The following is a 71,332-nucleotide window of genomic DNA, read 5'->3' as shown; positions in this document are numbered from 1 at the left end:
AATATAATGGGGAGGAAAAATTACCTTTTCTATTATGCAACCTGCCTGTGGCTACGCATCATTTTTAGTTCTTAGGCAACGAGAGGGTAATTTTCCCCGTAATCTGAGCCGTAATCGGCGCTATGATCCGGATTTATTTCAGACGGCGTTCATTTTTTTGTTTAGTATTAACGTGTGATTACCAAGGGAAAAGTCTAGAATTTAATGGTGACCTCATAGGATGCGCGAGAGAGAGAGAGATGTCCGCGGGGTCAGGGAACCCCCGTAAGGTTTCAGGGATGAGATAGAAAGAAAATGTAAAAAAACGAGGCAGGGAAAGTAAAAAAAAATATATAAAAAAATGGAAATGAATGGAATGAAAATATCTGAAAATTCTACAATAATTTATTCTGAACTCGAACAAGTTGCATTGTTTTCGGGTTTTGTTGAAAGTTGAGGATCTTTGGGTTTCTCGAGAGTGGTGGGAAGTCGCTGTTGAGATGATTAACACGTAAAATGGGGCGTTGAGTTGCAGTTGGTGAAGACCCAACCAGCGTCTTTTCATTCAACCCAACAGGGTTGAGCTCCAGGAAGGACCTTCACTTGGCCATCACCCATTACGCACCTTGACTTCTTGTCAATCAAAGATATCGTGGACCACTGCTTGCCACATGAGCTTCAGATGTGCCATGGTCTGCGGAATGTTGGCTAATACTTTAGACTTGGTGGTGAAATTTGCCCCGGAGTTGTGTCCAGTAGGGTAGATTTCACCCAACTATTGGTTCCTGATGAAGTTTCTTCTTTCAGAAAATTGTTCACAAGTTTCTCTGCATCTTAGGTGCAGCTCCTTCCTTAACGGACAGGCGGGACCAGAGTCCTCTTCCACTAATGCGCCATAAATCATCCGTGAAATCTAATTTTTTAGGATTAATTAAACAATTATTCATGTTTTCATCCATCACTGGACATTTGTGGCCGCGCATGGTAAAAGGAGCAGCAGGTTTCTGCAAATGAATAGACTTTACACCTAAGACGCATTAAATATTAAAATATTCCTAATAAAATTATATCAGCGTAGCGGCGCGAAAAAGAGAAAGTCTATTTATCTTTGTCCGAACGCCGCTAGAGTTTCAGGTTTCTGCCTCTAACTCAACGCTTAGTGTCGCTTAATGAGTTATTAAAGCGCTTCAACGGATCGGACCCACATGACCCCCCCAAAATAAATAAATTAACTCAACTTAATTAACATACGTAGGCGAGCGGGTAATACTACTTTCTCTTTAGACTTCAATGCTCGATCGGTTTTGATCAATCAGGGATCTCTGTGGGGGAAATGGGTGATGTAGAGGTGTGCTACTTGTGTTTTATTTGTGGCCCTGCGGCCCTTTTTATATGGTGGTTTTGCATGTTCCGTGAACTATGGTGGGTCATATGTATAGCCGAAAGGCCTCGAACATGGCGATACCTGAGCCTACTTGGTGGGATATGGAGGAATCCAGCTGATGGAACTGTCTGGGCCTTCTCATTGAACGTAGGATGGACCATACCACTTTCGGGGGAACACAGGGTTTAGGCCTTCTGCTCTATCTCATTGAACGTAGGATGGACCATACCACTTTCGGGGGAACATAGGCTGCTTGATCTGCTCTTTAGGAGGGTTATCCTTCTCTTGGGGATCAGCCCTCTGTCAGTTTGTTCTGCTGTGCGATCTGGATGCATTTCCCCTGTGTCGCTGAGTACACAGATGCCAGTAATTGTTAATTAATTCACTGATTACCGTCTCTCTTCCTCCCAGTGCTGAAGGTCTCTGGAGAGGTTCTGCTGGGCCGTTCGCTTCTTTCACGAGTACAGTCTCTGAGCTGGAGTTAACCTCTTCCTTCTCGGCCCGCGGTCTCTTGCGTATTATATGGATTTCGCAGGAGCATTTGTGCATGAAAAGAAAAAATAATCATGTAATTGTTGCTTGTCGGAAGCAGTCACTCGTGGCCAAGTGAGAAATGAAATCGCTAATGGATGGCCCATGTGAAATGTCACGCATCCCAGCTTCTCCTGGAGATTTAAGAAACAATGAATCCAAATGTTTGGTGAAGACGTCAATGTAGTTAACAAAACTGTTGGGACAGATGGACTCTGTGTATAGGGAGCTGTCTGTTCTACTACTGTTAGCCTTCGATATGTACAGGGTCCGTTGTCCCAACTAGGTAAAGCAGGCTGTATCCCCAAGGCTAGTACCTTCAGGCCAAAGGGGGCTGGTAAAGCCAAGTGGCCCCATTGGCCCCCCGGTAACACACATACACACTGGCACAGATATACTCACAGTCTTACACTTACACAAACTTACACACTCATGCTAACACATATTCACACTATCATACACTCATGCTGACACACTCTCTCTCTCGCATATTCATGCTAATGCACACACTTATGCATACACACTCTTACACTTATACAGACATGCTCACACACATACACATTCTTGCTCACACACAGGCTTACGCATTCATGCTCACACACTTACACATACACACACATGCTTACACACACACACTTATACATACACTATCACTCTAACATACATACATACATACTCACCACCTCACCCTCTCACTCCCTCTCTCCCACCTCTTTACCTCACCAATGCCCAGGGCCCTGTAAGTACATAATCAGCCTCCACTTAGAAAGTAGTAGTAGTACGGTGTAGATGACATTGCAGTTAATCCTTTTAGTTGTCAAATTGTGCCCATGGGGTGTAGATTCTACTGCCCGGTTTGAATTTACCCACCAATTTGGGTCACAACACCTTGTGGGGGTAAACCCAGCTATCGTGTTGGCCTGACCCGTGTTCCAGTCAATAAGTTCCAGTCCTGAGAAACGTCACCCATCTCTTGTGTCGATGCAGGAGAACCCGGGATTAAAGTAATATTCTCATTGTTATACGAGTCACAAACTCACCAAATCCCAAATCTTATTAGCTTTTCTAAACTATTTCTAAGATCGCAGCGACCTTAATCCTCCCATATAATATGTCTTCTCTTCATTATGATAACCAAATGATTATCAACATTTCACAGATCTGGCGCGTCTTAACGGGTTTTAATGAATTATAATTGGTGTAAAAAAACGCAAGGTTCAAGAAAACTTTTATTCTGTACCAAAAAACACGTTTGTTTTTTTATAGAAGAAAACACAAAGAAAAAAAAACATAAAAATAAATATTTCTCAAACATTTAGTGATTTATTCAGATTTTTAAATAATTTTATTTCTTATTTTATATACGGTGTGGATTGGAATTTAAATGAGTGTTTAACTAATCAAGAATAATTACCATGGATGACATGCTTCTCATTAGAACAATGTACGTGGCCCATTTGTAAGAGGCTGTATGGATAGCATATAAAGATCAGGAGTAAATTTACTTTACTGAGGAGGTGGTAGATACGTGGAATGGCCTCCCAGCAGAAATGGCAGAGGCTAATACAGCTAGGGAATTTAAACATGCCTGGGATAGACATCCGGCTCCTGAATCTAAGATGAGACCAACGACCGTGTTTTCCGTTCCTGGAATGCGTGTTCTGGTATTACGCGCACGCCCCCCCCCCCCTCCTGCTGGTATAATGTCAGATTCCCTGTGATCGTCGGTAGAACAAGGAACCGCCGTGAGCTCCCCCCGAGCACCCTCATGTTTTATTCCTCCTGACAACGGTAAGAAGGGGAAAAAAAATCTCTTTGATGCTTCTTAGAATTCAACATCACGGCAGAAACAGAACAAAAGAAAACAGAAGACGTGCGAGCTGATGGTTTATTTACTTCGGTTTACAAAAGAGGGTTAATTCCATTCAGTAAAATGTCATTTCTGATTTCAAAAGCTAAAACGTTTTAGATGTACCTGAAAGCGATAGATAGATAGATAGATAGATAGATAGATAGATAGATAGATAGATAGATAGATAGATATTCAACACACACACTTTCACATACACATTCATGCTCACACACTTATACATACATACTCACTCACACACTTTCATATACACATTCATGCTCAAACACACTCTTACACATACATCCTCACACACTTTTACATACACATACATGCTTGCACACACACGTATACAAATACATTCATGCTCACACACACTTACACATTTATGCTTACATGCACATGCACATACATGCTCATACACACACATTCATGCTCATACACATTCACATTTATGCTCACACACACTTATCTGTAGATAGATAGATAGATAGATAGATAGATAGATAGATAGATGATAGATAGATAGACGGATAGATAGATAGATAGATAGATAGATAGATGATAGATAGATAGATAGATAGATAGATAGATAGATAGATAGATGATAGATAGATAGATAGATAGATGAATACAACGTGTCTTATAGGGGAACTCACACCGATAGGTCTACTTTTCACAAGCCATTTTGTTATTGCTAACCAAGAGATCATTCCACGCACCGCCCTGTGCCATGCGTCTCTTCTCTTTCTTTACAAAGGTTTCATTAAACAATGTTCATTTATTCCGCAACACGGAGACACGGGAAATGCTCCGAAAGATGGCTTTGGTTGCTAAGCAACCAGTCCTACATAGGACCAACCATATTATTACCATCGGGTTCTGGACACCTCTCAGAGTCACTTAGCCGGCCGCGCAGGCTCTCCACTTTGACTGCACTTTAGGCTTTTACATCTCGGCTGTCATCCGTGGTCTTAATTTCAACCGATTGAGACAGGGCTCGGGGAAGAAACGATCTTGTGCGTTCTTCGACACGTCTGTCCGCCCTGACAGAGCAGAATATTCCCTTTCAGTATTCTAAATTCTAAAATTAAAATGTTTAAAAAATATATATATTTTTTTCGTCCATTAGGAGTTTTTTCAGGGAGAACAAAAAATATCCACAATATAGCGGATTTTATATATTAGGGAATAAAGTAACAAAAAACTTTGTGAAGCCCCAGGAAGCCAAGAGAGATGCCTTCAAGACCGGCTGGTGTTTTCCCCTTTTGGAATCAAGTCATTTTTATCCTCACTGGGTGGAATTTGCATGTACTTATCATGATAATGTAAATGGAATGGCCTCCCAGCAGAAGTGGTAGAGGGTAATACAGTGAGGGGATTAAACATGCATGGGATAGACATACGGCTCCTGAATCTAAGACGAGACCAACGACTGATTAAGGTTTGAGTCTTTACAGCAGGAGAAACGGGAGACTAGACGGGGGCCGAATGGGTCTTATCTGATGGCAGATTCTATGTTTAGACCACTTCTGCTTGGAAACTGTTCCACTTATCTACTACTCTCTCAAAAATGTTGATAATTTGACGTTACATCTGGTAAAGGAATCAGAAATAATCAGATAATCAGGTTCCCATTTCTGTTTTAGACCGTCGCGGCCTCAGAAGGCTTTAGAGAGACGCTCTCTGCACGATCTTCACTTGGAACGTCTCGAGATAATTCAGCCAATGTATTCGCAGCCGCGTATTCCGGGGCGAGGAGGCGGCTGCCACCGACCTCCCGATTGCTTTGCCGTCGGCCAATTCAGACTCATTTTCTGAAGAGGCTGTCGGCCGTTCCGTGTTTTCATTTCGTAATCATTTGTGGACGATGAATGCGGACAATAAATGAAATGAGAGTCCTTGAGTCGGGGAAACGGAGAACTGCAATCAGAACGGCTATTATCGCAGGTTGTTAGGGTAGCGTTAATGTTTTCTAGGAGTGCAACTCCTATGAGGCTCAGCCAGGTATTATTTTGGTGGCTGAGTAGCATGCGGTGACCTCCTGGAGATCTCCAGTTTATTCTGTTTATTGGATTTATTGTGTTTTTTGAAAACGTGCAGTTCCACAAATTGCCACTGGGGGCATCTCAATTATCTGCTCATGCATGAAGACTGGATCATTTCCGTGTTCCCTTTATGTTTTAATTTAGAGGGTGGTAGATAAGTGGAACAGCCTCCCAATCTAAGACGAGACCAAGGACCGGTTAGGCAGGTAAAACGGGCCGAATGGGGCCGATCTGCCGGCACGTTCTATGCTTCTCGATACTTTGGGTAAATATTTGTTGTTATTCAGTAGTTTCGGCCACGGCTGGGAGGCGGATTTGGAACCATTGCTGTATATCTTTGCTTCTCTGTCCCTGGACCAAGTGACGCTCGCTACCGCCCCATCTCAGCCAACGGACTCGTTGCCCAATCCTCGGTTCGCTTCACGCAAACTTTTCCGTTACCTTTGAGAGTCAAATAATGGCTATCAATCATTAGCAGCCGCTGTCCCCAGCCGCGCAGGCAAATCACAAAAGACCCATCAATCATTAGCAATTAGCGCACCGGGGTTTTCCGACAGAGAACAAGAAGATCCAGGAATCCTTCCTGCCTCGGAGTGATTAGTTTGCTGCAAAATTCACGTCACGGGGGTGAGGGGGGGGGCGTGCTCGATTCGGGCAGAATTGGGGATTTTCCATTTAATTCAGCGTTCCTATGAAAAACAAACCACAAATTCAGAAAAAACAAATTCCAGATGGCTTAGCATGATGTGAATTGGAGTGCATGGAAGCAAACCAGCATTAACCCTTCACAGTGAGGAATTGGGGCGAGGAATACGGTGCCTTTGTGAAAAAATCTAAGAATTTTTTTTCTATGATGCCTGGTTATCGTATGAATATCAATTAACCCATTCAGTGCCAGATGACTGGGCACAGCCCTGCGCAGCCCCCCTGACGCTTGTCTATCCCATGTATGTTTAAATCCCCTCCCTGTATTACCCTCTACCACGTCTGCTGGGTGGCCGTTCCCCTTATTTGCTACCCCTCGTCACATTCCATCTAACCCTCTACTTTTACATTTGGTCCTGGTTTTAGTATCCAGCAATGATTGGAATTGCCTGCAGCTAATGAAATGAATGAAAAGAAAACCCCGTTAGGACGCTCATGATGGATTTAACCCTTTGCGCCCCGCCTCCGTCTCTTTAAACAGTTACGGCTGTTACCGGACGCGGCATGCGGGATTCCCAACTGAACGTCCTGCGCCTCCAGCGTCCGTTTCTGATCCTCGTGGGTTCAGATGCTGAGACCCGCGGAGATTTCGATGTGGGCTGGAGTGCGGTTACAGGGGGCCACAATTACCCCCAGCGAGGGTATTTAAACTGCCTTGACCAGAGGAGGACCATTTAAAGCAAGCTCAATTTGGTCTACAGAGACCAACTGCTCCGCACTGCGGCCAAGACATGGCGGACAACAAAGAAATCCCCCCCTCTGCCCCGTATCCTCCCCCGCCGTACACCTTTTTACCTCCTTCTACCCCAGGTGAGATTTCCATGCCTGCGGAGAACAGGACCCCCCAACCGGCAATGATGCCCCCGAACCACGTTGGCTTGGAAAACTACATGAAGTATGTGGCGCTGTCCATTTTCACAACCTGCTGCTGCTGTCCTCTGCTCGGTATGGTGGCCTTCCTCTTCTCCACCAAGGTAAAAAAAAAGAGTGAAATCACCATAGCAACCCGTGCAACGTCCCTACCGCTTTGATACCCAGTTGCCCTTTTACATATAACCCTATTCCGTGGGTCCTCTAATGAGATAAACTCCGTGGTTATCATTAAATGTTGGATAAGGTGGAGTTTAGGTGTCGCCCCCTGCAGGTAGTTTGGCCTGGGCCGACTGTCCCTTTTTGCCCCCATAGCCTTGTATAAAAGCGGGGTATCTGCTGTACAGGATGGTAAATGGTCTTTCTCCGACAGGCCCATCATTTCGCTCGTTGCGGAGACGTGGATTCGGCCTATAGGAATTCCCAGAAAGCCTGGATACTGAACGTGGCGGCCGTCTCCATGGGGCTTTGCTTCTACGTTGGTTTTCTTGTATTTCGGAGTCTCCAGAAAATTCACATCTTCCACTTGGCAGGGGGAGATAACAAGACGGAAAACGTCGGCGCTGCATGGTAACCCTCCCAGCGTTCATCCACCGACGGCAAAATATGTCAAATGACCAGGTCTATGGATAGCTGCTCCTGAACACAATAAAAGATCATCTTTCCCCAAATCAACAATGGATCCATTTTATTTTCACACTGGGTCTTAAAAATATGATTTTTCTGTGCCTGAGAGTATTTATATTTACCCGGCGGTAGGTGTTGAAATCTTCTCTCTTAAAAGTATTGGTTCCACCTGGCCACCTATACTGGTAAAACTGGGACTAGAAGTGGTGTTTTCATTAAAGCCATTGAGTCTTTAGTTGAAGTCGACTTTCTTTATGGAGTCAGCATGGAGACAGATGGTTCCATTTGAAGAAGAAGACCTCTGGGTCCCAAAAGCCACAAACTACCCTTTGTTGGGTCGTCTTCTACTAAAGACTCCATCTTTTCTTGGATATATCCACTTCCCTCGATAAAATGAGAACGGAACCCTCTAATAACAGTGGAATCTTGTCCAACGTTGACGCTTCGCTGGGTTATCGACGGGGGGAATGTAATAACCGGAAGGTGGATGTTCTCCTACGTCTGTCTCGTGTGTACAATAGATTGGACATCAGAAACACATCACTTTAAGCGTTCTCTTCTGGTGGATATTGAGTCAGGAGGAGTGAATTGTCCTGCGTAAATCTTCGCCGGCTTTTCCATTACCCCCCGAGGAACTAGTCATTAGCCTTTTTATATTAAGGTGCTTGGTGGAGAGAAGGCTTGATAAATGAGACTTCGGGTTATTAAAATACATGGCCTGGGAGCAGCGAAGTAATAAAAGACGGAAATTAGAATCCAGCCTGAGATGTCTTATTAAATCACGCTTGTTCTAGCTGTTTGTTTTGCTGGGCGGCTGGGTTTAAGGCAAAGCCCTCTGGGTTAATCCGTTTCTGTAAATATCCTACAGATGTACGTTGGCAGGTAGTAGACCAGACGCAGGGCCAAAGCTTCACCCGGAAGGGTCGTAGAGCCAGTTAAAGTCCGAAAGTCATCATTTGCCCTGGTAATCCGTGGTATTAGACCACAATTTTCTTTCTAATGGAGTCCATAATAACCCCAACAGATTGGGAAATAATTCTATTTACATTTCTGGCTCTCTTGACCATCTTATAAAACGCACCAAGAAGACGTTAAAATATTGGCATGAAGGCATTTATAAACTTCATAGAAGAAGCAGCAATGAATGGGGGAGAGTAAGATGAAGATGGGATGATTTGGGAGAAGTGAAGGAACCCCTAACGTTCTTAGCGAATTGGTGTAGACCCTCAGCTACTTTATTTATTGGGAGATTTATGGGTCTATGGGCAATCTTATGACCCCCAGGGGCACCATGTCCATGGAGTAAGGAGCCTCCAACCAACTACCATTCAACCACGGTCATCCATGCGTGTTTACACCATAGGGATCATTTAAGTCCAACGTTTCGGAAGGGATAACAAAATCCGTTCCCCTCTGCTGTCACGTTCATTGTTAATCTGTGTTTTTTTAGATAAGGTAGGAATTGCTATTTGTACGACGAGTCTGCATGAAATTGTAGATAATGAAAGCAAGCGATTCCATCCCGCTCTCCGGCACCTTGACAGACAGACGCGTCAACGTCCCAACACACCGGGTAATTACCCCGCAAATTCTCGGCGTTCAATAATTTACAATTATCTGTTTACATATTGAGGTCAGCGATGCCGGCTCGAAAAAATAAAAACCCAAGGTGAAGGATCGCGATTCATTCTGAGGAGTCGGAGATGCCTTCACAACGCACCGGCGACGAGGAGACAACGGACGTGAAGGCAGAAGGTCTAATTTAGTTTAACTGAGATATTGTCACTCGCGGGGCGGCCATATGTTTTTCTTCAACAAGCAATATAAGGGGAAGAACAACAATGGGGGGGGTTTAGTATTAAAACACAAACCGTGGCCTCCATAATCCGATATTGATGGCATGAAGCTTGTAGGACAGACGAGAAGCGTCTCCTCGTTCTTGTTCTTTAATGTTTGACAAACGCTCTGGAAGAGCCGTCAATGTCAGAAGCATCTTGCAGGATAATTTTCTTCTACGTTCTTTTCTGTTGTCTTTCACCGTAGAACCTGACAAGGTAATTTCAGAAAATCGTCGGATAATCTGTAACGCCGATATAATGTATCTTTAGATGTTTGAACGTCTCGAGAGGGAAATTACAGATGGAGACGGATCTAAGATGCTTCCAACTCTTTTTTGTGCTGGCTCCCCAATTTTTTTTTTCTTAACCCCCCTCCCTATAAAGTTTACCTTAAGTGGGTAACCAGGGATAGTCTTCTTCTGGCCATCAAGAGTGACGGACAAAAATCGAGGGACCTGGTGGCTCTTGTTTTGGAAAACGACCGAGAATGAAATAGTTTTACTAAGTTCAGCTGACGTTGATAGGCTTGTTGGATGAATCCCGGTGCTTGAGAAAAAAATTAGTAAAATCCCAAAAATACGAGTAAGAGACAAAAAAAACAACAACCCAGGACCTACTAATTGGAGCCTGCAGCTTAACTCAGCACCGAGAACAGACGCAGACATCACAGAGCCCAGCCGTATTCCGGAATAGAACCCGGCGATACATTAAAGGATATGCTTCATGTTTATGATCCAGAACGGTACTGCGGGGAATTCTGTTTGCGAGGCGGAGAGCATGCTGTTGGCCTGCGTGGGAGGTGAATTTGGATCCTTTCGGTCCGGCTGCGAGCTACGGAGTCAAGGTCCTTGATCATTTTATTCCCGATATTAGGAGGTCGATCGACAAGGCTTGCTGAGGACTTAGGAGCCCACGGCAGGATCTCAGCTCTACGTCTGATTCAATTAAAAGAGGAGCTCTCATGATTGACTTTCTTACTAATTTTACATTAAACTAAAAGTTTTCCAAAATATTTTCTTTTTTTTTCGTTTTTGCCCCCATAATATAATGTTTTCAGGCCGCTGCATTTCAGCCATTTGTATGATCTCTCGCTCTGTTATGCGGGTTGGGGTCTGTTCAGACAGAAAGTGCTCTCACTGATTTCAATGGGAGTGCTTTCCTGCCACTGATTGGCTGCTTCAAGTAGCCAATCAGTGGCAAAAACCATCAGAGCATGGAGGAGGAGGAGGGCAGCTGCAGCAGCAGGGATGCCTCCTCTGTGCCAGGATAAGTGTGGGGGGTTATGAAGAATGCATATTAAAGTCCTACAGGGTACTTTAATATACAGTCTCCTTTAGAGGGGCCGTTGGGGGCATTACACTGTCCCTTTAATAATTTGTCATTACTTCCATTTATAAATAACCCCTAAAGGCGTCACATAGAACTCGTTTGTGTCTCCGTAACGCATTCGTTCATCACAGCCCAGCGCGTGGAACTCAAGGCAGCCTTCAACCAGGAGAGACAAATCGACTTGTTTTCCTTTAATAGTTTAATTTAACGAAGGCCTAATGAAAAATTCTATAGATTTCCGGAGACACTAATCAGAGCCGGCCAGGTCGCCGACGTTTTGTTTATCCCGAGCGGACGGGGCAGAGACGACGCGATACGAGGGACGTTCTTCAAGTTAATGAGAAAAGACTCTGATATCTCCCTGAGAAAAAACCCGCAGCCAAGAAGGTGATTAAAGACCATCTCCCCCCCGCGGCGGCGATTTATTTACAGACATATCCTCGGTGAATTGAGAATGTTCATTATGTAAACTGACCCGACTGGGGCAAAAGCGTCTATGTGTTCATTCGGTGTGATTATGGAGCCTTAAGGAACATCCTTCTCGTCTATAAGAGCCACAAAGATATCTGAAGTCTACATAAAGTAGTCCTCCCCGAAGGAAGAGGAAACATGTAAGAAGAAGAGAATATAATCTAAAACTGGATGAATGGATGTAATGTAAGGAAGATTTACTTCACTGAGAGGGTGGTAGATAAGTGGAACAGCCTCCCAGCAGTAGTGGTAGAGGCTAACACAGTGAGGGAATTTCAATGCAAAGGTATCGCAACACTACAACTTCTTATGGAACGCAATGTCCTCCTTTTAAGTTGGAGAAATATTGCTGTTAAGAAGCATCAGGCCAGCAATTCTGCTTAATTAACTGTCTGCAAGAAGATTAATATTTAGGAGTCTTGACGACAGGAGGAGTGGAGAGGCTGATGAGTATTGAGTAATTATGTAGAATTTAAGATGTATCCTTAACTAATCACACAGAGAGAGAGTACAAAGAGACAAGAGACGTGCTTTAACAGAGACAGAAGATTAGACAATGACAGCTTGAGAGATGATGGTACATTCCCGTGGTGACATCTACACAAGATCCTTTCTACTACTGGCTCGGGGGGAAGCATTTTATCTGCGCACCATCACCCTGAGCACTTTTTGAGCCTGGATGCTTGTAAACAGGAAGTGATCTGTGCGAAGGCAAATGGAATCCCCCCGGCTTGTGGGAAAGCACATGCAACATCAGAAACGTTCCATCGAAGGGTTAAAGGATCGCCACTTGGATGTAAATGTGAATATAATGTCGTGATGCGAGATTTCCCCTTTAAAACCTGAACACACGATAATGTCACACTCTGTTGCCTCACGTCTGCATCAGCGCATGTAATCCTCGCGGCGTGTTATAAATCAGCACAGGTGCAGAGGCCGGGGGGGTTGTTTGGAGCCGGGGGGAGGTAGATGGCGAGGTCCCTAGCTGTTTAAGCAGAAGAGGAGAAACAGCTGAGCTCCTACCCGCCCGAGACGCAGGGGAAAAAAAAACATATAATGGAATTCTATACATGCTCTGGAACACGTGTGTTCCACGCTACAGGCTTTCCAGATGCATAGAGGCCAGGCTTAAATTGGGTTCCTGAGCCAAGGCAGTAGCCCGGAGAGTTCCCAAGTATGCCGGTTGATCTGCCCCCGCTTTTGTGACCCATGGACTGCTGCCCCCCAGACCTGCCTCCATAAGCCCGCGTTTCCATCACATTCCGTCACATTCCCATCAAACCCTAGATCTAGAACGCGGCCCGGCTCCGAACTATCAGGGTGGAACCAAGATTATAAAAAACATTCTTTTAAGTGATTTTTTATCAGAAAATGAAAATCAGATCACAATTTTTTTCACAATTTCTTCGATTTACAGGAATTGGAAGTTTTAGCCTTTTTTGCAGGACCCGGGGTTACCGAGCTGTTTATCCTGTAAATATTCACGTGTTGGACCGGACCCCTCGACGTGTTCTGCGTGGTTATGAATTATACAGCGTCCTTTGAACTGGTAAATAATATTTATAAATCATGAGTCTTCATTTATGATGAACGATTCTGGATCCAGAAGGGAGACGTTTTACGAGCCCAAACACAGACATGCATCTTAAATGAACCATTTATTTTTGTTAAGGCTCCGAAGCCGCTGCGCTCTTTCATATTTTATATTTACCGATATTTTTTTTTTTTAAGGCAGACATTTAAAAAAAAAAAAACGATTTCCAAGTCTTTTTGCTCGATTTCCACTAAAAAAATAAATAAATGTTTTTGTCCTTCTATTAAAAACGATCAATTCAAATTAGGAAAAAAACTTGAATGGTGTCAGCAGACATGGAACTAACCCAAAAATAGGTTAAAAATGATGAATAATCCTGACGTATTGCTAAACGCTGAATAATACGCCCCACTTGTGGCGTTGGTGGTCCACCATATTGGATTTGGTGCAATCCATTTTCCATTGGTTTTTTGCCTTGCTTTTTGGCATTTTTTACAGCATTTATTCTTACTTAACTAAGAAGTTGGTAGGTAAGTGGAACAGCCTTCCAGCAGATGTGGTAGAGGGTAATACAGTGAGGGGATTTAAACATGCATGGGATAGACATACGGCTCTTGAATCTAAGACGAGACCAACGACTGATTAAGGTTTGAGTCTTTACAGCAGGAGAAACGGGCGACTAGACGGGGGCCGCATGGGGGCCGGATGGATCTTATCCCACTTCCTTAAACCTAAGCCTCTGACATATTAATAGCCAATGACTTACCTTGTTTAATAAAATGTACCATTCCCAGGCATGGACAGTCCCCTTGAAAACTAGACGTTCTAGATCAACACAAAACAGTTGTTGCACCTAGAACCTTGTTTATTTAACTTCAGGAAAACTCTTACACTATTTTGGGGTATTTTTTTGTTAATTATTTACTTTTGTCACTTAAATAGTTAAAAATGTATCCTTCTTTATTACCACTTTCTATCCGAGCCAAGAAATGAATCAAGAATTAAATCTTCCATCTAAATCGGACTTCAAAAAAGGGAGTCATTGTACAATTTCCAGCTATTACAACATGTTTTATTATTTTTTTTAACGTGTCCGTGTAATTCACGATAACGTTCTCCGGTTTTTATTTAGCTATCCAATTTCTTGGCCTTTTCAACCAGCGTGTCGGCTTCAAACTATTCCCGCGTGTGCATGGAATTTGAAATAATTACTGCTACATTTCAGCCTTTTCAGCCGTATCGTGAACGCCGCGGCTTCCAGCTCGTCCATAAGAAAAAAGAAAAACTTCTGACAATTTCCCGTCGTAAATGAAATCAAAGGACATTTCTCTACATGTTTTCTTTTATTATTATTTTATTATTATTTTTATTAATATTATTATTATTATTATTTAAATATCATACGGACAGAACAAGACAAAATAATAATAAAAATAATAATAATAATAATATTATTATTATTATTATTATATCATACGGACAGAAAAAGACAAAATAATAATAACAACAATAATATTATTATTATTATTATTGTTATTATTATTATTATTATTATTATTATTATATTCATTATATCATACGGACAGAACAAGACAAAATAATCCCTTTGTGTCTTTTTCCTCCCCTACGGCATCACCAAAAGACTATCGTCTTATATATATAATTCTCATATTATTATATTATATAAAATTCCATGCGTTACTGTGCCACAGAAAAGATGCGCAACATGGACCGTGTTTATTGAGAGTCATTGAGTAATTTGGGGCCAAATGAGTCATTTTAAAGCAATCAGCCATTATTCTGTTTGGTAGCGGAGCCCCGTGGACCCCTCACGCATTGCGGAATCCCATTATAAATCGGATTGACGGGGGCCGGTACTGGATGTGACAGCTTCTATATGCCTGGGTCAGTCCTTTGGGAGAATAATAATCAGGGTTGAAACGTAACCTTGGCTTCCGCCTGCCCTGGCTGGTGGAATCGCCCTAGTTTATTTTAACCATATAAGTGCCAGGGTTCCGAAATTCCATCCAAGTTCAGCAATGCCCAGGGAGCCCAAGGGGTTAAAAGCAGGCGATGCTGCACTTTTCACCGACGGGGAAGAGCCGACGAAAGGCATCAGATAAAAATATGTATTTTTCATGCGCTTCAGTAAAAAAATGTATTCATGGCTGAGGATACAAATAAATAATTTCGTTGATATTTGGGCGGCTCGAAAGGAAATCAATGTTTTTAGCAATCGAGCAAGATTCCACCAGGAGATATCTCAGAGTTTCTTCATAAAATTGTAGCGAACGGCGATACGTAGCGTGTTAATGTCTCTGCCGATTGCTACATGACCACTTTGACCCAGTTGAGGTGGCCCTTCGTGGAGACGTCTGTTAGGATCCTCTTTCCATAAACATGGGGGGCTTCCCCTTTAATACGTTACCACTCACTCACACCTTCAAAGAAGAACTTTAACACCCAGCTCTACGTTGCCGCGGCGACAGCGTTTAGACATTACTTTTCTCGGCCAACGATATTATTGCCAAACACTTTGTCCTCTGGGCTCGGAGAATTATCACTTCGCCGACAAGGTCTTTTGTATAGCGCAGAAAAATCAATATGACTGAAAATAATATACTCTTAATAAAGGCTGTTTGGACGACGGAGGAGAGAGAGAAGAAGGCTCGAGAGGAGAGAACATGAAAAGTATGGGGGGGGGATTGGAGGAGGAAAAAGTCTGTAGAGGAAGAGATTTAGGAAAAACATTTCTGGGGTTGGTGAAGGGAAACCGGGAATCAGGAAGGAGATGGTAGATGTTATTTCTTTGCCATAGCCGTTGACAATGTCTAGACCTTAACATCTCAGGTCTTCTACGGTAGCAAGTATGGTAGGTCGTCTTTAGAGGCTGGTGTACAGCATAGACGTTCTAGATTAGGCTGACCTAGACTGTCGAGATGGGCTGTCACCACCGACTTCGCACATAGTTTTGGACACAGAGATTTCGAGTCTTCCAGTTTTTTCCAGTTTTGGATAAAAGCCGTACCTCTAGCTGTTGGTGGCCTACAGACCTCCCAGAGGCCAGCCATTGACTTGGTTTGTAGAGCATCATGGAATTCATTGTTGACCAACATCTAGAACATTGCATCTAGGTAATTGCGCCCTCTCTGGAACGGATTTAAGACTGAGGAGAGGGAGAAATTATCAGAAAATACGGAAATGACTTTATGGAAATGACTTCTAATTCAAAGAATCCCGGCCGTTGAGATGGAAAAATCAATATTGAACCGCTTGTTCCGTGTAAACAGAATCCAGAGTCCCGGAGATGACCTTTTCAGAGAGGGTGACGGCTGACCTTTTAACAGTTGTTTTTTCCTTTGGCTAAACACATAAAACGATGTAAATTGTTTATGTTAATCACGTCACAAAACAAGCGCAAATCAAAAAGTCAAAGGGGATTCATTTTCGATGTTGGAGGGGTGGCCATTATTTTGATTTGGAATAAATGAAGAAGGTTTAAGAGGTAAGAAGAGTGGAGATCAGCTCACGTGCTTCCCTAGAGTCCCCGCCATCATCATCATCGGTCTATACACGTACGTAAGGGTGGCTTTGGATTATGGGGACCCAGTTCTTCATTGACTTCAGAATCAACCCAAGAAGATGTAATGTAAGTAAGGTTTATTTTACTGAGTGGTTGGTAGATAAGTGGAACAGCCTCCCTGCAGAAGTGTTAGAGGGTAATACAGTGAGGGTATTAAACATTCATGGGATAGACATACGGCTCCTGAATCTAAGACGAGACCAACGACTGATTAAGGAGGAGAAACGGGTGATTAGACGGGGGCCGGATGGGGCCGATCTGCCGGCAAATTGAAGGTTTCTGTGTTTAAGATCTTTTTAATGCTGGGTTCTGATTAAGCATTAAATGAACCTAACAGGACGCTGTAAGTTTGTGCTAAAATATTCGGTGGGATTGGAGTATGACTGCGCCTGCCAGACAACATGCGCCAACTTCTCCTATAATTAAAATACATTAAACGTGTTTTGGTTTCATACGTTCTGGGCCTTGGGTTCCCCCCATTCTATTTCGGGGGAAAGATGGAACCAAAAAGACAATAAAAATCCGAGTCCAACATTCTTATCTACTTGAAGTCCACTTTCCAGAAAAAGCTGTGGACTCCTTAGTTGCTCTTTCTTGAGGAGAACTCGGAGCCAACGAGCGAAGAACCACTCGCTTTGGTCATGCCGTCAAACACGATGTCCCAAAGACACCAACAGTTCCATCAGAACCCTTTTAATCTTTCCTGTCCATGCAAACATTTACCAACCCAAGTGAATTTTTCTGTCTCGGCGTGATTTGATTGCTGCAGGCACAGACTGGAAAAGCTTCCTGAAAGGTCTAACATGTTGCAGGCAGACAGTCGTCTCCGGGGCGTAAAGACAGTTATATGCGATTTCTATTTGATACACGGGTCTGTTGATTTTTTTTAAATCCAAGCCAAGCATACTAATCGAAACACCGAGACTAAAACACGTTCTGACCGCGTTAGGATGATTATTCCATGTGCTCTTGGCTCGTCCAACTCGGAATGCTCTTGGGACTCCTCTTCATGCTCAACTCTGGCAGTCGACATTAGCTCTCAGAAATCAAGAATACAAACCCAGGTTTACTTTAAATTCCACTGGTTGGTCTATCAAAAAACAAAAACAATTTATTTGGTTTCCAGGTCAGAGGATTGAAGACTCCAGTTTTTGACAGATGGAGTTCTAGCTCCCGACTCTCCTCCCTTGTGATACAATGTATCTTCGGCGAACGTGCTGAATATTTGAAGGCGAATGTCAAATCTGGACATGAACAAAACAAATGTAAGGTTTACAACTTTTGTATAGTTTAAGTCTTGTACAATTTTGCTTATTATATAGGAAACATATCATATGGGTTGGCGTAATTAGAATTGAGAAGACCCTTGGTCATCTTGGTCATCCCATGGTCTACTATCCATTCTTGTAGCATTCTGATCATCACGTTGTTCCTTAATGCCAGTGTTTCTTGGAAACATTTCCTCACAAAGAGCCCCTTCTTGATGCCTCCTACTTTGAAGCTCTAGTCTGCCCAGCTGGAACCATGTCTTCCTAGCCTCCTACCATCCTTCTGCTTGTGGCATCTCCATCACCAGGTCATTAGCATCATGAATGAACACAGTCATCTTGCTAATTATATGTAATTATTCATCGTATTCAATCTGAAACGGCTGTTGGAAAACGAAGAATGTATTTATTTTTCCGGCCGTGATTTGTGAATGAATTGATGTCTTCGGAATTTTAACCGTTTGGAAGATTCTTTCAACAAATTGTGCATCTCATTCTTCTTCTGACATAGAGACTATAAGCATGGTCTGTATCTCTTGTTCCATGCGCAGAAATCCATCCTTCGAGCCTGTGTACGATCACACAGAGCAGTAGAGTCTCTGCCAACTGTCTCGGGTTTGGCCGAGCTGGCGCGCAACATCACGCCTCGTTTGGCGTCTTTCCATGCATGAAGACCCAGCTCGCAGCGAAAGCTACACATGTAATTGGGGAGATACAGAAAACCTTCACGAGGAGATGTTTCTGAACGTTTCAGTGGCCGGGATTCGTACATCTAACAATACCCAGTAGACATGGATAATATAACGATCCACTTTCATGGCCAACTGGCTGTAAAGTTCTCAAGTGTTTCAGTTCTAATAGGGTCCAGGAGAAACCTCTGACAATGGCCCGATATATATAACATTCCATAGTTTCCATAGCGATTCCTCTACTTTTAGAACTTTGTCCCACAACTAATCCTTATATAGAACCCCCGCCCCATTATTCCTTGTTTTCTCCATCTACCTCTGCCATATTGGTGGGGTCCTGGTGGTTAGATGTCCCTCTTCTTTGAAAATTCCTGTATTGATGTATTTTGTCAGAATTTTGTTAGCCCACCTTATTGCATCTGACACGCGTTGGCTAAGCTTGCAGGGCTAGTGCCACGCGTGGACCTGTAACCCCCTCGGCGTCTTCGGATGAGCCTCAGAACCAGATTCAGATCACAAACAGTCTAAAAAAAAATCCATCAAACCTTATTGACTCCTCCGCAAATTCAGTTATTACTCTATAAGCAAGCGGCTTAATTTTAATTACTTGCCTGTAGGAAAAAACTGAACAGAGATCTCACGTAAAATATTTAATTTAGCAATTAGGCAGCAGATTTCGATAAGCCGAGGATCTTGTTGCCGCGCTGTGATGTAACTGTACAGCTTTATTATACAGAAGAAGAGAATAGAAAGTCTTTGTCTATATCACACCGCTAATGGCTTCCATCATTGGAAGCTCCTCTTTTCCATGTCTTCTTGTGGCCAACAGCATGAGAAGGGAGCGAAGGTTCAGCTTCTTTTTTGGGGGGCCCCCTAAAGCTCATCTTTTGCCCACGTATCTGAGGTTTGGTTTTGAGGGGTTTCTCAAGCCCCACTCCCAACCGTCCATGGACTTAGTGCCTCCTTGAATCTCTACCAACATGTAGATCAGCCAGGAGAAGGGAAAGCTATGAGGATGAAGTCACTGGGGTTCCAGTTGACGTTAAAGAGGGGGTGGTAAGGAGCATTGGTGGCTAGAAGGCAGGTCATCCCGCCAATTAGTTACCCTCATAAAGGGCAGATCAGACACTGATACCCGGCAAATCTTACGGAATAAACGCCTCCGGAGGGGCACGTTTTATAAAAAATATCTTTTAAAATGGGGTAAAATGTTGACCTACAACGTATTTTGTAATTCCCTTTGACTTAAAATGCTAACAGATGGCCCTCGATTGGCCGATTTCTGCAGCGGGTCCTCTGGAACTGATCTCTGTGTATTTAATATCTGAGTCAACAGACCATGTTCTTCTTAATGGGCCTTTAATAAAGCTTAATGATCACTTTCTGATTCCTGCCAGTAACAAAAATACAATTTATACCATTCATTTAACCGTTAATATGTCGGCACAAATTCATTAATATCATACATTAACAAACTACGGTGCATCCAGTTACATTGTATTTCATGCTCTATCCCAGAATTCCATATTGGAACAGGTTGAAAAGACATTTATTATTCAAAACTGTAACCGCGGTCGTTAAAAGGACATCTCGGTAAGCGGTAGAGAAATGTGTGAAGGTAGAAATACATCATTACTATGGCTGTGAAATTAAAATGTAAGCTCTGGGGGCTAGTGGTACTTTCTCTAGAGCTAGTTTGATCTCGCACATCAATTTATGGTCTGCTGACAATATTCTTCTTACATCTCCTAAGGCCCCCCCGCTGATTCATTATGTGCGAGAGAATGGGACAAAGAAATGTCTTCTCCTGACCCTCCAGAGCCATAATAACATATTTGATGTTCCTCCAGCAATCAGCGGCTCATGACTTTCTGTATAATAAGACCTCTCATGACTGTATGAATAACGATCAAGGGGCCCTCAACCATTTCAGGCACGAACGTCAGTAAAAGTTATGTAAAGAGCCGCGGAAGTCGCCTCCGATATTAGGTCACTATGCAAAGCGGTTAAAGCTGGGTTCTGATTTCAGAATCTTATTATTCTAAAAATAAGCCTTGAGTTGTTACATCGAGTGTAATTCTAGCCAATGGTTCTCAAGAACTTCCATAAAAAAATACGGCAATGTATTTCGGGGTTAACCCGTGTGCTGCTCTTTTCATGCAAACTTGGCCAACATGGAAGCCATACTCAAGGTCAAGTCTTGATGAGTTGAGGTGAAATGGCCACCAAGTGATAACAGTTTTCCCAAAGGAAACATTTCTGGCGTGGCCGTTCCCACCAGCTGAATCCATGTTATGTGATCTTTTACAAATTTGCATTTTCATAAAAATTCAAATATCTTCCATACTGGCTTCTTGACCAATTATGGAATTTCTCGAGACTCCATCTCCAGAAGGATATTTATTTTTTTCAGGGAGTTCCGAGTAAGAAGACTCAAATAGTGAAGGATTTGCTATGGGAAATGGGGTCTCAATATGTCCAGCTTGAAGGAGAGAAGAGAGAGAGAGAGGGGATGGGAGAGAGAAGAGAGAGGGGATGGGAGAGAGCGAGATAGAAGAGAGAGAGAGGGGATGTGAGAGACACAAGATAGCGAGGGAGAGAGAAGAGAGAGGGAATGGGAGAGAGGAGAGAGGGAGGATGAGAGAAGGAGAGAAAAGAGAGAGGGGATGGGAGAGAGAAGAAAGAGAGGATGAGAGAGGGAGAGAAAAGAGAGTGGATGGGAGGGAAGAGAGAGAGGGGATGGGGAGGGAGAGAGAGAGAGGATAGGAGAGATAGAGGGAGAGAGGAGAGAGAGGGGATGGGAAAGAGAGGGAGAGAAAAGAGAGAGAGGGGATGGGAGGGAGAGTGGGAGAAGAGAGAGAGGGGGTGGGATAGAAACATTTAAACACATAAAGGGATTTAACAAAGGACAGGAGGGAAGTTTATTTATTAAGGAGGAGAAAAGTTGAAAAAAGGTTAATGATTTTAATAACCCTTTTCTGTGCTGTGAAAATATATTTTATAATATGACATCGAGGACCGCAGGTGTAAACGTTAATTCACGTGTCTAACGGGATTCATTAGTAATGTTGGATAAATAAAGGATTAAGTAGAACCCACAGCTGTGTTCACAAATGAAATTAACAGAAACGGCTCGTTCCGTATCGGTGCTAATTACACGTAATTACAGATATTCTAGCTTATAGAAATCGTTATTTATTATATCTTAGATAATGAAAAAATTGGAAAGCGGCAGACATGTGATTGGAAAAAAAGCTAAATCGGGCTATATTTTTTCGAGAAAATACCTAAAAACCTCATTTTGACTTATTGTATTTGGTTTCTTTTGTTTTTAATGGTATTTTTGCCAAATATAAATTTTAAAATAACTGTGCAAGGAGAAAATTAAAAAAAAAAAAATAGAAAATTACATATTAAGACAGCTTTGGGTTGGATATTTTATTTCGATTAACAATAATTAATTTGTGATATTCAAGCTCTTTATTTTCAAGCTTTTTTCTAGTGTGTGGCAGAGGTAGAAAAATTTAATTAAAAAAAAAACATATGTTGGGGGTTATTTATTTAAAATTAAATTAGTAAGGTGTGTAATTCTTTCATTTTTTTAATAAAAATAATGTTTTTTTTTAAAGGTTTTTTAAAAACCACATTTTGAGTCTTCTGTGTTATTTTCCACCACTTTCTCCTGAAATATTGCTTTAATATTTTCCGTTCCCCTTGAACGTGATTTTTTGGAATGAAGAAGAATCCGGTGGCATTCTCATACGGTATTTTTGGCTCGTGGAACAGGAAAACGCGTGGCCGCTGTTGGCACTCCAGGCTGTGGGTGATCTAGTTCCCGGTGGAGTGTAATCAGACGTACTTTCTCGTTTATCATCGGGAAGCGCCCGAGGCTCGAGTAGTACACGGTAGGTGATAGAGCTCCGCACACCTCGGTCTCTTTACTGATTGATTCCCTTCGCGTTTCGCTTCGGAAATAAATAGTCTTGTCGTGTGAGAAATAAATCTTACTTACAACTCAAATATGTGTCAGGTGTTTTTACTACTATTATTGATTAGTAACAATGCAGCCATTTTTTTAAGAACAGAAAATAAATATATAGTCGAAACTAAATTATATCCTCAAAATTTTATTTTTTTAGAACATTTTTTTAAGGCAAATAATTTGTGTTTAGGGGTTGCTTGTTAGCATATTTTTTCCTTAATCCCCACTATATTTATATTTATTTTAGGAAGATTTATTTATAATATGCACTATTTTTGGGGGGAGGGGCTTTTTTAATTACATTTTCAAAAATAGATATATTTATTTTTGAATATTTTTGTAAATGTATATTTTGTTATTTTAATAGGTAATGGATTTCTGGATATTTTGAGGCAAGGGACACAGACTCATTTATAATGCAAGCAATTTTAAATGGGGGGGGGGAATAGGGCTTGTCCACCTTTGGCCCTGATGCCACGTATAGTAAAAATTTGTCATAAAAAAAAATTCCCGCTTCGAAATTGGAATTTATACTAAATAAAAAAGATGTGTTTTTAAAAAAAATATTATTTATTATTATTATTTTTAAATTAAATTATTATTATTTTAATTCTAATTTATTTATTTTTTAGCTAATGAAAAAAATAAAAGAAAAATCTACAGATCTGAGACAAAATTATTTCTTTATATCCTACTAAAACATTATAGAAAATAGACATTATAAGGAGATAAGGAGATAAATCTCACATCATATTTTCCCATTAGTTCCGCCGCGACTAGGACCAGATGGCCAGTATTTGAGTGATGGTGTATTAGATATCATCAAGGTCTTGTGTGTTAAAAAATAATGCAAATTCGTTCCGTTATAAATCAATTTTCATTTCCAGTAAGATGACGGCAATGTGTTTTTTGAGGATCGTGAGCCTCCTTTTGATAAAATTCTTATTCTGTTGTATAAAGAGCTATTTTAGTGTCTCTGCGCTGTGCAGGCAAGCCCTGGTCGCGAAACTAATTTACACGTTCCCTACAGTGTGCCACAAATCACCATCCCCCCCCCCCCTGTGTAGACTCACCTCCTCGAGAACCCGAGACTCTGGCCTTATTTCCAATTTCTCTGGAACTCCTTAGTGAGAGACTCGAGACACCAATTAGTTGTCTACAAAAAAAAAGACTAATGCGCTAATGAAACCCTGGACAATTTATCCTGAAATATGAAATTTCTATTACTGTTAATCCAGGCAGATCCGAGCACGGACACCTCGGGCCTTGTCGTTGAAAATGTTTAACCTTGAGGGTGTCGGGATTTGTCATCTATCGTCCCTGTAGGAAAAGTAGGTTTTCTAAAACTTGTCCAAGAAAATAATGAGTAAACAAAATATTGCACCGGGGACGGTGTGTCCACTTGGCGCAGCCAGCATCTGCTCCCAGCCCAGAGCTATCAGAAACATCTGTTACCGTGCGTCGAGCGACCATCAACTGGAATTCATCGGAATATCATTGTAAAAGTTTCCAACTTTTTCCTTCAATTTGAAGAGCTTTGTACCATATAAAGGCACTAACTGGTGCCACAGATGCAACCCAACACAGTTGGCCAACAGATGTCCACTTGGACAAGAAGGGTTTGAAGAAAATGAGGTATAACTACTTGGGCTTGAGTCAGATGAGTGACTTCAGCCAAGCTAGAACCGCGTCTAATCTGAAGCACACCATCTTCTTGCAGGAGCGAGTCTTCAGGGCATCTTCTAGATGCCTGTGTGGACCTCAGTTGGCCAAGGCACCGTCACATCAGCTCGACCAACTGGGTTTTGATCAGGCTCGAATAAATCAAAATCCCATTTGGATCTCCCCCAGAATGACAAAAGGTCTAGATAAAATTATAGCCTAAAAACATCTTTTACCAAGGCCAGCCTTGACCTGTTGATGGCCCATGTCCAGAGGAGGCTAGAAATCCCACCATTGCTGTTATATCCTCCATTTAACAGACACAGAATCCGCAAAAGGATTACTCTTTAAAGCTAAACATACAATAACAACATTCAAAAAGCATTCCCTTCGGTATTCATTCTGATAATCAGAGTCGAGACGCGGCCTCAAAGGCCGCATCGTCTCTTTTTGTACGCACGCCCGGTGGCCATATTTGCCACGCGCTCTTGAGTTCTCATATTGTGTCATCTGCTTGAGAGGACACCTCTTCTCACAAGCCCGTAGCCAACCCCATTAACCATTGGGACATGGTTTTAGCATTTTGGGAAGCCTCTCAGATGACGGCCGACGCGTTCATGGACCATTCTGTAGGCCGGTCCTCCGCTACGCAAAAAGATAAGAGACGGATAGTTGTCGCTAAATGGAGGATGGTAAAATATGCATGGGACGATTTATTTTTAGCGTTCCTGTCCACTTAAAATCGAATATCTGATTTTATGAAACAAGACAAAGCATTCAAGCCCCCGGTGCGATGTGCCGCGGAGCCTGTGCATTAACTTTAACCCCTTAAGGACGATGGGCGGTCCCAAAACCCATCGGAAACAATGCATTTTGAGCCCGTACATCTACGGGCTTTGTCATTAAGGGGTTAATACTACATCATTCATTCGCTGTGCAATTAGCGTAACACGCCGCAGTCAATACGCACTCCGCGCATTATGCGAGACGTTCGGCATCAAAAGAGCATTACAGCAATTCCATTATTTTTCATTATTATAGAGAGAGCTGCGAGTGCATTAAATATCACCTTGTGAATAATTACTTCAGCCGAACACAGAAAAAAAAGAATTATAGATATAAAGAGCTTTATAAATGGACCCTGATTGATTGTTATTTGCTAAAAAAAAATAACTTTTGTTAAAAAAAAAACAGAAAAAAAATGAAAGCGAAAAAATGTAATTAAGATCCATTGACGCGTTGAAAAAACTGTATGTACAAGAAAGCGATTTCTCTCAGAATAGCAAAAGCTGTATTTATTTATTGCAATAATTGTATTTAATTTTTCAATTTTTTAAAAAAATATTTTCAAAATATGTTTTTATTGCTTTTTAAATAATTGTTCTTTTTTAATAGCTGCTACCCTCTCATGCATAATTAAATTATAGCTATTAACTCCCAAAAAATTCAATGTCCCCATTTATTATTAATTCTGTTCTTTTTTTAATGCATTTAAACATAAAAAAAGCTAACTATCGAGGAGCTATTCAACCGGAAAAAAATGTAAAAAAAAATGTAGGTTTCCAGAAAATAATGCTTTGTTCATTTTTTTCGTATTCCGTATCTTTGCATCCCTCATCGCTTCTGTATATATATATTTTTTATGCATATGCATTTTAGTATTTGTTTTTATATTATTTTATTATATCTTTTTATGGAATGTTGAAGCGTTTGGTGGGAATTCCTTCTAAATAGATACTGAGCCAGAGTTTTCTTTTGGTGATTTCAAGAGAAATATTTGTAATGATATTCCAGCCGTCGGCTGCCAACTAAATGCTGGTCGAGGGTAAGACGTTCATTCATTTGGACTCTTTTCAGTTCCGAGCTGTGATCACGTAACACGCTCAATAAACTCGGAGCTCAGGCGCTATGGATGGCTATCACACCGCCAGCATTCATGGAATCATCAGGTAAGGATAGGACCCAGTGGTAGAAAATAGAGAGGGTTCTAAAAAGGGTTCATATCAATGGGGGACCAGAATGCACCCCAGAAACCCTAGACACAAAGGCTGCCCCTCAAGCCATGGGAGTCAAGCCAGATCCAGCCAAGCTCAAGGAACCGAATGGACACGTCAAAGGCTGCCCGTCATTCTGGTTTCTCACTCACTTTGCCAAGCTGAACCAGGCTACTTCAATCCAAGCCAGCATGCAGAGGTGGTAGATAAGTGGAACAGTCTCCCAGCTGAAGTGCTAGAGGCTAATACAGAGAGGGAACTTAGACATGCATGGTATTGACATATGGCTCCTGAATCTAAGATGATACCAAAGACTGATTAAGGTTTGAGTCTTTACAGCAGGAAAAACAAGCTAGATGGGCCAGATGGGGCCGATCTACAGGTGGGTTCTGGGTTTCAATGATGTATACAAAAATGAGAAGATCAAAGATAGGAATTAGTGGGGGTTTCACTCAGCTGCCTCATGGAGAAACTCCTACAAAAAAAATTAATCCCGGGGGGGAAGAATTACATTGAGTTTCAGGCGGATGATTTCCCTCTGGGTATGTTAGAGGGTCGGGTTCCCCATGGAGACCAATCGGTCCAAGTTTTTCTCGTCTTTAGGACAAAATTTGATCACATTTATCATGGTATTTAACTTTTCGAGTTGGGGGTTTCTAGGGGTGACCCTCTACTCCTTATTTGGGGAAGGGTCAGCACCAGATAGGGTGACCCCTACAATCTCTCTGTTCACCTTGAGAACCTGAGATTCTGCCAAGATCCTGAAGAACTGCCAGTTCAGCTGAATAGTGAATACCCACAATATTCTGCCCCTTTAACCAGAGAATCTGCCCCATTCATTGGGCTAATTTGGCACCAGATAGGGTAACCCTTACAAACGCTCCATTGATCCTGAAAGACGTAGATTTTGCCCATTCTCCCTGAGAACCTGCAAGATCCTGAGTGCAACTGAATTTACCCCTTTAACATGGGAACCTCCCCCATTTACAGGGCTAACTTTGCCCCTAGGTTCCAGGTAGAAATCTGCCCCATGCACCCTGAGAATGCATCCAATAACTTTGAGAGTTTGACATAGTTGAAGTAACGACGCCTTCACCCAGTCTATTTGGTACGCGTTCCTAGTAATTTCATTCTGCTGGGGCATCTGAGGAGGAAAAAGGGGTTTGGGGCCCAAAACGGGACTGTCCCTCTTAAACAGGGACACTTGGGTTTATGCCTTAACATATCCTATCAGGCTGTGGCGAGCCACTAACACCAGAAACCCATGCGGATTGTGTCATGATGTATTACGGTATCATGTAAAATGTAAATAGCTTTATACCCCCTGCCCACCGTGGATTTGGGGGTTCTTTGGCCCCCCCAGTTGTTTGCGCCATTTATTGGAACCCATAAAAGCGATTTTAAAATTCACCGTTTTTCAAAATTCTGTTTACAGTGTGTTTTGAATAAATTTGCCTCCGGACTTTTAATAACTCTCTAATTAGAGTAAATCCGCTTCTGACCCCTGACCCTACTTGTTTTTAAAATTCCCGTAATAAGGCTTTTAAATCATTTCTCCCACGAATCATTTCTCCGCGCTGACAATGCTCTATTGTATATTAATTATTATATTTATATATATATATTGTGAGGTAGGTCTGGGATCGCCCCTCGCTGAGGTCAAGGGACAAGCGCTGTCTTCATTCAATCCAGGCACACAGCAGTAAATTCGTGCAATCTGACACAGGGTCAGGTTTATTAGAAAGGTTGCAGGAACAAAAGAAATATAACACAGCAACAAAAGAAACATCTTGCCTGTCCGGCACTTACTATACATAGGATGTCCCTCACTACCAGCTGGAGAGCTTCTCTCTGCCAACTTAATATAATATAATATAATATAATATAATATAATATGTCCAGCAACCTTTACTCATAGACAGGCTTTCTGTGTCCTCAGCCAGAGAGCTCCCTGCCCTCCTGGCTTCCCTTTTATATCCACCCTCTCATTCACCTTAATTAATTACCTAGCAGGTGGAAGACTCAGGTGTTACTTCACATAGGAAAGGAATCTAGGAGAAACATACCTCCCTTCCACCACCAATCCTACATGACTGTCACAATATATATATATATCTTAACGAATAATAATAAAAACATTAATAATAATAATATTTTTTTTTTGGTTTGTATTTGTTTTAATGCACGCCAGCCATCCATTATTATATTAAAATGTTTCAATAAGTTCAGTTTGAATTATTATGTGTTTTTCGATAGCATTTATATCAGCCCCCTGAATCGCGGTGTCGTTGTTCAGTTATTGAGACCTATTACTGGTGGGAATTAAAGCTTTTAAGTATTTTAACTAAATTTGGTACTTTTTAACCCAGAAATCGATATAGCGATCAAGCAGTAAGGGACAGGACCAGTTGCAGTGACCGGTTAATAAAATGCATACGTCTCTGAGCAGAAAGAGCTGACGTTAACCCTTTGTTCTAGTTCTCCTGGAGCAAATCTGCATATATCTGCAAATATATATATGTATATTTACAGTCCTGATTTACGCAGGACTTTGGGCAGTAATTATTTCACTGTAATAATTAGCCTTTAACCATTTGTGTGCTGGTATTGGAGTTGACAATTTGCTGATCATTTGTTACAAGCTTCGTGTGTTGAGTGCTGGGGGTTAATGACGCCAATAGGCATTCACAGGAATACAGACAACATTTGATATGATAGAGACATATTTATTAGGAATATTAGGTCTAAAACAACTATTTTTTGTAAACATTTAAGCATGAGAAGTCCTTACAGCTCCAAAAACAGCATCTGGTGTCACTAAAAGGCATCACTACCTGCCAGTCAGTCTTCAGAACCATGACCTGCAGCCTCTGCATGGAAAAAAGGAACAGTAGAAAGCACTGGGAGCCAAAGGGTTAAAGCATACATCATGTAAAATGCTTTTATATGATATGTGCAGACAGGTTAACATGTGATCATGATGATGATGGGGGGGGTGTTGTGGCCATGGAGGATCCCTGTGTTTCTAACACATTAATGTGTGATGGTGAGATGAGGCTGACAGGAGAAAGGGAATGGAGAGAGGAGGAGGAGAAAGGAGAAATAATTAGTGACATTAGATAATGGGCAGAGATGTTGGGGGGGAGAGAGTGATTGAGGGGTGGGGGAGTAAAAGTGAGTAGGAGAGAAGGGGAGAGATGCTTCAAGGCCATCAGGGGAGGTATTGTTATGAGAAGAGACAGAGAAAAGTGTGAGGAGTGAGGCTGGGAGGCAGAGAGGGCTCATGGAGTCCAGTCTGTAGAGTCCTGATCATCCATCCTGTGTGCCCCTGGACCCAAATCTGCCCCAGGTGCCACAATACAAATTAATGTGAACTTCAAACTTGGTGCCACCTCGCCCCACCAGGGTTCTGGAAGCCACCCCTGTCTGCAGCTCCTGGAGCATCTTTAAGACCAAGTGTCCTAACCTTCAGTGAAAGTCTACCTACAGCCCAGCTCCTTATTCCACAAAGTATTAAAAGAAAAACAAGCACACCTCCCAGTCCAAAATACCCCCCCCCATACCCCCATCTACAGGCTTCATAAAACTGCAACATAGTCTAGGACAGCCATGGGGGTCTCAACCTGCCTGTCCACCCCCCTCTCACTCTCATCCAGCCTCTGCCACCTCCAGCCTTTGATCCAGCCTCCACCACAATCCCTATCATCCAGCCTCTGCCACCTCCAGCCTTTGATCCAGCCTCCACCACAATCCCTATCATCCAGCCTCTGCCACCTGCAGCCTTTGATTCAGCCTCCACCACAATCCCTAGCATCCAGCCTTTGCCACTTTGAGCTTCTGATCCAGCCTCCACCACAATCCCTATAATCCAGCCTACACCACAGTCATGCTGACCTCTGCCACCACCAGACCAGCCCTGACCACCTTCAGCCTCCTGTTGCTCTCCTGGCCTCCCATCCATCCCCTTACCAATCCAGTGAGCCTCCCAGTGTGTCTGCTCCATACTGTCCTCTCTCCTCAGCTTCAGCTCTGATCACAGGAACATCTTCTGGCTCTCTCTTCCTCACCCTCTCCTCCCTCTCACATTTTCTCATCACTCCCCTCTGTCCCTCTCTCATTCTCTCTTCCTATCTTCTCCACTCTGGAATCTCCTCTCTGTGCCCCTCCTCCATCTTTAAAACCCCTTTGTGTGATACCCTCCCAATCCACCCTACTCTGCCCAGCCAGAAGCGGAGATCTGCCTCCCTCCAGCTCCCTGTCACTTGCATCTCCTGCTTCCAGGCAGAGAAGACTCACTCACTCCCAGGCACTGAGAGACACTCACCCTCACAGGCAGCACCACCACTCACCCTGGACTTACCCCTTCAGGGCATCAGCACCCAGCCTCCCACCATGCCAGCCTTGCCCTGAGTCCTACAAAAGCACACGAGGTAAGCAAGACCTGAGCAGCAATTGGGAACCAGGTTAACCCTTTAGGAAACGAATTCAGACCAGGAGTCATACAATTTAACCCTTTCAGCACCACAATGGAGTCGTTTATCTACACTGTCACCTCTGGGGATTCCCCTTATCTGTATTGTGAGTCATTTGTTACATTGTATCACCTCCTTTCATGTTTTGTTTTGTCTTAACTTTTTTTGTTACATTGTTTCCCCCAAAATGTTACACTGTGATGTCATAGTGCTGAAAAAAAGATACAATGAAGTTCTGTATATTGATTTAATGATACATTTACTGCGATTCATGTCTGTTCTGGGTCTGTGCTTTGCAGTATAATTGATAACAATATTATATATATATATTTATAATCTTGTATTATCTCCAACATATACCATAGTGATCTACACTGGGTAGGGGATTTATAAATGTACTGATTAGAACTGTGTGTGGATGAATATGTTTTGACACCCTACATGAAGAATCATATAATTATGGTGTCTGGGTCCTTGTCATATAAAATACCTGTAATATCAGCATATCTTCCATATGTAAGATTAACTATTTATGTGCCAGGGGAGCCAATCCTGCATAAGTTATTGATCTGATCGGTTAAAAGTGAGCTGCACTCAGTAAGGGACCGAGGTGCTTATCTCAATCCATAGTGAGTGCATGGGAGCCTTCTACTAGTGCTTGGCTACTAGAAGGCTTCGAATGGCTACCTGCAAGCAAGTGCAAATGATGATGGGGATGCTAGTGTTAATTCTAGCGTCACCCGCTGTGCAAAATGATTCCGCATGCGAAATGAATGAATTGAAAGACAAAAAGTTTGTTTCCTACGGTAAGGGCAGTAAAGATATGGAATGCGTACCATCAGGGTAGCACTTGATGGACGTTGCCCCTTTAGGAGCCAATGACATTCTATGCCGACACAGGGCTAGCAGGAGTCTCCGATGGAGGAAAATTAGAATGTTCAATATCACCATGCGGTCTGTAAGGCACAATTCTTGACTGTAATTGGTCCCTAAGGGGTTAATCACAGCAGGATATACAGGGTTTATTAACCCATGGCGCAGTGTTTTGAGGCAGAGGCTCCAGGTCTGGAAGAGTTAACGAAAGATGCTTTATTTTTGTTATTAAACATGTTTTGTGCGGCTGCATCTGGATCGCGCTCCTCCTCCACCTGCGCAGCATCGCTTCCAGACAGAGAGACGTTATACAGATCAGGGCCAGGAGAACACATCTCTACCAGCTGCCGCGGGACTACTGCCTCCCATCACTCTCAGGCATCCAATGGGCAAGAGCGACACAGGTGTAAAGGCGTAACATAAAAGATGAAATCACTGACCCACTCAGAAATAGCGAGTACCACCGCCATTTGTATTACTAAAAAACAGTATTTGCCCCATAATATAATGAGTTCTCGCTCTGTTATCCGGCCCCCAACCTACTAGACAAACCCCCCGACTCCTTATCATACTGCCCGTGGGGGACAATAGAATAGCTCAGTCTTAATCACCCAGCTGGACACAGTTGTTAATGAAAGTCTATGGAGGAACGGACTTCATTAGCAAAGGGGTGGGGCCTCCCTGTGGCCCCGCCCATTTAGCAGAATGCGCTGTGAAAGAGCCAGAACATCGCAGTCGTAATTGACGATAAAAGAGAGTTGCAGAAACGCTTTTCTTTCTCCGCTCTTTCGTCGTTATCCTGGACTCCAGGTGCACTTCTGCAAAAGGTTATTGGAGGAGCGGAGGAAAGGGTGTGTCCGGGGGCTCCGCCCTTTTTGCGGAAGTGCACCGGGAGTCCAAAATACTGAAGACAGATTTGCTTGCTGCTGATTGGTCCAGGCAAACTTTTAAGGGGGAGAGAGGAAAAGAAAATGTAGGACAGGAAATTGATTAAATAATGCTGGCTCTGCCACAGGCTGCCACTGATCTCAGCAACAAAAAAAACCACTAAGTTAATAGTAAATGTATTTCTTAATTATTATTTTTTCAGCCGGATTAAACTTTCAGATTATCCCTATTATCCTACGTATGAAGTCGTTTTTTACAGACAGTGTGGTGGATGCATGGAACCGCTTCCCAGCGTAAATGGTAGCATTCTATACTGATCTAGAAATAACAATTTATGTAAGAAGTAAGAGGATGAACCGATAGGTCATTATCTGCTGCTTAATTATATGATTGGTTTTTTTCACACAGAATGGTCGCATTTAATTAAAAAAATCTAAAATTCCAGGAAAATTATGCCACTTTCATGAAAACCGCATATATTTTTTTTTTTTGTACGTGTTATCCGGTTTATACGATGTGTAATAATTAATTAACGCTGAATCGCGTTACCTCCTCAACGGAGAAAGCAGAAATTCTGAATCATGGCAGAGCCCGCGAATAGCGGCGTGAGCCAGAAACAAAAAGAAATGATAAACAGGGAAATTAGTCAGCGAGGCTCTGCGCTCCACGGGGATCATCTATTTATTAAGGGAAAAACTTCATTTTACTGCAAATTTGGTAAACTTGATTAAAAATGGGTATTTTCTGTAACCAAACACCATGAGACAGATGGCAGAACTGAGTACGGACGGGGAAAGGGACTGAGGGCACAGAAATTGGTGGGACATTCGAGTGTAATACACACTCATGCTAACACACTCCCTCTTACACATACACACTCATGCTAACACACTCCCTCTTACACATACACACTCATGATGACACGCTCTCTCTTACATATACACACTCACACTGACACACACTCCCTCTCACACACACACACTCATGCTGACACACACTAACCCCCCCCCCCCACACAGCATTGATCACACACAGTAACACAGCAGGGAATTAGTGTAATTAATCACCTGTCCGGATTCATTGGTTTGCTGCAGAACCAACTTAACCCCCGGGCTTGAGGATTGATTTTTTTAGTGACACATAAAATAAAGTCATCATTAAACAATAAAAATACTAAAAATACACCTCACTTCAATTCATTTATAGTCCCTTTACATTTTAAAAACATTCTGAAAATCACATCAGAGGCCGGTCTACTTCTTTTTTCCTGACAAACTGGAGCAAATACGACTGGTGATGGCGGTGCTGGCACTTTAAGGCCAGCGGCCGACTAGAGACATATCACGCTTTTATGTTTAAGTAGCGCGCCGCCGGGCATGTCCATCCGGTGGCCGCACACTAAGTGGGTGACGCTGTCGGCCAGCCGCCCACTGGGCACTTGCCCTGTGTGCCATATTTTTGACACCCCCCCCCTCTGTCTGGTGGTCTATTAGGGAAGCCCCGTAGTCAAAGAGGCAAAAGAGAGCTGTTATTATGTCATAGCTTGGTTCCATTGTACCATGTATGGATCTATAATGATGATGATGAGCCGTCAAAGGACCCAGTCTCCCTGTTACCCCCAATTTCCCCAGATCTGGCCAGGCTAAAGACCCTTCAACCACGCAGGAAGGTAAATACTTTAAATAGGGGTAAATACTGGTGAGGCCACAAAATGTCGTAACACGGGGCTCCTGGTTTCGCCCTGGCAGGTCTGGAAGAATTATTTTAAGGTTTTTTTTTATTTCTTATTTTGCACCGTAGGCCCCGAGCCTCGATGTCAGGGTTTGGAGAATAATGAAATCAATCATTTTCTAGGACATTTGGTTCAAACATCTTGGACTCTCAAGCTTGAGTGAGAATGAGCAAAAATAAGCAAATCAACAGCTTGAGCCTCTGAATTTTCTCAAAAAAAATACAAAAATACTTATTTCAGCACAAAATCAATGTTGTTGATTGATCGGTGCAATTTCCAGACGTCAGCCCAGCAGAACAGTTTGAACTCTCGAGTAGCTGAGGAATAAAAGTCTAGAAAAACGTAGGAACCAGAGGATTTCTTTAGAGAACAAATGTGCCTCGGGGTGACCAACAATCTCACCCAATACCGAAGGCTGGAGGAAGCCGCTGGTGGCGTCGCTGAATTTCTCTTTAAAACATAATAACCCCATTATTTTCCCAAAAAAAGAGAGCAAAAATGTAGGCGTTTATTGGAGCTTTCTAACCCAGAACTGTTCAAATGTTAACTCTTTAATAGCCCATAACATTCTATTGTGGTGATGTGCTGAATCTGACCATCTGTGACTCCTTGCACGACCGAGTCGTCGGAAAATATTGAAAAAAAAGAAGAAAAGCAACGATCAAAGGGCGCCAACGTCCTCTTCTTATATCACTCGACTTTCATGTTCCTCTGAGTCTCGTATGGGTCCTCTAGGGATTCGCGTCGGTGATAATCATGCAATATTAAGACGCGCTCTGTGAGAGCGTCTGTCTGTACCCCCGCCGGAAGTCCGCATCTCCAGGTGGGGAAAAAAACGACATTATATAATATTTAAAAATAAATATAGATTGGATTTGAATCCCACCCCTGGGCTTCGACAGACATAAAAACGCAGGTATGTGTATGCTACATAGTAAACACGGTATCATTTGTTCCCTGGAATAACAGTCCATGTGTCCTTAAATACTTAAACTCCGAATATAATGACTTATGTGAACGATTACAACGTATCTCTGAGATTCTATCCACTCTCTCCGTACTGAAACCAGCGATTAACATTATCGAGGGATCCCATTATCTCCCGGCTACTTCCAGACCCCCCCTCCCCTCGCAAGAGAGATAACAGAAGGAAAGTAATTGAAACATAACATTGTAATAAATGAAGCGGCACCAGAATCAATAAGAGGCGTTTAACGTCTTTATCTCTGGGGGGTCCTTGTGCTTCTGGGAATTTCCATTCGGGAGTCCCCGGAGGATAAACATGTAAAGAAGATCGTCTGATCCATCGTAGGAATAGGAAAGGAATATCGGGTCCAAGGTGTTTCTCCATTAGGTTTCCTCCAGGCAGAATAAGAGGACTTTACAGGGGAATTGGAGACCTGGGGTGGATCAGGACCAAAAGCCACGGGATTTGGAAGAGATGCTTAATCACAAATCGAGAAGGGACAAAAAGCTGGAATCCAATCTTCCCCGAGAATCCAGACAGTATCCTCATTACAAAGTATCCCTAGAGATGGAGGAGCGTAAGAGCTGGCGGTGTTTATCCCTGATCAACGTCCGGCCAAGTGGTCAAGAAACCAAGAAGCAAAGATGGCGCCTTCTACTGGACCAACATAGAAAAAAACATGGGGTCAAAGGGCTCTTCCTCAAGTAGAATATCTCAATCTTAATTATTTTAAAAAGGTTGCATCTATTGAATAATATCCCATGTAAAAATAGTTACTTTTAATACATTGAGCACTTGAAACGATTTTGTTCGAGATTAAGTATATTTTACCGTTTCATTTCAGGAAGAGGGCTGATGTAACAGGAGCTGTGTGACATCATGACGACGGTAGCCGCCTGCATCAGGAGGTGAAGACGGACAGACATATATGGATTTCCGAGAAAGTAAGAAGGAAAACGCAAACAAAAATCACAATTTAATATCAATATGTTAGGGGTGGGATTAGAGGTGTGGCGGGGGGCGGGGCTTCACCCAGATTTGTTTATGTACTTTGTGCCCTATTGCTGGGTATTTGTGTAACCGAGTTGGGGTGTTTCTATACACATTATCGGGGCTCCCCTCACACCCAGCAAACATTCTGACCTCCTAGAAAAGAGGGGCATCAGGGGAGGAAAGAGGAGGCATCGGGGGGGGCATCGAAGGGAGGAAAGAGGGGAACAGGGGAAGAGAGATGGGTACCAGAGAAGAGAGAAGGGTATTAGGGGAGCAAAAATGGGCATCAGCGGAGGGGAGGAGCACAGAGAAGAAAAGGGTGACTGTCCCTTTAATGCTCGGAACATTAAACTTCCCAGTTATTGCACACATTATTAGTGTTATTTTACACAAGCGTTGGCGTCTGAACCTCGAAGAAGTGATTGTTCCGTTTTATGTGTGTATTGAAGGATCCTGAGTCTGCCGGGACGCTTTACATTCGCTATTCTGCGGGCTCCCCCCATGCATCCTATATATTGATTCTCTGCCACAGCAGCCGCTTTCACGCAAGAAAGGGTTCGGGCGCAACACGGCAAAAGTGTCAATTATTAACGTTAGCCGTAGCAATAGCAGGTAATCAGGGTTCTGCCACCAGTAAAAAAGGATATAAATTAATTCTACGGGCTCGGAAAATCAATGTTTTAGAAAGAAAGTAATTGCCCCATACAGTTTTGGCGTTTTCCCCGGGTGCGCTTTCATTCCGAAATTCTTTAACCCCTTAATGACAAAGCACGTACATGTACGGGCTCAAAATGCATTGTTTTCAATGGGTTTTGGGACTGCCCATTGTCCTTAAGGGGTTAAGCAAAAATAAAACACGGTGTTTACCGTGTATTCAAAGAGAATCTATGATCCAGAACAGACAGGGGTCATTTAAACAGACAATAAATAATCTAGAGAATAAATAACAGATAATAAATACTAAATAATATAGATAATAAATAATACATTATATAGAGAATAAATAACAAATAATAAATACTAAATAATATAGAGAATAAATAACAGATAATAAATAATATAGGGAATAAATAACAGATAATAAAAACTAAATAATATAAAGAATAAATAACAGATAATAAATAATATAGATAATAAATAACAGATAATAAATAGTATAGGGAATACATAACAGATAATAAATACTAAGTAATATAGATAATAAATAACAGATAATAAATAATAAATAATATAGGGAATAAATAACAGATGTAAATACTAAGTAATATACAATTAGTATACGAGTATAAGTATATTAGTGTGTGTGTTAGTATGTTATTATGTTACTGTGTGTGTAAGTATATCAGTGCATGTGTTAGTATGTTATGTTACTGTATGTGTGTGTATATATATATATATATATTAGTGTATGTGTTAGTATGTTATTATGTTACTGTGTGTATATATTAGTGTATGTGTTAGTATGTTATTATGTTACTGTGTGTATATATTAGTGTATGTGTTAGTATGTTATTATGTTACTGTGTGTAGAAGTATATTAGTGTATGTGTTAGTATGTTATTATGTTACTGTGTGTGTAGAAGTATATCAGTGTATGTGTTAGTATGTTATGTTACTGTATGTGTGTAGAAGTATATCAGTGTTATGTGTTAGTATGTTATTATGTTACTGTGTGTGTAGAAGTATAGTAGTGTATGTGTTAGTATGTTATGTTACTGTGTGTATATCAGTGTATGTGTTAGTGTGTTATGTTACTGTATGTGTGTAGAAGTATATCAGTGTATGTGTTAGTATGTTATGTTACTGTGTGTGTAGAAGTATAGTAGTGTATGTGTTAGTATGTTATGTTACTGTGTGTATATCAGTGTATGTGTTAGTGTGTTATGTTACTGTATGTGTGTAGAAGTATATCAGTGTATGTGTTAGTATGTTATGTTACTGTATGTGTGTAGAAGTATATCAGTGTATGTGTAAGTATGTTATGTTACTGTATGTGTGTAGAAGTATATCAGTGTATGTGTTAGTATGTTATGTTACTGTATGTGTGTAGAAGTATATCAGTGTATGTGTTAGTGTGTTATGTTACTGTATGTGTGTAGAAGTATATCAGTGTATGTGTAAGTATGTTATGTTACTGTATGTGTGTAGAAGTATATCAGTGTATGTGTAAGTATGTTATGTTACTGTATGTGTGTAGAAGTATATCAGTGTATGTGTTAGTATGTTATTCTCTGTTTATGTTGGACCTCGCATTAGAGTTTTTAGTTTGTTTGTTTGTTTTAAGCTAAGATGGAGCATAAAGTCCTTCAGTTTTAATCAGGGGGTTCCATGGCTGAGTGCTTTTCCCCTTAATTTTTACTTTATTGTATAATCTCCTAAAATGACATGTTTAATGCCAGGCCAGCGCCTTAGAGCTTTGCGTCGCCCATAAAGACGTGCAGATCGAAGTTGTCCGTGTAATTGACAGATTGCGTTCCATGGAGTCCCAAACCCTAAAGCTGTCACGGTACATCGAGGCGGAGCGGGTTTGAGAAGAAGATCTTAACGGATAATCTTTCAGCCGCGAGGGCTCCCGGCGGACTCGGACGGCGGCTGTCATCTGCTCTGGATTTTAACAAGTCTTGTTGGAGCAATCGGGCCGTGTGTGACTACGTGACGGGCCCGGCTACCCCGCTGCTCGCCCAGTGCTACTAATTGGAACCGACGCTTCAGAATCATCTGCTTCCCGGAGAAGAGACAAAGAAGCAAAGACAAGCGACTGACTTACAACGGGTTTCCTGACGGCTCGGCTAATGTATTAAGAAGTATCTAAAGGAACCACGTTTACAATCCTACATATAAAAGAATTTACTAATAACAACGTGCCAACGACTCCTGGAATCTGCCGGCAGATCGGCCCCATTCGGCCCCCGTCTAGTTGCCCGTTTCTCCTGCAATAAAAACTTAAACCTTAATCAGTCGTTGGTCTCGTCTTAGATTCAGGAGCCGTATGTCTATCCCATGCATGTTTAATACCCCTCACTGTATTACCCTCTACCACCTCTGCTGGGAGGTTGATTAAGGTTTGAGTCTTTTACAGCCAGCAGACTTTTTTTTTTTTCTGAGGACCGTATCGTTTTGTGCTGATACAAACAGGCCACGGATTTTGGGACGGATAAGCCGATAATTTAAGTTGCAAGTCTAGCACGGAAACTGCAGATACAGTAACTCTGCTCTGGAAATTTTAGATGTGGGGGTTTTAGGAAATGTTACCATTTTAGTTACCGCTCGAGAGCTGAGCTCAGCAGAAAAGGGTTTAATGTCCGAACTTCAAGAGGCTTCAAAACTGCGATTTGCAAACGATCAAATGAAGTCTCCTAACGGGTGGAATAAGCATTCTACTGATAACAATTATTTTTTATTATTATTATTATTTTTTTTTTGCAGTTTTGTCTACAAAGTATCAACTGTGCCAAGCACATGAGACAAACGATTGTTTAAAACTGAATAAATTGTAATGAAAGCTGTAGAATGTCGTCAGGTTTTTGGCAGATGACACAATACACTTTATGATCACAGAATATTGAAACGGTATATATATATATATATATATATATATATATATACTACCAATCAAAAGTTTGGGGTCATTTAGCAGTTTTCTGGGAAAACAAAGATGCATTCTAACTGTAACATAGTCGCAAAGGGGTTTTTTAACCATCAATTATCCTTTTAAACGTAACCTTGGATCAGCGAACACAACGTGCCATTGGAACACAGGAGTGATGGGAGTGATAAAGGGCCATTGGAACACAGGAGTGATGGGAGTGATAAAGGGCCATTGGAGCACAGGAGTGATGGGAGTGATAAAGGGCCATTGGAACATAGGAGTGATGGGAGTGATAAAGGGCCATTGGGACACAGGAGTGATGGGAGTGATAAAGGGCCATTGGGACACAGGAGTGATGGGAGTGATAAAAGGCCATTGGAACACAGGAGTGATGGGAGTGATAAAGGGCCATTGGAACACAGGAGTGATGGGAGTGATAAAGGGTCTCTGTACGCCTATGTCACAGTTAATTATGTATCTGTTTACATATCATCAAGGACAGAATGAAATTATTCAAAAAAAAAAAAATATTTATTTAGACAATATTAAAATGTAAAAAATTGTTTATTAGAAAAAAATAATAATTCTAATTCAGAATGTAACAGTATTGGTAACATTTTCTATGGAACATAATGTTAACCAGGACACACCCCCTAATTTGCATGTAAGCTTAGAAAAATATTTCTTTAGCGAAAATCTTTAAAATCTCTTTTCATCCACAAAACCTCCACTGTGTTTTTTTATGCAGAATAATTGAATCAGATCCACAAAGCACACTTACATCCAAACGTCTTAAATGTCCTCGCTCAGAGAGAATGCCGGCAAAAAAAAAAGCAGGATTGAGTCATTTGGTGAATTATTTAGAGTAATTAATTATTAAAATTGGTTAAATGTACAGACCCAAAATGCTTAATTCAAATGTCTTGTAAGATTAACTAAAGTGGGGTGGAAAAATGTCAAAATATTTTATTACGGCCTTAAAATAGCTCACTTAGCCTAAAATGTGACACTTTTATATGGGCATCCAAATGTTTTAAGGATTGGATTGATTTATAGAAAAAAAAATACACCATACTACCCAAGTGGCTCTGATGGGATATAAAAAATGATAAAAAAAAATATAAAAAAATTACTTTTTTTTCCCTTAAATTGAATTCGAAGAGCTTTCTGATTTGAGGCTAATGCGTGTATTTCTTGACAGGTAGAGAGTGAGTTTGTGTCCTACACATCAACGCCGAGATGAGTACCTGCAAATTCATGAACCAGGACATCGAGAACAGAGTCGGCAAGATACCAAAACAGGCACAGGATAAACCGATGGTGGTTACGAACCGAACTATGGTGATAGCCGAGCCACAGAAAAGACGGCGGCAGAGATACGTGGAGAAAGATGGCAAATGTAACGTCCACCATGGCAACGTTAGAGAAAGATACAGGTACTTGACAGACATCTTCACCACACTGGTGGACCTCAAGTGGAGGTTTAACCTGTTGGTCTTCACAATGGTCTACACCATAACTTGGATTTTCTTTGGATTCATATGGTGGTTAATCGCTTACATCCGTGGTGACCTCGACCACGTCGAAGACAATACGTGGACACCTTGCGTTGACAAATTGAATGGATTTGTATCGGCTTTTCTGTTCTCTATTGAAACTGAAACCACCATTGGCTATGGATACAGGGTCATCACTGACAAGTGTCCTGAGGGCATTGTTCTGCTGCTGGTCCAAGCCATTCTCGGCTCAATTGTCAACGCTTTCATGGTGGGCTGCATGTTCGTAAAGATCTCCCAACCAAAGAAACGGGCAGAGACCCTCATGTTCTCGCACATGGCTGTGATCTCGATGAGGGACGGAAAGCTGTGCCTGATGTTCAGAGTCGGGGATCTAAGGAATTCACACATCGTTGAAGCTTCTATCAGAGCCAAACTCATCAAATCCAAGCAGACCAAAGAGGGAGAGTTCATCCCTCTAAACCAGACGGACATCAACGTCGGTTTCGACACAGGGGACGATCGCTTGTTCCTGGTCTCACCGCTTATTATTTGTCACGAGTTCAATGAGCAGAGCCCGTTTTGGGAGATGTCCAAAGATCAGCTCGGAAAAGAGGAATTTGAGATCGTGGTGATTTTGGAAGGAATGGTTGAAGCTACGGGTAAGAAAGAGAGTCGAGTGGTCTCATTTGTTATAATGGCTTCAAGGAACCTTAAGGACTAACTATACATATATGTATATAGTATAGTATATATAGTATAATACATATTTATATATATAACATGATATATAGGTCAAGATTGACCTCTAGTGTTCAAAAAGGGAACTTCCAATTAACGCCATATCAGTTGCATGTTGGTCGTTGTGTTGCCCCACAGTTGCTCTTCTCAAACTGTTTATGCTTATTTGTGTTTTCAGGGATGACGTGCCAAGCTCGGAGCTCTTACGTGGAGAACGAGGTTCTCTGGGGCCATCGTTTTATGCCCGTGCTGACCTTGGAGGAAGGCTTTTACGAAGTGGATTACGACACTTTTCACAATACCGACGAGACCCCGACGCCGACGTGCAGCGCAAAAGAGCTGGCAGAACAAAAAGAGAAAGGAGTTCCACCGCTCCTGACGCCCGTCAACCACAAGGCCAACCAAACTATAGAACAGGAGATCCAGGAAGCATTGGGGAATGAGAGTCCTCCTCTGGTATCCAACGGCGACATTAGCAAAATAAACCTTACGTGGGAGTGACAAAAAAAACCAAAAAACAATAATGCAATATGGCGGATATATGAGGACAGTGCCTGTTACCTGCCACTTACAATGACTAACCTCTCTTCGGCAGAGAAACACTTTATTCTTGCTGAAATAAAGCTCTGTAGGCCTTCAACATTCTATCAATAATTCATATTCACGACGGTACATTGTCCAAGCTAATGTTGGGTTAAAGTTCGCAACATCTTCAGCCGTACTCAGATAAATACCTCCAGGAGCAACCTTGCATCTCAGGTGCAACCAGTCAAGGGTCTTTAGAAGTAAACAATAGCTGTAAAAATTAGCCATTCAGCCATTCATAGTTGCCTCCAGAGTGCACCTAAGAAAGTGCCTCTCTAAGCTAATGGTTAACCTATTTTATGGAGTTTTTGCCCCCATACAGGTAGGGTTATATTAGACCACACCCACATGCCACTTATGCCACCTGGATGATGTGCTAGGGCACTTAGCCTAAGGTATCTGGGCACGGACTACTGAAATCTCATATATATGACATCACGTGAGATAAGATTACTTATTTGGCATTGATGAAGCAAATTTGTTGGGGAATTATTTATTTAATCAGGTTCCTAACACAATGTAGCATGACCTGACCTTGAAGTAAGATGTATTTACATGCATGCGCAATAAGGATTATTTCTCGTTCTATACTTCAGAGTTGCCAAAAAACGAGGTAGAAAAATAAATGTAAAATAAAAATTCCTTTCACAAAATATTAATTTGATACAAAAAAAATATAGTACTGTTCATTCTCTGGAAGAACATTATTTTTGATTATTTTGGTTGGGGGAAGAATTTATTTACCGCGCTTAACTATGAATCATCTACCAAGAGAGAGGAGCAGGAAGTAAAGGGTGCAGGAGAGAATAGCTTCCCCCAACAAGGATGCAGCTTCCATAAGGTCTGTCGGCGAAGGGTAATATTGATATAATAATAATGAATAATAAAAGCTGCCTATCCAACAAATTCTACTTTAGACGGGTTCTCCGCCAAATGCTGTTGATCAAGAAAGCACAAAATAAGGGGTTTAAATTGTGTTTTGTGACATTTAGTTCGTCCCGGAACAATACCAGCGTTCATTAAGATATTATTTCTGAAATCAATCAATGCACTTCACAGACAATTCCTAAAGGAATCTACTGTATCTTTCGCCCAACTTCTGTTTAGCGGATCCCGTATGTTTACTGCTCTAACTTTTTATCTCCATTCCTCAAGCAGCAGGTGATGACTTTGGTTACAAAATCAGCGGGGAACAGGACTCCCCATAAATTTTGCCAAAATTTTAGAAAACGCCCTATTATAAGGAAGCCCGTCAATCTGGCAGCATCGATAACGGTTAATTTCATTGAAGCTTTTATTCAAAAAAAACCATTTACATTATTCCAGGTAAGATAAGAGGAATCCTTTTAGTTTGAGAATCCCATGGATTTTCTCCCGAAATCGAATTGATTTATAAATACAAATAGTCTAAATTGCATTTTGGTCTAATTACATTTATCGCAGTTAGTTTACATCTCTAGCGATTGCCCATAAGACCCCAACGTACACGAGCCATCCGAAGGAGAGCTTCATGGCGAGGGAACCGATTCCATCCGGATTAAGAGCATAAAGACAAGAGTTAAACGGTTTTCAGATAACGAACTTCTACTTTGATACACTGTGAGCGACACATCTTGTTACACGCATAACACGTATGTGTTTTTGTCTTGTTTGTGTCTTAAACGTTAGACTTTAGAAAATAAAGATTTAATACAACAGACGTCGAGCGCTGGAAGTTTCATTGTCGTTGCAGCTTCGCACTTAGATGGAAACATTTTTAATTTGAATCAAGGCCTGAGAAGGAGTTCCGCAATGATGTGATCCCAAACATGCTGGCACCCGGCTAAACATTGCTTAAGGACATTGGTAGATAAGTGGAACAGCCTCCTAGCAGAAGTGGTAGAGGGTAATACAGTGAGGGTATTAAACATGCATGGGATAGATATAAGGCTCATGAATCTAAGACGAGACCAACGACTGGCTAAGGTTTGAGTCTTTACAGGCGGAGAAACCGGCAGACTAGACGGAGGCCGAATGGGGCCGATCTGCCGGCAGATTCTATGCTTCTAACATCTTCAGGGCAGAAAGACTATTGCAGTGGCAGGCTGGCAAATTCTGGCCCAGGGGACCCACTGGATAATATATACTCACACTAACATACATACACATTCTAATATTAACATACACTAACACACACTCATGCTAACACACGCTCTCTCACACCATTACTAATATCCACACACACGTCTACATACATGCATTCTTATGCTAACATATATACTACCTCCCTCCATCCATCACTCCTTACCGCACCTGCAGATTTCTTTCTGGCGCTCGCACAGCATGCAAGCAGCCTCCCCTTTTACCGCGGCGTCACCCAACCTCGCATTGTGTGACCCCGCTGCTTTCCCGTCCAAAATTAGTCCCTAAGGGCCAGTTCCTATTTGTGAGGAAACAGCAACACCTACAGGATGTGTGAAAGATTACAGCTAAGGTCCAAACATTGGGTTTAACATTTAACCCCCTGAATACAGGCATTTGCCAAGTGGGCATTGCTATCCTGCACATAGATGTGTGTGTATATATCATTAATATATAATATTGTCATATACATACACACAATTTCTTTGAGAGTCATAATTAGCACCAGACACGAAAACGGCAAGCAGACACTACGTTTGACCAGGGCCCGGCCGACATTTTCTTTTGGCAGCTCCAAACCGTTACCTTAAACATACTTATTATACCCGGTTTCCCACCGTGCGCAGATGTGGGCGCAAGTGACCTGTCTAGTATTTATGCATTGCCCTCGTAAGAGAAAGCCCGGAAACGTTATCGCAGGTTTAGTAAAGCGGCTACACGTTAGTTTTTCATGTTTTATTGACGTATAAAGGGGTACGCCACGTGACCCGTTACAGAACAGACACGCGGTTACATATGGACAAAGTCCAGCAGAAATTCCCGACGTGGAGACTTGATTCAAGCTTGGAGGATCCTTCGGTATTATCCAGAACAGTTCATTTCTGACCGGAAAGGGGAGTCACTTATATTTTGCCCGCGAATGTACCGTTCTCTCTCTGCTCATCCCACCTCTCCACCTAGAAAGACAAACACCCAACGCGTCAGTCTAACGTAGTAATAATCAACCTGGCTTTCCTTTGGTTGCTATGGTGATGCAACCACTTCACCATTATTGCTCTAGAGTCATATATTTTCATACAACTCGGTCCTCAGAAACGCTCAACAGAAAACGCAGTGTTTCCCAAGCTCTGAGTGCCACCCAAACCGAGCGAATTCCTTAAGATTTTAAAGTAACGTGCCGAGGACGCACCCCTCCCCTAACTCATGTCGTAACTCCTATTATTCTCTACCAAGCAGGATATACATAAAGTCTTCTGATGTAAGGCTGACGATCTCTTACCCACGAGTTCAGGCACATGGTCTTATACACCTTGGAGTACCACTCGCAGGGGTAAGGGTCTCTCCCTTTGCTGGTCAAGGATTTCTGGCAGCGGTGGTAATCTGAAAAGGAAAGAAACCGCGTCATAAACAGACTATTTCATTGGGCGAAGGCTGGCAACGGCAGAGCAGAGGGTAACGGGGTCTCACCCAGGTAATTCTGGTAGCAGTGTTTGGTCTGGTTCTGGTTGGGGAACCGCGCATCGAAAGGAGCGGTCTTGTAGTTCTCGATTTTTGCACGGATATCGTCGGCCATTTTTCCTGCAACGTAAAAACAAAACGATGGCGATCGGATAAGAGATGAAAACACGCCGAGAGAACGACCCATTGCGCTTCTACTGTGTTTGATTAAGGATAAGGAAGCATTAAAATATATCTGGGAAGCTGCTTATTAAACATCAGCTCATAGGTGTATTAAAGGACTGGATGCCCTTAGTGCCCTTCTGGGGGCAAAAGGGGCATAACCACTTGACAGATGCCCTTGATTAAGCCTTCTTACCCTTCTTCCACTTCCTTACCCGATAATGTCAGTGGAGGAAGAACTGATTAAAGAATTACCGTATAAAGATTTTATAGAGAATAACAAGGGGGCAACTAAACAGAAGATACCCCCAGGTGGATGCCAATATATTTCCTGCAAGAGGAGGCAAGCACTGGCTGGGGTTACCGCAGGGTTGATGTGGGGGCTCAGAGAGTAAGAAGGGCAACTAGGTGAGCAATTACACTGGAAATAGCCAATGTGCCGCAGGGGGCAATTACCCCAGGGGCTTGGGGGCTATTCCCAGGTACCCCGTGCATAAAGAATAAATATCCGGGGGGTGATATACTATAGGAAGCAGTGCAGCTCTATTTAGGCCCCCTCGAGCTGTCAGGCTGCCTGGCATGGACGGATGGGGACCCCCTCATAGCCTGGCATACCGGCCCCATAGCCCGAGGGGCCCCCAGGAGCCCCCGTATTACGGAGAAGTAGATGCTGCGCATTTAACTGCAGAGCCCGGTATTCTCGTACGCGTCCACCCCTGAGACCTGTCTCCCTTCCCAGATTCCCGGTGCCCAGGGCCGCTAACGGCCTCTCACCTCGATCACAACGTCCGCAGATCTTCAATGTCACTGTACTGAAAGAGCGGAACTGCGGCTGCTCGGGAGGAAGTGCGTCACGCAGGGCACGTCGAAAAAGGGCACGTACTAGAAGCGGGCTGCGTGGTGACGTAGAGACTCGCGCGTGCTGTAAGGAACCAACTATAGCGCCTCAGGGGCTATACAGCAACGCAAGGGTTAAAGAGCAATGCCGGGCTCCTATTGGATGGCCATGGCGCGCCTCACTATTGGCTGAATCAAAGGGCGCAACCTTGGAGCTGCCGCCATTTTATAGGTGTCTGGAGTCACATAACCTCCCTGACTGGCAGCACAACTGGGGTCATACTTATTACTATTATACCACTGAAGCATACCTCCCAAGTGTACCTATTTAGTTTGACCAGTCCCTCTTTGGGTACCCTCCCCTGATACCCCTCTTTTCTAGGGAATGTTTGCCCGTCATTAGGGTATCACACCCCCTAAAACAAAAGTGCCCTCTCTGGCCGTTCAAAACGTCGGGTGTTTAACTAAAAAGCAAGGGTTTAAATACAGGGCTTCACCAGGACCCTGACGCGTGTGATGTCATAGGCAGGTTGGCCCCGGTTACGCAGGCGCTGTTATGGCGTCACGATGCGCAATTCTCACGCTCCGTCCCATCTATACCCCTGAGAACTTTCCAGGGTAGGCTAACCAGAGCGCCCGTTCTGTCATTATAGTGGGCCAGGAGCAGGAAAGGTGGGTGGGTGTGGCCAAATGCTGCTTCCCCGCTGACGCGACAACTTATGTAGTACGTACATGGACTTGCTACCTGGTAGAGATGGTATGGCCAATTTCAGTATGAGAGGGGTTAATTCGATTGTATAGGCATGTGGTGCCAAAAGGTCTTGTAAGATAAATTTGTCTTTTGAAGCTCGGACTCCAACCAGGGCCCTCTGCAAGGTGTGAAATCTTACAGTGGAGATGCCTCTACCTCTACATGCTCAGTGATCCACCATATGCCTGGATCCCCTCATAGATACTGGATTCTTTGATATGCTAAGCGACCACTAACAGTCAGGAAAACCATTTCATATCCAACACATATCAATAATAACTCATAGATTCATAATCATACCTCCTTCTGTGCATACCTAGAACGGGGAAAGCGCACCCTACAAAAAGAATACAAATATGGCGGTCCAACTTAAACGGTTTGGAAGGAATTGTGAAGACTGGTATTCAGTCATAAGTAGCAAGTGTGACATATCTATGACTTCATAATTTACAAGAAATTCATAAATGCATGAATTATTGCTGTGGCGACACAGGAGGGAGGATAAGATGCAAATGAGTTATTTTGACTGATATGGAGAGGTCACTTATGGTTCCTATAGGTACCCCTTCCCTCCGCTTATACCACCTCTGGGCCGGCTTGGAAAAGGTATAAATTTAATGAGAGGAAATTGGTCAGGGTGCTTACTAGGGGCCAAGATCTAATTTTGAGTAAGTCGCCATCTTTCCTTGCGTGGGTTTTTAGTCTAATTCGCTTGGGGGACCAAGGCACCCCATTTATAAATTGTCTTGGTGGTGGCAGTGTTATATGATATTAGTTATATCATTATAGTTATGTGCGGGTAGTACTATTTCCGGTCTAGGGCAGACAGAATTTTAACCCTTTTACCACCAGAGTAGGGTGCGTTCGTGACACCCGCCCAGAAAAAGTAAACCGTGAACCGGAAGCAGGACTTCACCCAGAGAAGCCGGGTCAAACCCGGAGGTTTTTATACACTCACATACATGCGCACTCTCTAACACCATACACTTATACACACACACACTCCCAGGGGCCACCAGCACTAACACCATATACCATTACCATATGTTCATATGCACACACTTTATCAAAAAGGTGGCTGAAGCAGTAAAACAAAAACACCACCCTAGGTGGGAACTCTCTGGGGATGACCCAGAGTCTCCAGGTGAAATGCTGCATTCCAGGGTTTCCACGTCAGTTTCTTGCTTCTCCAGCCAGGGATGTGGCCAAGCCCGTTATTCGCCTTCATTACGCCCAAATCCCTCCCACTGATGGCTGTCTGGCCCTACCCCTTCACGAAACCACTCCCCTCGAAGAAGGAGACACCTGGGTAGCCTAGTTACCTGTGTGTGCCAGTTAGCTGTGTTACATTGCGAGGAATAACAGATACTTTGTAACATGATGGTAACTAAACACATACTCAGCATGTGCAACAGTCTTTTAATATAAGAAACGCTTTGGGGGTCCGCAGGGGAAATATATTTCCCATCTCCTCTCTTTTTGTCCCAGGATGGGTGAAATCCAGACTCCCAGATATTTTAAATGAACCCTAGGAGCCAACGTGCCGAAATCCCCTTTACTTCCCTGTCTTCCTATTTTGTAGGCTGTAGCCCATGAAGTCATCGCAGGAGAATCGCAGCCTCCACTAGAGGGCGCCGAAAAAGTGGGGTTAGCCGAGGTAAAGCCCTAGAAGAGGAAGGGGGAGCCCCCTGCGTGTCCTCCTGTGACAGACAATACCAGAGCATTTTCTCGCTGTTTGCCCCAAATTCTATTCTATTAGAACATACAGACCGTTATCATTTTTCTTAATGTTTTGATGTGATTGCAGGCTGGAAGTCTATCAGTACAAAGTGTGTGTTTGTCTGTAATACTCCCCCTGGATGTCTAGTCCAGGTATCTACTACTAAAGTAGGCTTTCAGGAATTTGTGAGTCACCCGTGTTCCGAGGCCATGCTAATCTTCCCCGTATTGTTCCAATTTTAGAACGTGTGCTGCTGAAGCGGAGCCTCCAACGCTCTGTCCAGCTGTCCCGGCCAATGACCCTATTTTAGGAATGGTGCTTAGCTCCAAATGCACATGACTGGTTGCGGGTGGATTGGGGTGGCCGTGAGTCATGTACGACATGCTGACTGCTGCCCCTACCAGTGTGGGCGACATTGGAATAAACAGCATACATCAGATAGGGACCCTTTAATGATCAAAAAAATTATTTTTGTTGCTTAATGCCTTAGAAACATAAAACTCTGCACAATGTGGCGCTGCCTGCGATCCCAGCGCTCACCAGCAGAGGGCAGCAAAGGCCTTTAATAGCTAAAATGTGGTTTCCTGATGAAAGACCCTGGATAATGTATAGTCCAATGAGTGAGGAGAAATCTCCCCGATTTTATTATACATCATGCAGGGCCTGTTTGTGTCTGTTAATCTATAGTAAAGTTAATGAGCTGAAGGAGCTTTCACGTCAACTCTCCATTTAGTGAATAGGCCACAAAATATCAGTTCCATATAAGACTAGCAACAGAGGATGAGTGTATTCCGTGGTCTTTTTTTTCAATGCCATTCGCTCATACGCAGACACTCTAACCCCATAAGTGTGTAATAGAGACTCGATTTATGACACTCGTGCCATTGGAATCGATGGGTGGGTCAAGTGCTCAAAAATGGCACCCACGGCCACAGACCAGCAGTAAGTGGTCTGGACAGTGGTTTAAATATTAAAATGAATCATCCCGCTATAAATGTGCATACCGCGCAGTGCTCTACGTGCAACTCACGGGTTTCACGATTTAATCACAGGTCTTCCCTGTTATCATGTGACATAAGGGGAAAACAATGATAAGTTGAAGGGCTTTGTTGCCACAGCAGCAGTAAAGGCTTCTTCAAACTTTCCCTGATTCCGGTTTTGTGCCTACGTAATGTCCCACGGGGTCGGCATATTTTACAATGAAGTCTTTAAATAGAATTCCGCTAATAGGTGTTTGTCGAAGGATAAAAACCCGGGATTACTCGGAAGCTCCTTTGGAACGCTGGCTTGGGCTGGACAGACGTGTATCTCGCGGAGTTTCAGTTAAAAATAAAATGTCAAGGAGTGGGCGTTCCTCCCGTCTCACGTTATGAGCTGCGGACTGAGTACTAACAGCTGCCCCAAACATTCTTCTGGAGAACGGACTCCGGCATCGAGAGTCTACAAAGAACAATTCCTTTTATCTATAAATAGCAGCTGGAAGGGTCTGTCTCCGTGTGTCAGCGTTCCGAATTAGAACACCGAGGAGCCAATATGTGCCGATGCCGGTTGCATCACCTGGCGGGGGCACTTGGTACTGCCCCTTCAATGTCAGATAACAATAAGGGTTGTGATGGTCCATCCATAAGGTAAGTTATCCGCCTCGGACGTTCTAAGGGTGCATAACGTTAAGCGCCAGGGGAGGGTGAGGGTAGAATGAGGTTGGTCATTGGCCAAGCCATCATCTACCAGCCGCACCGGTTATATGAGGACAGGAAAGGTTCCTCCAACTGTCCGTCTTCTCTAAAACTTTCACACCGAGCGGTGGGCGAGGGACGTTCCTGGATTTGGCAGCACCAGGTGGATCATGACTACACTTTGTATGTACTGAGGAGGACTTAGGGTTACATATGATACTCCACTGCCATCGAGATGCGCTCGCCTTTTGGTCACCACCTTCTCTCTAATGACTTCGGAGGAGGAACAAGAAGATTCGGTCCTACCTCAGCCCTAGGGGGGAGAAGGGGCTAAATGGCCCATAGGTGGGATTAAAGCTCCAGACGAGCACAATGACTTCTGTGGTCTTACTTTGTCATTGGCACCTGTTTTCATCATCATCATCATCATCATTTGGAAGCTTGGAACCTTGAGCTTCAACATAATTAACAAAATTCCCTTCCTCATTGGCTTTTTGTTTTTGGAGACATCTTCGGCATCTCTGGGGCTCATGCTTTGAGTTCCTCCGTTCGTCTTTCACGCTTCCCTTGTGTGATCTATAAAGTGGTGGGACGTCTGCATTAAAGCAATGAAACCTGAAACGCTCTAATAGTAACCATCGAGAAGCCTTCAGATCTTCTCGGAACTTTCGCCGGACCTTCTGAAATGGAGGCTTCCACCTATTAAGACCATATGAGTCGGCCAGCAGGATTGGCTTACGCTATCACTTCTAGTCAGCCGTTTCTCCTGCTGTAAAGACTCAAACCTTAAACAGTCGTGGGTCTCGTCTTAGATTCAGGAGCTGTATGTCTATCCCATGGATGTTTAATACCCTCACTGTATTACCCTCTACCACTTCTGCTGGGCTGTTCCACTTATCTACCACCCTCTCAGTAAAGTAAAACTTCCTTCCATTCCATCTCAGCCTCTGACCCACTAGTGTTAGATCCTGGCATTTCTCCTTCTTTGTTACAGATGTGACCAGATGTTCACTTATTCTCCTGTACCACTCTTAGAACTACATGTATGTCTTGCTCTATGGCTGAAAGGGTCATTATCTGCCTTAAAGGACCCGAGAAATCACTTTATGGCTGCTGGGCTGTAATTAATAACTGATAAAAGTGCTCAGCCCTGTTCTTCTCATTGATGTTGCTTGCGGTGCGACAGCAGAAGAAACCTTCTCCAGAGATGATGGGCGTGGTTTGTCCTACAGTTTAGTGGGGCGGGGACGGAGGGGGGGGCGCTGACCAATGACGCAGGCCCGAGTCCCCGAGCAGAGGCGGGCACGCGCTGGCGGCTCAGCGGGGCTCTGCGCCTGCGCACTCACGTGATTTCTCTTCAGCGGCTGTTGCGTCGGTTTGTTTTCGCAGCCATTTTGTGTTGCATTACTGGGAAAAAAAAATCAGTGCCGGAGCCGTGGTGCGCGGCAGAGGAGCCGAGCTGGCATAGCACCGAACCCGCTGGCGCTGACAGCTGCCCTAGGCTGCCTTCCCCGGCCTGGCCGCAAGATACGGGAACCCGGCAGGGCTGCCGGGAAGGGAAGCCTGTGTGCCGCCGGTTGGGGTCTGCACGACCTCGGCCTCCACTGCAGATCTCCGGGGGTTTGCATGATGTGTGTCCGCCCGAGGAGAAGTAGCCGCTGCGCCTAAGGTAAGGAGCGGGGCGAGGTGGCGGGGGTTGCCGGGGAGGGTGTGTGGTGCAGCGGCCGCGCTGTCAGGAGAGGCCGGGGATCCGGGCGCGGCCTGCGGGAGGATGCGGAGCTGCAGGAGGCTTCCTCTCTCCTTCCCGTCCTTCTCGCTGGACAGGACGCGGGTAGCATTGGCCTGACAGAGGCAGAGGATATCGGGACATGCCGGGTGAGGTGTGGATGGATGCTGAAGGAGTGAAAACCTTCTGATCCGCCATAAATAAGAGATAATGTATGAATATGTGTTTCTCCCAGCCCTGCCTGTGCGCGGAGCCTTGCGCAGACCCCGGGGACAGGGCACCCGATGTGCGGGGTAATGTCACCTCTGTGCCTGCACGTGATGGACGCTGTCAGGGCAGATAATGTGCGGAGTGACACCAGGGGGGTAACTGCGGATCCGCTTGCCCAGCTGCCCTGCTTGGGGTGATTGTGTCACAGGGGTATTCGTCCGGCCCCTGGGCTGAGTAGGCGCTCTGGATGGGGGTAACGGTGCAGAACGAGCTGCAGCTTCCTAAATAGATTGTTTCCTATGGTGCTTCAGGTTGTCAAGGAGTATCCGTGCGGCCTGTACCCAATGTGTGGGGGGCGTCAGCCATGGTTCTGTCAGACACTTTGAATGTAGGGACTGCTAGATGTGCTGCGGGAATTGTTGGGGCTGTGTGACAAGAAAAAGAGAATAATAGTAAAGATGAGGTTTGTTTGCTTTGTGCGCTTCTGTTTTCATTCATTAAACTTGGGAGCTGTCCGCATGCTCAGGGTGCTGGGGGACTGGGCCCCCCGGGTGGGTGCGCTGGCCACCAGGGCCCCCCGGGTGTGCAGAGCCTGCGCTGTTTAAGAAGGTTTTGCAGTATTTTTAAATTCAATTAAAAAAAGAGACTTTATTAACAAACTGTCACCCGTGTGCGACGCTCTGCTTTGCCGTTTGACATGCTCTGTGCTCATGCTCGCGCATGTTTTCTGTCACTGAAATTCCTGCTGCGGTGTGTTTATAAATCAAGGTGCAAATTCTGAGCGGTGATATCGCCACGGCAACCGGTGGCATGTTCCCGCAGATTGGACCATTCCGTACCGTTTCGGTGAAGGAAAGTTAGTAAGAGTTTCTGCGCTCCCTTCACGGGACGCTCCTCGCTGACTCTCACGCTCCGGAGCTACCGGCCCCGTGTGATATTATTATTATTATTATTAATTTATTATTATTATTATACAGCGGGGGCTGTATACATTATTATGTATTATTCTTTCAGCGGGGGGGGGGGGGTTGGATACATGTCTCCAACCTTTAGTGAGTTCCATCTCCTAGGATCGCTTCTGAGCCGAGCACTCGGTGAGGGCAGGTTACTGGGAGTTGTAGGGGGGGTATTTAACCTGGAATGGAATGGGGTAGAAAGTTCTGGTGCTTGGGAATCGTCCGGCGTGTTTCCGGTGGCTCCCTTGGGGATGAAGGCCGGCTGCCCATGTGTTGAGGTCACCTCATGTCGTGTCATGCTGGGGGGGGGGGTGATTTGGAGTGTCAGCGTTTATACTTTGTTTATATGGAATACAGTCCTTGTCGGATTCCCGGTGGCGTGGTGGGGAGTCCCCCGGGTCGCCGTGGTGACGGGGGTGGAATTGGGATGTAAAAGGACACTCTGGATCTGGGAATTGGTTCCAGGCTTTTGGTTGAACGCAGAGTCCCGTCTTTGCGAGCCGGATGGGCCTCGTTTCTCGGCTGCTGGCCGACTTGTAGCGAACGGTTTGTAGGACGCGACCTGAGAGTGGAAGCGGCCGCCGTTACTTTGTAACTTTTAGGTTGTTTTTTACATTTTTTTTCTGTGAATGATCAAAACAAATGAATCCGGGTTCTTGTTTTTGTAAACTATGTAAAGTGCGGGAATGCAAATAGTTTGGCCCCCGCCAGGGCGTTGTGTCGGCTTAAAGGGCGATCAGGCAGGCTGGGTACCGGGGACTCCATCAAACGATCCGTAACAGACCTCTTACCCTGAAAGGCCCAGCGTCACCCCGGACCATCCGGTGTGCCGCTACTCAACACACGTTAGGTTAGTCACGGGCTCCCGGCGCACCAGCTTTCTGCCCCCTCTGCGCAGCTTTCTGCCCAGCTTTCTGTCCCCTCTGCCCAGCTTTCTGTCCCCTCTGCCCAGCTTTCTGTCCCCTCTGCCCAGCTTTCTGCCCAGTCTTGTACTCTCCGTGTAGTAAGTAGGTCAGCGGTTCCATCAGATCGCTTTCTCCAACATGTTCTTCGGTAAAAGTGCACATCTTGCTCCTCAAACTGATCTCATGATCAAGACACCCAAAATATGTTTCATTCAGCAAAGGAGCCCTTATCTACAGTTGGCCGTGCGCAACCCAGCCCCCCGACCGCTATGACAATAAATTTTTTATTTATTAACCAAAAAGAGTCATTCAGCAAGTGGCACCATGTGGGCAATTTTATTGTGGTCTGATAATTTTAAGGATGACCCTTCTGTTACGGGTCTAAAGAAAGCCGTTTCGGGGTCTGTTCTTTCACGATTTAAAAAAAATAATAATTATTATTATTGTCGGCGGATGCTGGCGTGGCACTGACGGCTTAAGTGATTGGTTCTTGTATTTTTGACGCACCTGGCTGCAGTAAAGTGAGTTTAATGGTTATTAATACAGGGCCCGGGGCCTGTTCGGAGATGTTATCTCTGTAGAGGAACCGCAAATGATCTCTGCTGTTGTCCTCGGCTTTGGGAGTTTCCAGCAAACATGGAGACATGTCCTGGGGGGTTTGTTCTGCCGGGATCATGCTGCTGACTTCAGGTGAAGCTGCAGCTCCCACAAGACCATCAACCAAAACCGGAAGGGATCTGGTTATGGCGAGATCTTCGCGGCCAGCATCTTTACCGCCAGTGCTCACCCTGCGTGCGTTTATTGAATGACGCATTAATATACCCCCCCTCGCTTGCTTTCCCCGTGAAGTTTACTGCTGTCCCTGAGATGGATCACTGTAACCGTGTTGGGTTTTTTACGCATCGGTAGTTAGAGTTGGTCTTGGTGGACGTGTTTTGGAATGGGCAGAAAGTTGCAGGTATAAGTGCCGCGATTACTTTCTGTCCGGTTTCATTAAAGTCTCGAGGAGAGGAGCTCCCCGGTAATCCCAGTAAAAGCGCGGAGTCGGCAGGAACGGACCCGGCCCCCTCTTACAGCACCCACCTCGGGCGGTCGGGTCGTAAATAAAAAGAGAAGCGGGGTGGGCTTCGCTAACTAATGATCTGGCCCTTTAACTCCTAGGGTAGTGCGGCTCGATGCAGTGCTGCACACCGGGGGTTAACCTGATCTGGTTGCAGCAGATCTTGCAGCGAGCTGCAGTGCACACGCTCAGAAGCAGAGGACGTCTGATGCGAACGCGCTTTGAACATGTGTGTTTCGGATGGCAGAGCGCCGGCGGAGCGTTTTGGCCGCCTGCTTGCGGGGTGCATGTGATCGGCGTGGATATTGGTTACAGATCGGGGTTGGTAACTGCACTGCGTTATTTATATCTGCATGTTCCTGGAAGGAGCATTGGCTTTGAAAAGAGGGGTATTTTTGGAGCGCCTCTACTGCTCCGGCTTCTCTCTTTGTTTGGGCATAATCATTCACTGCATCATATATAACCTAGCAACATGCATCACCGCTGAGGGGCTCCCGCGATTGGCTGGAAGTAGCATTTGTGCTAGCCAATAGGGAGCCTGTTGCCATAGCAGAGTAAATGTTAGAGGTTAGTCTGCAGAGGCATGCACGGGAACATTTCTGCCCTTCTGCTCGGTGCTGGGGGAATCTGTGGTTCTTACAAAAGGCTGATTGATAACACTTAAAGCAGCAGGGAGAAGAATGTAATAAGTGTGATGCGGCATACAGTGATAAGGAGTATCATCGTAGGATCCCCCCCCCCGCATAATCTAATTATAGACCAGAGCGCTGTATCTTCATGAGTGCTACCCTGCTGCATGCGCACACAGCGCCCGTGTCTTTCCTGATGCCCCCGTTAACGGCTATGTTTGGGGGGCATTAGACATAAACGCAGGGGGCTGGGCCATAGGGAGAAGTAAATGCTAAATGTGGAGCAGTCAGCAACAACAATCTGTTGGTTTCCATGGTGACTGCTCCACATTCAGAACTTTGCCCCTGAAATCCTATTAACTCCTTCAAGTGCTATATGGCCTCCAGCATTTCCTAGTAACGTATCAGACTTTTATAGAGGGTCCGGTGACATTTAGTTAATTGCAGCTTCTTATAATACTTGCAGTTCCGTGTAAGGGCATCTATGCTTTAATTACCACTAAGAAAGGGCCTCCGCTCATTAACCTCCTTTAGTGGGTAATATCGATCCTGGGATTTAAGGCTGTTCCAGAGTTTTTTTTTTAACATTTTTCTTTTCATGCACTCGGGGTATTTAGTGACATTAGGCTGACATTCCCTGATGACGCTTTGGGTGTTTCCTAAAGTCACGGAGACAGCCAAAGCCTTGTGTAGTGAAAATCCAAACTTTATTGAAATCGCAAAGTAACGCTTCCCCCCCTGGAAATTTGAGTGCTTGTGTTTTGGGGGGGGTATTGGTGACGGGTCCCCCTCACTTTTCAGTAGGCCTGGGCTCTACTCCTTAACCCTGGTGTTGAGCCGGCAGCAGGCTGTCGGTGTCACCACCTGTGTGCCGCTCCATTGTTTCAATGATGTGCTTCGTCCTAGAGTCACAAAGCAGGAGACCTGCCAAAATAAATCAATTTGTCAATCAATACTCCTTATACTCACTCCCAGCCTCCCGATGATCCCGAGTGATGCTTCACGGGGCCCGGGGGATTTCCTGAAATGAAGAAGAAACCGGATCTCGGGAGGGCCCCCGATAAAAGTATTTATTATTTCTATGTGACGCCTCGTTTCGTGTTTCCGAGTGCAGCAAAAAGCACGTTGCTGCCGTTCTTGTTACTTTTGTCACGTTGCGGGTGTGGAAGGGAGCGGACAGAGTTACGCACAAATACTTTTCTCAATCTTCCCACTTTTTTACTTTATTTGATGTTGATTTTCCGTATTTTTAGGTCCAGGATGATGCGGCCTTTCGCCATAATGTCACCGGCTTTGAATAGACATATAAATAATTGGATGGAGGGAAAGGAGCTCGGGGGTCATGTCTCGATGGGTTTTAAGGGAAGCGTATACGTCTCGTATAAACAGAAGCAGCGTAAGGCCTGTCTCTGCCGGCATGTTGCAGTCTCTCGCGATATTGATTAGATGATCACAAGGGCGATGATCTAGTTTATGCCCCAGTCTGAGGGCTTTTGGAGACTCACTGAGTTTGGTATGTTTCTGCACAAGTGCTTCATAAGCGCTACTGCGATAAGCTTAAAAACTTGTGTTGTCACTATAGCAACCAGTGCACTGGCGCAATCTCCATGAATATTATGTTGGTTGCTATGGTGATACGGCCATGCTTCAAACTTTGAACAAGAATCGTTTTATGCGTGACCGCACATAACGGGATACCGGAGTGGTGGAGAGTTTAACCTACATCATCTGCCAATAAATTCCAGGGAAAGATACTGGGGCGAATGAGTGACCCCCAGCGCCATGCCTATAGAGCACATAGCATCACCCTGACCTAAAGCCACCCATGCCCTACATTCATCACCCTTCAGGGAGGAACTTTGCCAACCCTGCCACACCTTGCACGGCCGTCAGCAGCTGCTATGGGCACCGAAGGTGAACCGGCCGTTCTGTAGAAAGCTGCCATCATTCGCTAGGATTTTATGTTCCGTGTCGCAGGCCGCGCTCCCTTTACCACCCCGTGGGTTGCGTGTCAGACCCTTTAGGCAGATGACACTGCTGGGGCTACACTGGGTGCCCGTGGCCCTGTTCACTACCCACACTTCATTTACCCCACTTTCTTGAGGTTATTTGTGTTTTGTTTTTTTTTTCTTTTAGCTGTGCAGCTTTAGCTGTCAGTTGTGGGGGGGTGGGGGTTAGAAGAGACAAGAGGGTATCTTTAAGAAGGTGACAGGGGATATGGCAGCTGCCATTAAAACTACACTGACAGGATTGAGCCGGGGCCGCAGTGCTGTGCCATTGGCCGGCTTTGCCGTGTGGCCCCTGCTGGGGAAGGCGCTGCTTGTTGTGCCCGAGCCCCAGCCCGCTCCCGCCTCGCTCGCTGCTGCTTTATCAGCTGGTCCCTTTTTTTCTGCCTTCAGAGAGCACGGAGTCCCTGCCAAAACAGCCAATCAGGGCCTCGCTTACCGCTCACCAGCCAATGAGAAGCGCACCCCTTTCGTTCCCGCTGTGCGAGCCAGCCAATCAGCGCAGTGTTGCTAAGGCGTTGGTGCAGCTTGGGGCAGTGCTGGCGCTTCCCTCCCCCACACTCCTTCCCGCCCGCAGTTGGACACGTCCGCTGAGTGCCTCAGAGACGGGCGGGTGACTCAGCAGAATCAAACATGTCTCTGTCAGTTAGAACAAAACCCTCCTCCTCCTCACCGCCCACACAGCCCGGCTCGGTTAGCAGAACGGCGAAGGAAGCTTCAGGCTGGCCAGGGTCTCAAACATACTGTTAGTATGGAAGCCGCCCTAGCCGCTGACAGGACGGGGCACCATTAAAAGGGGCGTCCCGTGCTAAATGAGGGCATTGAGAATGGCCATCTTGTGCCTCACAAACACCACGGGAGCCGTCTATGTGTACAAGCTCACCGATAGATAAAGCTGTAAGTGTCTACCATGTTTCAGCAGTGACAGGGGCTGAGGAGAAAAACACCAACAATCCGTCATAGGGTGGTGGGGGTTTTTTTCCCGCCCGTTTTGAAACGGAAGCGGCGGCTGTGGCGGGAGCGCGCGCAGCGGAAGCGCGCCCCCTTCTGACACAGATTTGCTTACGTTACTATAAATGGTTTGGAGCTGTGGGAGGCGGCATCTCACAGGCGGCGCTGGGGGGGAGGCAGCGGGAACGACGCTCGCGGGCCCCGCGTTTCTATAAAATAACCGGCTGCGCTGTCTCGGGGCACTTGCTGATGCGGGGGGTGGCAGTTACTGGGCGGGTCGTCGGAAGTTGCCTTTTCTGTGTGTGACGTGCAGGTTGGGCCTTCCCGCCTCCCCCTCCTTGTGGGCTGCAGTGGTACGTCCCAGGGTGTGGAGCCTCCGAGCTGGGAGAGCCCGGAGTTTGGAGCAGGGGGACTGTGCGAATAGGAGAGCGGATACCGAGGCCGACCCGGGACCGATACCCTGCTCACGGCGAGAGAACCGACAAGCGAGTTGGGTAGCCTCTGGCCCCTGAACGGCCCAGATCCGACCGCCGCTAGAGACAAGTCCGGGATCTGCTCCGTAACTCCGGGCCTTGAGCGGCCGGCCCTGGTCTCGCACCTAGTCGCCTTCTCCCTGGCAGCCGTGTGCCGGCTCTGACACCGCTGTGACCTTCCATGACCCGCCTTCACCCTGTTCGCCCCGGGACACTGGAGGTGCGGGCCGGGCTGCGGCGCACACACTTGATTCGGTACCTGGTGTATGCGCTCCCGGCAGGTAGCATGCGGCCCCAGAGATAAGGCCGACCCGGACTCTCGCACGGACTGCAGTCGGGACGGATCGGACTGAGGATTTACCGTCTGTATAACGCGGTGCACGGCCCCCGGATTTGCTTTTATACTTCATTAGAAGGCGTGGACTTCTTTATTATTATTTTTTTTTAACTGTTCTTTTTTTCGTACCTGCGGCCCACCGTCCGCCGCAGTGACCGGAGATCATGGATGTGTGAGGAGCTCTGGGCTCGTGACTATTTTACGTTATTATTATTTGGCCCTTCCGCTGCCCACCCGGACACTCGTGGATCAGCTGTTGGATATCGATGGTGATCACATCCAGTTCTGAAGAGGCTCCCCCTCAGAGAATGCTCTCGGCATTACAGACGGAATGGATCAATAAGGATCCCGTGTGTTATTTGCCTCCTTCCCACTGCAACAAGAAGCCTTCCAGAAGTTGGTATCCCTCCCTAATCTACCCTTACCTGGCATCAGGTTCCCCTCCCACCCGATCAGCCGGTCGCTGGGGTCTCTAAGACCCGACCGAGGACTGATTAAGGCAGACTAGGGGGGCCGATCTGCCGTTGGGTTCTATGTTTTGTATGTTGAAAAAGGTGGCCCGGTGCGGTAAGAGTTTGTCGCGTTTTGGCTCGTAACGGGCGAGCGCCTTCACATCAGATCCTAAAAGTTCATTGACGAGAGTTTGACTCCTTAAAAGTTCTGAGCCGTATCAAGACGTCTCCAGCTGTCATAACGCGACCTTTACAGGACTATAACCCAATTCTCAGTCCTCCGGGGTACTTTTTCCCCTGTCCTGTAACCCAGCGTTGTGACTCTGGAGCCGTTGCCGTAGGAGTGTCACCTGCTGCCGTCGGCTGTCAGAACTGACGGGAATCAGAGCGTGTGTCGGTGTTATGCTAAACCTGACGTCTGGTGAAGAAGTCTCACGTTTATCCCGCGTTTTCTTTATAAACCCGTAGTTACTGCGGTTGTGAATGAAGTCCCCGGGAAGTCCGGCTCGTGGTACTTCGCGGGACCTTTGGTTGAACGTCCTTGTGCGATATTTAATGTCATTTTTATTGTGAAACAATAGTTTGACCCGGGTTTGGTTCTTTAACCCGTACTGTATAGAGGCAGTCCCTGGTTATAAGCTGCAGACTCGTAGCCAATACTTCGGGTGATGTTTGTCTCGTTAGTGTGAAGCATGGATGCGGATGGTTTTTTGGCCATTGCTTGGACCGGTGACATCGCGAGGAGGTTGAGGTTATTAAATACCGTATTCACCCCCCATGACTTTAACCCCTGTTATTGGCAAGCTTTCCGCACCTTGGGTAGTCAGGTAGTGACAGAGGGTAATACAGTGCGGGGGTTAAACACGCATGGGATAGACATACGGCTCCTGAATCTAAGACGAGACCAACGACTGATTAAGGTTTGACTCTTTACAGCAGGGGAAACGGGGGCCGCATAGGGCCGATCTGCCGGGTGGGTTCTTTGCACGTGTTGGTCGTGGTGAGCGTGTCTCCTGTGTGGCCCCGTATTAATGTCTTTCCCTAGGGCTTTATTATATATATATTTTTTATTATATTTAGGATTCTTGGCTTTAATCTACTGTTATGAAAAAAAATCGAGCTGGACTGAAAGGATTTTTTAAAGTTTCTCTTGGCGCCTGCGTTTAAACTTCTACTTCCTGCTCTCTCTGTAACGTACGTCGGATTTACGTGAGAAAATAATGTGCCGCGCGTCCCCCCTGCGTAATTTGGGTTCGTTCGGTGACTTTCTGTGGATACTCGGCGGAGCGAAGTCTCTGGTGTCGGATCAGAGCGCGGCGGAAGCGGCCGGCTTGTGTCTGCCTATTTTATTCGGCTATTCATAGTACGGGGTCTCTTATTTCGTGGAGACCTTAAACGACCCCGCGGTGTCGCCAGGCGGTTACGGGCCGCTTGGCAGGGAGCCTGCGATCCGTCACCGGGAGGAGCGCCGTTCCCTTATCCCGCGGCCGGGACGCGCTCGCCAGTCGCGCTAAAACTTTTAGACTCTTTACTTTTGGCTCCTGCGGCTTTAACCGTCGCCTAAATTCCTGCGCTTGCGCAATGCTTCGTCTTCCACCCTTTAGGTGCCGGTAACAGGTTGTCGAGCTTCCTCTTTGACGTGTGTCAGCCGTGTACGATGACCTACACGTGCAACTTGTGTTTTGCCGGTTAAGCCATTTCCAACAATTTTAACCCCCCATGTGCCAAGCCTTTAACTTTGTGTTTGGTGGCTGGCCGATGATATTGCGTGAAACTTAAGAAGTTTCTCTGGTCTTCCGTGTAAAAAGCGTGTTTTGTTTACACTTTGTGGATTGTGTGCTTGTCGAACGACCGGGTTAAAAAAAAAAAAAACAAACCCGGTTTCCTTGAGTTTGAATGCCAAAGTGTTAAATGTTCGTGCGCGGCGTCGAGCCTTGCGTGTTTTGTGCCCCTCTCAGTAAGTTTATTTGAGATATGGTACGGGGCGATTCATCGCTTACAAAACAAGCAGCAGATGTGCGGCCGGCGTCCCCTCCTGATCAGAAGCTACAAAACTTCATCATGGAGGTCTAAACACGTTCAGACCCCTGGATTCTCCAGCCCACCAGGTGCTGGAGTAATTGGGGTCTTCGCTGCCCCCTCTCCGTGTTGTGGTGCCTGTTCATATGACCGAGATGAATAGAATGTTTAGTGCTTCCCTCGTTGGTGTTTTGGAAGGGTGGCGCCTTATATATCTGTCAAGGGTCCTATAAAGTAAGAAAGCTGTGTGAGCGCGATGGGCCGGCGTGCTCTCTAGCCGTGTTTTTCTCTGTCGTATGTTGGGTTTAACTTCTGCGGAATAAACTCTGTGTAGTAGTGTGTTCGCGTGTTCTTTGCGTGTTTGCGTGTGCACTCTGCCTTGTACACCCGACACTTTACTTGAAGACGAGGGAGTATTTTTAGTTCAGTGGTCTATAAATACCCCGCGAGCCGCTGCTTGGATCCCATGCGCTCGCTCCTCGGCTGCCTTCTTTGGCATCGAATTCTCAGCAGTCGTACACCAATCATCTCCGTCCAATGGCCGCTGGCGTTACACGCGTGTGCGTGATGTATACGTATCCTATATCTCAGAATCATTACTTTTATCAAAGCAAACAAAACCTTTTCTGAGGATTTAGTGTTGACTTCGCCGAAGCCGGGCTGAAGCTGTTCCTTGAAATTCCGGATTAGTTTCCCGGAACGTGGATGCCGGCGGCGAGGACTATAGAACTTTTTTTTTTTTTTTTTTTAAACTTTATCAGTAAATGCCGTTGTGCGGCAGCCCAGGACACGCTGCGATTCCCCCGACACGGTGTTTAATATGATTCCGAGTCTCGTGGCGGCTGTGAATATTTGTAGCGTTTGCTTGTTGAGGTTCCTGTCTACCGGCAGAGGATCGTGAGGATAGTCTGCCGGAGAGGGCACCACTCTTTGACTTTCCATGAAAACAGTACAACGGCCCACCCTGTCCTGTTTGGTGTGGGGTCACTGACACTGTGATTGTTCAGGAGCCAGAGCTGCTCTCTGTTAAGGTGCCCCATCAAGAGGGTGGTAGATAAGCGGAACAGCCTCCCAGCAGAAGTGGTAGGGGGTAATACAGTGAGGGTATTAAACATGCATGGGATAGACATACGGCTCTTGAATCTAAGACGAGACCAACGACTGATTTAAGGTTTGAATCGTTACAGCAGGAGAAAATGGACAGACTAGGGGGGCCGATCTGCCGATAACTGTTAGGTTTCTAGAGAGACCTCATTAAACAAACCTGTATGTAAATATATATTCCCTCCATTCTAAGCGTCCTTGACTCGCCAACAAGCATCTTAGGAGCAGCCATATTGATTTTAGGAAAGACCACAACAGCAGGAGCTCCATATTATGTCTAATGGGACTCCGCTGTGGCCCTTTGCGGCTCTCTAGTGTTATGCTGTCCGTGACGCCCCTTCATCTGTTTTGGTCTACAGTAGAGGTCGGAGGCTTCAGCCATATTTACTTAGGGCGTTCTGCCAGTACGAGGCCTCCTCGTCACGGCTGCTGCCCGCGGTATATTGTTCGCGGCCCGTGTCGTGGATATGCGACAGATTAATAGCTTTCTTTGCGCTCGGAAACCGTTAAACCTTTTTCAGTAAGTTTTTGGTCTGCTCTCCGTATCCGTACCTCATCCCTAAACGGAGGAAGTGAGCGCAACGGGAGCTCCGAGGAGCGCGTGGTGATGTTTGGCGGATGCTTGGGTTCGGTGGCTTCACACCTGTACGCGGAGAGGTGTGAAGCGCTCCGACCGGGCCGCGCTTCCCTGTTTCCGAGTTGGTTTGCCGTGGGAGGAGTCGCCGGGTTTCCCTGCCAACCAGAAAGCGGCTGCCGGCAGCTGTGTTTAGTCAGCTGTGTGCATGCTGGTATTCCGGGCTGCTGCTGAGGCAGCACAGCTGACTTTGTTATTTATAGACCCGGGCGGGAGGCTAACCCGGCCCATAGTTACTGGTCTGTGATTGGATACCTGTACAGCAAGCTCGGCCAATTAGCTGAAGAAAACGGGAACTTAAGAATAGAGACTGGAATGAATTTGCCCCTCCAGCCCCCCAAAGAAAGCTGTTATCCCCATGTCAGGATATCAAGGCCGTTTAAAGGGCATTAAAACCCCAAAACGCGTTCCCAGACACTAGTTTGTTTCTGGTTGAGATGCTTTAGTCTGCTTGTTGGACCCGCTGAAAGGGTTAATTTGAACGTGCTGAGTTCGGTATCATCCGACCAATTAAATCCCTTCTTAAATCTCTCATCCTGAGTGTCCGGGTGGCTGTTGGCGCGTATGTTCTGTGGTTGGTTGCCCTCCCTGGTGTTCTGGATAACACAATGCCCAAAGCTAAGCGTCTCTCTGCCTGTTTACCCCCCCCCCCGCGTCGTGACACCATCCTAGGGGTGCAAGTGCTGACGTCCCCCTGGCCTTCAGTGAATAGGCCTCTGTATAGCGATGAGCTCCCCCCGGGCCTGTTGGGCCGTCATGGCAGAACGGATCGCGTTTGGCGACTTGGCTCCTTTACCGTTTTCACCAACATCGCATTTTGACGCTAGAGCGAAGCCATGTTTGGCCGGTGCCTGCAGTGTACACGGCCCTTGCGGCCGGCCCGTGTCTGCACGGATGCTGCTGTTCCTGCCGCAGCACTCCTGCTCCGATTGGCCGGGCATCTATCTAACGTCTCGCCGCTCCTTCTCCTATCGCAGAGTCTTCTGACTGCATGCGCTCGCTTGTTACCTTGGCAACCGGTAGAAGCTTTGCAGGCAGAGTATCGCTCGCAGCCTCTGCTGGCTCGTATCCGTCGCGCTTCCCCCAAACGCCGATCGCCAGAGCCCCCGAAAACAAGCGGGGTCGGCTCCCTGTAACCCCCACCTTATAAAAGCTGGGCAGAAGCTGAAGCTGCCTGGGTGGCTGATCCTGTCACTAGAGGGCCGGTATGTGTGTATAATACTATGATCCATCCCTGTAGGTGATGCGGGGGCGCTGTGGGAGCGGGGGTCCGCTTTTGGTAATCATGGACGGTGCTCTTTATTTTCTTTGTAAGGTTTCGTGGTCCCCGCAGACCGCTGGGCTCCGAGGCAGTCGATATGATGAAACATCACGGGCCCTGCGCTGCGTAAATCCCCGCCGTCGGGAGCAGCGAGTGCCGCGTTCTTCCATAATCCGATCTGCATTGGGATCTTTGTAAAAATAACCAAATTGTGTTTACTTGGTGCTGATTTCTTGATTCAACATAAACTGATCTCTCAGGGGCCACTGTGGCCCCTCCTGGTTATAAATTGATGCCCCATCATATATATATATTTGCGATGAAGGGTCCCGCTAATGCGTTTGTTCTGTGTCGCAGGTGGCAGCAGCACAGGATGCAAGCCGCCCTCCTCCTCCTCTCTCTGTCTGGCTGCCCCCTTCGCCTTCGTCCCCACTGAGGCAAGCATGTCGAGCCAGCACAGCCACGCCCCCTTCTCCAGCCTCCAATCAATGGCGGACCATCAGCAGGTAAGTTACGTCGCGGTAAAGCGCAGGGGATGGGGGGACGAGCCTGCTGTTTACCTGCCGCTGATGGCACCGATCCTTTTTCTCTCAGGTCCTGCCAGACATGACCATCTTACAGAGGCGGATCCCATTAACCTTCCGAGATCCGGCGGCCGCACCCCTACGGAAGCTGTCGGTGGATTTAATAAAGACTTACAAGCACATAAATGAGGTCAGTGACGCTGGAAGGGGCCGCGGCGTGTGTTAATGATGGCAAATCCAGAGTTATGAGACTTTTATGAACGGATCCTTAATGTTCTTAAATAAAAGTTAGAAAAACTCCTGTTAAGATGCCAATAAAATGCCGTCTGCTCTCCCGCGTGCCTCGCGGATCTCCTCGTGGAGCATTCATGGCTCCGTATGCATGGACTGCGACCCGGGCTGCTGTCACCGCGCAGTATCAAGGTCTCAAAGGGCTGTCGTCAGCGAGACTCGGGAATAGAGCGATGAAAGTAGAAAGGATAATTGTTGGTTATGGTTGAAGTTAAGACAATGTTACACCTTTTGTGCTGTTTGGTAAATCTAAACGTTGTTGGAGAAAAAGTTCAGTTTTTTTTTTATTATTTATTTCACGCGATCCTCAGGTGTATTACGCTAAGAAGAAGCGGCGAGCCCAACAAGTGCCCCCCGAGGATTCCAGCACAAAGAAAGAGAGGAAAGTGTTTAACGACGGATTCGACGACGATAACTACGATTACATCGTGAAAAACGGCGAGAAGTGGATGGACCGATACGAAATCGATTCTCTGATCGGGAAAGGCTCCTTCGGCCAGGTGGGTGTTCATACAAAGAAATAAGACGATTGGGGACGCAGTTCTCCAATATGGCAGCCATTGCTAGCTAGTCGTGGGGGAGGGGGTTATTGTTTGGGTTATTACTCGGTTGCTGGTTGGGGGGGGGCTCTGTAAGCATACACCGCACTCCGAACAGTTTCCCGGGATCAGTCGCGTCTTGATGTCTTTGAGAAAATCTTGGGGCCAGACTGGGATCTTGGCTGTTCCCGCGTTGGCTTGTGGGTTAAAGCGGGGGTGGCGCCTCGAAGCCGCGTCGTTTGATGCTGTTTCCGGTCTGCTCTGTTAATCGCATGCGCGGTTTTCTCTTGTGTCTTGGCTCTTCAGGTGGTTAAGGCCTACGACCATCACGACCAGGAATGGGTAGCTATCAAAATCATCAAGAATAAGAAAGCCTTTTTGAACCAGGCCCAGATCGAGCTGCGCCTCCTCGAGCTTATGAACAAACATGACACGGAAATGAAGTATTACATAGGTACGCGCCGACAGCCTCGATCACTTTGCCGGAAGAGATCTGCGTGATCGTCGGCTGAAAGTCTGTTTTCTTTTCTTGTTTCAGTTCATCTAAAACGGCATTTTATGTTCCGGAACCATCTGTGTCTGGTGTTTGAGCTTCTGTCCTACAACTTATACGACCTTCTGCGGAACACGAACTTCCGCGGCGTCTCCCTGAACCTGACGCGCAAGTTCGCCCAGCAGCTCTGCACGGCGTTGCTCTTCTTGGCGACTCCCGAGCTCAGCATCATTCACTGCGACCTGAAACCAGAGAATATCCTCCTCTGTAACCCCAAGCGAAGTGCCATCAAAATCGTGGACTTTGGTAGCTCCTGCCAGCTCGGGCAAAGGGTACGTCTCATCTGCGGAGCTCTTCCCCTGATTGGGAACGAACGCCGCCTCCCCGGATCTTCCTCCTACACATCACTTTTGGGGTTTTCTCCCTATAAATTAGCTGTAAAGCCCCCTAACGTTTATAACTTTAGTAACCGTGTAACGTAAGGGTCTCCGCTGGGGGGGATACTCGGTGGTAGATTTCGCGTGGAGGTTTGGTTGCTCTCATGATGTTCTTGCGGGGAGCGACCGGCAGTCCGACAGGTTCTGAGCCCCCAGGATCTTGTGGTTTGATTGTGTACTTTTTCTTTTTTTTGTTTTCCATTTAAGTAATCCAAAAATTGTATTATTTTAAAGATCTACCAGTATATTCAGAGCCGTTTTTATCGTTCGCCCGAAGTTTTGCTGGGGATGCCCTACGACTTGGCGATAGACATGTGGTCTTTAGGGTGTATTTTGGTGGAAATGCACACAGGAGAGCCTTTATTCAGTGGATCCAACGAGGTAAGCAGTTCAGACGTCTATGTATTTAACTGTTTGTTCCGTTCGTTTACCTGAATGGCCAAGCTAAACGTAGCCCAGAGAGTCCTCTCGGCCGGCCCTTCTCCCGGTGCGAGTTCTGTCCGGTGACGCCTGCGCGGAACCGGCGGCTGTAGATAAATGCACGTGGCCGCCGGCGTGAGATGTATGGTAACGCTGTGAGTGATGTCTCCCCGGGTTCGCTTCAGGTGGATCAAATGAACAAGATAGTGGAGGTCCTCGGGACGCCCCCCGGCCACATGCTGGACCAGGCCCCGAAAGCACGGAAATACTTCGACAAGCTTCCCGAAGGGACGTGGACTGTAAAGAAAAACAAAGATATCAAAAAGGTAACGGCGGCTTTTAATATTGGACAGCCCCCCCCCACCACAAGTTGGTGGTCTTCATTTTCATGTCCTCACCCGGGTACAGACAGCCAGGTTGAAGCAGATTAGGACCCCGTGTCGCCGTATGGCTTGGAGGGTGTTGGCGGGCTCGCTCTGCCCGGGCATGGGGGGGTCTTGGTTGTTTAGGTTCCCCTCGCAGCGAAATACCAGTAACCAAAGTGCCTCTGCCTTTTTGTTTCTCCGTCTTCAGGAATACAAGGTACCCGGGACTCGCAGACTTCACGAAGTCCTGGGCGTGGAAACGGGGGGCCCCGGAGGCCGCAGGGCCGGGGAGCAGGGCCACTCGCCATCCGATTATCTGAAGTTCAAGGATTTAATTCTGAGGATGTTGGATTATGACCCCAAAACTAGAATCACCCCTTTCTACGCTCTCCAGCACAACTTCTTCAAGAAAACAACAGACGAAGGGACTAATACTAGTAACAGTAACTCTACAAGCCCTGCGATGGACCACAGTCACTCGACCAGTACAACCAGTTCCGTGTCCAGCTCAGGTGGGTCTCGTCGTGCGGGACCTTGGGCCGTTTGGCCGGTATAAATACGGCTTCTAGCGCTAGCCTTTTAGTCTTTAATGAATTGGAATTACTCTGCTTGGGGTGCCCACTCGAGTTCCGTAAGATTTAGGGAAGGTTTGGCATTGAATGTCGCGGCTGCGGATTCCCCGGAGCGTCGCTGCGATGGGAAAGCCGTATTTTTATGCTGTTAGGCGTCGTTTGCTGATTCTGTTTCCTTGCTTTTTACTGCAGGAGGATCAAGCGGCTCTTCTAACGACAACCGTAATTATCGGTACAGCAACAGATATTATAACAGCGCGGTCGCGCACACGGACTACGAGATGCAGAGTCCGCAGGTATGTGTGACGGCGACTCGACTTCATGCTCTGAGTTGAGTTAGTAACTTGTCCCCCAACTCAAAAAGCCCTGTTTGCAGCACTTGTGCAGTTACTCCCCCCAAGTGATATAATGGGGGAGGGGGTTCTGTAGTATGCTTTATCGTCCCGTCTTGGTCTTGACCCATTGCCCCCCGTGCGTGGCACAAAACATGGCCGTGGCGGTAGAGACCTGGTCATCGCTTGATGTCATCGGATTGATAGGCGGGTTTGGGATGTGGGCGAATTGTTTTCTGCTCGGGTCGGTGACTCTGTTGCGTTCTCCAATCCTTCGCAGGTTCCTTCTCAACAGCAGATAAGACTGTGGGCCGGTGGAGACGTTCCCATCACAAACAGCGATGCCTACCCTCAGATCTTACCTCACAAGCCTACTCCCAGTCAGCCGCAGCATTTCCACGGAAACGAGCCGCACCACCCTCACCCGCTGTATCATCACGTCAACCGGCCCCACTACCACCGGCAACACATCACCTCCTCCTCTCCGCAAATCCCCGAGTCCATGGAGCTCAGCTTGGGACACCGACACCCCCAGTCTTCCTCTTCATTGCACCCTCATCACTCTAGCTTAGACTGCACTCCGTTTGGCTCCTCAAACTTACACTTAGGGGTTTCCGCTTTTCGGACTAGAACAGTCAGTGGGCACAACGACTCGGGTGGGCCGCTGAATTACCCCTACCCTAGCAACTCATCCAGCATGGTTGGACCACCTCACATCCGGAACAGGACGGAAACGGAGGAGAGTGCTATGTTAGGCGTTTGTGTCCCTCAGAGTACGGCAGCGAGCTCTTGATGATTCTTTCATGTAAGATTAAAGCCATACCAATAATAGAAATACTGAATTCGGAGAGGAGGGCTGGCAGGCGGCAGGGTGGGTTGTGGAAAAAAAAAAAGGGGTGAGCTGGCTTTTATCACAACCATCAAAAAAAAAAATGTCAAGGTGTAGCTGTTAATGTGAAATGTTTATTTATTAAAAAAAATCACTACGAGAGGAGTGTGAAGTGTGTGTTGACCATGAGAAGCAGTTTTAACAGACTTCAATCGGACTGCTTTTTTTTATTTTCATTTTTCTTTTTTTCTTTTTTTTTTAAATTGCTTTTTTCTTTTTTTTTTTTTTGACACACTGGTAGAAGTTTAACCTGTGCAAAGACTTCAAGACATTTCCAATGCTTCCATTTCTATCATAAGCTCCTCTTCAGAAGAAGCGGGGATAATCCAGACTTACTTTGCAC

The 71,332-nt window shown here is 45.2% G+C and overlaps 3 protein-coding genes, 1 long non-coding RNA gene and 1 pseudogene across 6 annotated transcripts; 2 read left to right on the top strand and 3 right to left on the bottom strand.

The window, feature by feature from the left end:
* The first annotated feature begins 36,117 nt into the window (after positions 1-36,117).
* LOC128470028 (G protein-activated inward rectifier potassium channel 4-like) lies at positions 36,118-42,734 on the top strand. Its single transcript, XM_053451857.1, has 3 exons — positions 36,118-36,219; positions 41,059-42,015; positions 42,273-42,734. Exons 2-3 carry the CDS (start codon positions 41,097-41,099, stop codon positions 42,593-42,595), a joined length of 1,242 nt encoding a protein of 413 aa, XP_053307832.1. The 5' UTR covers positions 36,118-36,219; positions 41,059-41,096; the 3' UTR covers positions 42,596-42,734.
* Positions 42,735-45,520: 2,786 nt separating this feature from the next.
* On the bottom strand, positions 45,521-46,408 carry LOC128469828 (cytochrome c oxidase subunit 6B1-like). The gene is made up of 3 exons (XM_053451623.1): positions 46,268-46,408; positions 46,080-46,180; positions 45,521-45,756 (listed from the first exon to the last, which is right to left on the bottom strand). Exons 1-3 carry the CDS (start codon positions 46,371-46,373, stop codon positions 45,703-45,705), a joined length of 261 nt encoding a protein of 86 aa, XP_053307598.1. The 5' UTR covers positions 46,374-46,408; the 3' UTR covers positions 45,521-45,702.
* Positions 46,409-49,891: 3,483 nt separating this feature from the next.
* On the bottom strand, positions 49,892-49,990 carry LOC128470803 (uncharacterized; annotated as a pseudogene).
* Positions 49,991-52,729: 2,739 nt separating this feature from the next.
* Positions 52,730-71,089, top strand: LOC128470194 (dual specificity tyrosine-phosphorylation-regulated kinase 1B-like). Of its 3 annotated transcripts, none has more exons than XM_053452037.1 (11): positions 52,730-53,073; positions 66,485-66,633; positions 66,722-66,841; positions 67,254-67,442; positions 67,788-67,935; positions 68,020-68,306; positions 68,646-68,792; positions 69,017-69,157; positions 69,405-69,708; positions 69,961-70,064; positions 70,381-71,089. In XM_053452037.1, the coding sequence occupies exons 2-11, from the start codon at positions 66,571-66,573 to the stop codon at positions 70,891-70,893; spliced, it is 2,016 nt and encodes a 671-aa protein (XP_053308012.1). In that variant the 5' UTR covers positions 52,730-53,073; positions 66,485-66,570; the 3' UTR covers positions 70,894-71,089. The 3 variants fall into 3 exon arrangements, with proteins under 3 accessions (XP_053308012.1, XP_053308013.1, XP_053308011.1); XM_053452038.1 differs by lacking the exon at positions 52,730-53,073 and adding an exon at positions 59,643-59,793; XM_053452036.1 differs by lacking the exon at positions 52,730-53,073 and adding an exon at positions 60,706-61,053.
* On the bottom strand, positions 57,656-60,701 carry LOC128470195 (uncharacterized). The gene is made up of 2 exons (XR_008346017.1): positions 59,963-60,701; positions 57,656-57,814 (listed from the first exon to the last, which is right to left on the bottom strand). It is a non-coding gene; the product is annotated as an uncharacterized LOC128470195 (long non-coding RNA).
* Positions 71,090-71,332: the final 243 nt, after the last annotated feature.

This window comes from Spea bombifrons, chromosome 12, assembly GCF_027358695.1.
Source record: "Spea bombifrons isolate aSpeBom1 chromosome 12, aSpeBom1.2.pri, whole genome shotgun sequence".
Taxonomy (NCBI): Eukaryota; Metazoa; Chordata; class Amphibia; order Anura; family Pelobatidae; genus Spea; species Spea bombifrons.
Note: the sequence above shows the minus strand (reverse complement) of the source record. Positions and strands in the feature narration are given on the sequence as shown.

Bases quoted from the DNA above. Each gene is read 5' to 3' on its own strand.
- LOC128469828 (XM_053451623.1), bottom strand. From the start codon at position 46,373: ATGGCCGACGATATCCGTGCAAAAATCGAGAACTACAAGACCGCTCCT. The intron at 46,181-46,267 runs GTGAGACCCCGT...TTTCCTTTTCAG, and splicing joins CTGCTACCAGAATTACCTGG to ATTACCACCGCTGCCAGAAA. The intron at 45,757-46,079 runs GTAAGAGATCGT...TTGTCTTTCTAG, and splicing joins CCATGTGCCTGAACTCGTGG to GTGGAGAGGTGGGATGAGCA.
- LOC128470194 (XM_053452036.1), top strand. From the start codon at position 60,924: ATGGTGATCACATCCAGTTCTGAAGAGGCTCCCCCTCAGAGAATGCTC. The intron at 61,054-66,484 runs GTTGGTATCCCT...TCTGTGTCGCAG, and splicing joins CAACAAGAAGCCTTCCAGAA to GTGGCAGCAGCACAGGATGC. The intron at 67,443-67,787 runs GTGGGTGTTCAT...TTGGCTCTTCAG, and splicing joins GGAAAGGCTCCTTCGGCCAG to GTGGTTAAGGCCTACGACCA.
- LOC128470028 (XM_053451857.1), top strand. From the start codon at position 41,097: ATGAGTACCTGCAAATTCATGAACCAGGACATCGAGAACAGAGTCGGC. The intron at 42,016-42,272 runs GTAAGAAAGAGA...TTGTGTTTTCAG, and splicing joins AGGAATGGTTGAAGCTACGG to GGATGACGTGCCAAGCTCGG.